This window comes from Electrona antarctica, assembly GCF_951216825.1.
Source record: "Electrona antarctica genome assembly, chromosome: 16".
NCBI classification, from domain to species: Eukaryota; Metazoa; Chordata; class Actinopteri; order Myctophiformes; family Myctophidae; genus Electrona; species Electrona antarctica.
In genome coordinates, this window is record NC_136797.1 from 11,048,148 (window position 1) to 11,105,647 (window position 57,500).

At 42.7% G+C, this 57,500-nt stretch overlaps 2 protein-coding genes across 2 annotated transcripts in view; both read right to left on the reverse strand.

Annotated features, from left to right (window-relative positions):
- Positions 1-15,048: 15,048 nt before the first annotated feature.
- On the reverse strand, positions 15,049-50,632 carry slc27a4 (solute carrier family 27 member 4). The gene is made up of 13 exons (XM_079525205.1): positions 49,998-50,632; positions 46,771-46,932; positions 43,623-43,839; positions 39,162-39,345; positions 35,147-35,305; positions 30,959-31,120; positions 27,763-27,872; positions 26,607-26,816; positions 25,731-25,857; positions 24,622-24,759; positions 23,369-23,533; positions 19,989-20,135; positions 15,049-17,874 (listed from the first exon to the last, which is right to left on the reverse strand). Exons 2-13 carry the CDS (start codon positions 46,929-46,931, stop codon positions 17,717-17,719), a joined length of 1,938 nt encoding a protein of 645 aa, XP_079381331.1. The 5' UTR covers position 46,932; positions 49,998-50,632; the 3' UTR covers positions 15,049-17,716.
- Positions 50,633-54,674: 4,042 nt separating this feature from the next.
- The window catches only part of swi5 (SWI5 homologous recombination repair protein), a 28,631-nt gene continuing 25,805 nt past the window's right edge, over positions 54,675-57,500 (reverse strand). Inside the window, exon 5 of the mRNA XM_079523895.1 lies at positions 54,675-55,259. Coding sequence (XP_079380021.1) covers positions 55,195-55,259 — 65 coding nt within the window. The 3' untranslated portion in view covers positions 54,675-55,194. The remainder of the gene's footprint in view (positions 55,260-57,500) is intronic.

Consider the following 57,500-nt stretch of genomic DNA (forward strand, 5'->3'; position numbering starts at 1 on the left):
GAAATGTTTTGTTGCTAATAAAAAATAATAATAAAACTTTATTTGTATAGCACCTTTCATGACATGAAATGCAGCTCAAAGTGCTTTACACAAAAAAGAAAGAAAGGCAGGGCATAAACAATACAGTGAGGACATGAATAACCTTTTTTTCTTAAAAGACAAATAAATCAATTAAAAGCAAGGGTGTAGAAGTGGGTCTTGAGCTGAGCTTTAAAAATGTCTACAGAGGCTGCCTTCCATTTGCTGTGCTTTGATTTATAACAGCCACTAGATGGCAATGATGATGAGTACTACTGCTATCTACCAATGGTTCCCAAACTTTTTCATGTCAAGGACCCCCAAATTGACACTAATTAGCCCGCAGACCCCCATTTGAAAACATATGCCAGGGACCCCCCATAAGAGATATTCTTTCCTTTTTTTCCCGGCTATAGCAGTGATTCTCAACCCGTTTAATTTCAAGGACCCCCCCCCAGTTTGACATGCATTAGTCTACGGACCCCCATTTCTGGTATTTCTATCTCTGGGTCCCCCAATTTTTGTTTTTAAATCAATGTTAATTTAACTATGAGAGTGTACAAATGGAACCATTTGGTTCCATTTGTACACTCTGAGTTACAGAACCATAACGGTCCATTTGGTTACTAACTATCATTTAGCTGCATGGGGACCCCCTGGAACTCCCTCAAGGACCCCTGAGGGTCCCCGAAACCAACTTGGTCATCTAGATGGAAAGAATTATCCAAATTCATCAATTCAATCATAACTACTGACAATGTAAATTTACAGCAGTATAGAAAATCAAGGGCAGAGAAATAAGTCACAGACACAGTGGTACAATTACAACTCAACATATTTTATTATTATTTTACATCCAGGTATGCAATTACCAGGCAGTTAACAGGTCAATAACTAACTTTAACTATGGATCTATCTTCCATGAGGGGGAATCGAACTCCAGTCTCCAAATCCCCTACATAGAAAAGTGAAAAATTCTGATTGGGTGAAAAAGATGGCAAAACTGCCTGGCAACAAAGGCAAGCCTTCGTTTCATTGGCTGTCCGGCTGTGCCGACTATACACGTCGGCCGGCGCGTGTGAGCCAGAGGTTGTGAGTTCAAATCCAGCTGAGTTCCTCCTACTTTCACTCTGAAGCATGTTTTGGAGAATAACAAAACAAAACGAAAATCACTCCGAGACCATGGGCTTTAGTCCATTGTCTTTTCGTCTTTTTTCAAATCCTCAAAAATGATGAAAAAACGGCATGCTATAGTATGCCGTCTCTCTCTCTCTTTCTCTGCGTCACTGTCTCTGCGTCACTCTCTCTGCGTCACTGTCTCTGCGTCACTGTCTCTGCGTCACTCTCTCTGCGTCACTGTCTCTGCGCCACTGTCTCTGCGTCACTGTCTCTGACTGTCTCTGACTTTGAACTTTCAAAGTCGACTTTGAAATTTAAAAGTCGACTATTTCAAAGTCAACTTTGAAATAGTGCCCCTAAGGGGACATGTGGGTAGATTTGTACTATAGCATGCAATTTTTCATCATTTTTGAGGATTTGGAAAAAAAGAAGAAAATCACTCAAGACAATGGGCTATAGTCCATTGTCTCGAGTGAAAATCCTAAAAAATTATGAAAAACGGCATGCTATAGTATGCCGTCTGAGATGGGCTACAGACCATGGTCAAAAATGATGTAAATGAGGATTTGAGAAAAAGACGAAAATCACTCCGAGACCATGGGCTATAGTCCATTGTCTCAAGTGATTTCCGTCTTTTTTTCAATTCCTCAAAAATGATGAAAAACGGCATGCTATAGTATGCCGTCTGAGATGGGCTACAGCCCATGGTCAAAAATGATGTAAATGAGGATTTGAGAAAAAGACGAAAATCACTCCGAGACCATGGGCTATAGTCCATTGTCTCGAGTGATTCCCGTCTTTTTTTCAAATCCTCAAAAATGATGAAAAACGGCATGCTATAGTATGCCGTCTGAGATGGGCTACAGCCCATGGTCAAAAATGATGAAAAACGAGGATTTGAAAATGAGACGAAAATCACTCCGAGACCATGGGCTATAGTCCATTGTCTTGAGTGATTTTCGTATTTTTTTCAAATCCTCAAAAATGATGAAAAACAGCATGCTATAGTATGCCGTCTGAGATGGGCTACAGCCCATGGTCAAAAATGATGTAAATGAGGATTTGAGAAAAAGACGGAAATCACTCCGAGACCATGGGCTATAGTCCATTGTCTCGAGTGATTCCCGTCTTTTTTTCAAATCCTCAAAAATGATGAAAAACGGCATGCTATAGTATGCCGTCTGAGATGGGCTACAGCCCATGGTCAAAAATGATGAAAAACGAGGATTTGAAAATAAGACGAAAATCACTCCGAGACCATGGGCTATAGTCCATTGTCTTGAGTGATTTTCGTCTTTTTTTCAAATCCTCAAAAGTGATGAAAAACAGAATGCTATAGTATGCCGTCTGAGATGGGCTACAGCCCATGGTCAAAAATGATGAAAAACGAGGATTTGAAAATAAGACGAAAATCACTCCGAGACCATGGGCTATAGTCCATTGTCTTGAGTGATTTTCGTATTTTTTTCAAATCCTCAAAAATGATGAAAAACAGCATGCTATAGTATGACTTCCGCTCTCACCATGGCAAGACGTGTTTTTTCTCTCGCTCCTGCGCGTCTGACTCAAAGTCACGGTTTTTTCCCACATTTTCTCTTTCTCCTCCTATGGTGTACGGATTCCTATCTTAATATACCAAGGGGATTACATCGAGGTGAAATGGAGAAAAACAAAACCGCAAAAGAGGATTTTCAACCGGATTCTCACAGCGACTTTTACCTGGTCAGTGACGAAATTAACGCGAACAATGGAAAGCGGCCTGGATACGGTTTAGGAGCTATTCAATCCCTACTAGCCCGAAGAAGCAAGCTCCAGATTAGCAAAGGGAAGAGATCTTTCTTTCTCATTATTTTGTTACTGTCTGGCGACATAGAAAGTAACCCTGGTCCCGTGAACACACGACAAATGGCAAGACTGCTCCGGAGTGGACAAGCAACGGGGGAGAACAAAGGAATCACCATCGACACAACAACACCAATGTCGACCAGCCAGGCGACGACCAACAACAACAACACCGCTGGCATCCTTCCTCACCACCAGCCAACCTGCACACCCATGCTGGATATACACGCTGATGTCCCGGTTGTGGATACTACATTCGCAAGAGCCGAGCGCGTCCCAGGCAACAGCAGGCGGAGTGATCTTACATCGGCGGCAGTCGAGGCAAAAGACACGGACAACACCACCATCTACAGGCGTGAAGAGTCTCCACATCCAACCAAGGGGGACAACGCGGCTGGAGACGGACACCGTGATACTTTACCTGCTATTTCTGCTGTTTCTCCGGTCGACACCATGGCTCAATCGGCCCCACCAGAGCCCTCAACAAACCTGGACGAGGGACCCCATCCCCCACTCCCGCCACCCCACGACGACCCCCACGCACCCCCCACCCTCCCCCCACGGCAACCCGCGGCTTCTACAGACATCAACAATGGCCCTCCGCTCCCCTACTTCGCCACGGAGGAAATAAGCACCATAGTCAGAGCCAACGGACTTCATATCTTTCACCTGAACGTCAACAGCCTTGGACCCAAAATGGCTGAAATCAGGCATATGTTTCAATGCGGTAAGGCGAACATCATTAGCTTCTCTGAAACTAAACTCGATGAGTCAACCAAAGACCCAGAAGTTGAAATAGAGAACTATTCTTTGATCAGAAACGACAGAAACAGGCATGGTGGTGGCGTGTGTATGTATATTCACAAAGACACTGAATATGTTACTCGTACTGACTTACAGCATGATGAAATTGAAACTGTGTGGGTTGAATTAATTTTCAAAAAGGCTAAATCAGTATTAGTGGGCACCGTCTACAGACCGCCTGACCAACATGGGTTCTATGATATACTTGAGGGGTGCTTAGCTGAGGAGGAATGTGTAGAGAAAATCCTGATTGGCGACTACAATACAGACATGCAACGTAAGGAAGCACCTGTGTTTAAGTCATTCAGTAAGTTCTGTGATCTACATAGTGTCAGTCAGCTAATTACCCAACCCACAAGAGTGTGTGATTCTACTCAAACTGTCATTGATCTCATTCTGTCCTCGGACAAATCCAGAATCTCCAAGAAAGGGGTTATTGTATGTGGGCTTAGTGATCATTTTATGATATTCTGTACCCGCAAAATACAAAAACTTAAGACCGGCTGCCACAAAACAGTCATATCAAGGGACCTCAAAACCTACTCTAGTGAGGTTTTTAACCAAGTATTGGAGAGTCTGGATTGGTCCGATGAGCTTAAAAGCACACTTGTCGAAGAAGCTTGGCTTGGCTTCAAAACCAAATTTACATCAGTACTGAACAACATGGCTCCTTGGAGAACCACCAGGGGCAAAACCCGCTCGGAACCATGGATGAATTCGGACATACTGGCTGCAATGAAAGCCAGAGACAAAAAATGCTCTGATTTTCTAAAATGCAAGTCAAAGCTAGCCAAGCGCTTCGACAGTGTTCGCCAAGCTCGTTTGAACAACCTAAATACACAACGAATCAAGCTACGAAACAGTGTAACTGCCATGACCAAATCAGCTAAAAGTAACTTCATTAATGATAAAGCTCAGGAAAACAAAAACAATCCTCATGAGCTCTGGAAGCTACTAAACAATCAACTAAGCTATGGTCAGAAACTAAAAACCATCAAATCGGACAACACTCTCATCACTGACAACCTTGATGTGGCCAACTACTTGAATATCTTCTTTACAAACATAGCAACAACTCTGGTTAACAAACTGCCCTCCCACTCTGGGCTCTTTGGTGTAGAGCACATTACAACCTTCTACAGAAACCTAGGTGTTTGTAAAGACGATTTTAAACTAGTTATGGTAACAACTGATGAGGTAATTAAGAAACTGAGTGCCCTCCAACCCCACAAGGCCACAGGCCATGACAACATTCCCTCCAAATTTCTCAGAGACTCAGCCATCTCTATAGCTCCAATCATCACCCACATAGTAAACCTCTCCATCAAACAGGGACAGGTCCCCCAAGATTTCAAACTGGCCAAAGTAACCCCCTTGCACAAGAAAGGGAGTAAATTAGACCCCGGCAACTACCGCCCTATTTCTATTCTTAGTTCCATCTCGAAAGTGATGGAAAAAATAGTCTATGAACAGGTTGAAAAGTATCTTGCCACTAATAAATTATTGTACGAGTTCCAATCTGGCTTCAGAACATCCCACTCCACTGACACATGCCTTCTCTATTTGAGCGACCACATCAAACAAGAGGTGGACGCTGGCAAATACTGCGGCATGGTCATGCTGGACCTCCAAAAGGCTTTTGACACCGTGAACCACTCCATACTGGTTAACAAGCTAAAAGCAATTGGTTTCGATAGCACATCAGTGAGCTGGATGCAATCCTACCTGGAGGGGAGAGAACAGATGGTGGAAGTGAACGGAACACTGTCCCCCCCCCTCCCAGTGAGCTGTGGCGTTCCACAAGGAAGCATACTAGGGCCTCTACTGTTCCTAATATATGTAAACGACATGACTTCAGCTTGTGACTGCAACTTGTTCCTGTTCGCAGATGACTCAGCACTGCTGGTCTCGGACAGGGACAAACTGCAGGTTGAAAATGCCCTCAGCTCTGAACTCGGTAGAATCTGCACCTGGCTCGCTGATAACAAACTATCTTTACACCTGGGAAAAACTGAATCCATTCTCTTTGGCTCTATTAGTAATCTCAGCAAGGCAAATGGCTTCTTGGTTAGAGTGGGTGACAATGTTATCACACGTAAAGATGAAATTACCTACCTAGGTTCCATCCTGGAGGCTAATCTTTCCGGTGATAAAATGGCCACCAACGTAATCAAAAAAGTCAACCATAGAACAAGATTCCTCTACAGGATCTCCTCACTGGTCAACAAAAACACCTTGAAGACCTTAACAGGAGCCCTTGTACAGGGATTCTTTGACTATGCATGCACCTCCTGGTACCACAGCACCTCAAAGGCCCTTAAAACCAGGCTCCAGACTTCCCAAAACAAACTGGTCAGGCTCCTACTTGATCTAGCCCCCCGAACCCACCTCACCCCTGCCCACTTCGACAGGCTGGAATGGCTTAGGGTCGACGACAGAGTACAGCATCTTGCAATGGGTCTGGTCCACAAGATTCGATACACCACCAAGATACCCATGTACCTGTCTAGATACTTCCTTAATGTTAACGAAGTCCACACCCACAACACCAGAGGGAGTGCAACGAACCATGTACAACCCAGATTCGGCACAAACAAGGGACTAAATTATTTTCGCTCCTATGCCACCAAAATGTGGAACGCCCTACCAACTGTCATTAAGACATGCGAATCCCTTGACTCCTTCAAAACCGCTCTCAAAGGGCACCTACGGATGGCTGCAATTCGAAACTGGCCCCCGTAAAATCTGAATCCCCCCCCCCCGCCCCCCCCTTTTTTTCCCCCTCACTGTATATATCTCTTTTCCCTTTTTACCTCCTTTATGATGAATTCCTGTTCTGTCTATAGAAGTGTCTATTTGTACGTCTCTAAATGTTTTGATGATTTGAACATGGTGGACCCTATTGGAAACAAGTGTAATGCTTAATTGGGTCGTCCACTCACAGTTAACAGCCTTTGTATTGAGTTTGTGCTTGAAATGTACTGTAATTCTGCAAACTGTTAATAAATTCTTCAATCAATCAATCAATATGCCGTCTGAGATGGGCTGCAGCCCATGGTCAAAAATGATGAAAAACACGCTTTTTCGTCACGCTTTTCCGTCACGCTTTTCCGCACACACCCCTATACAGTTTTTTTCAGGCTGCTGCCCTCGGGGAAGAGGTACCAGAGTATCAAAGCTAACACAAGCAGACTGAAGAACAGTTTTTTTCAGGCTGCTGCCCTCGGGGAAGAGGTACCAGAGTATCAAAGCCAACACAAGCAGACACTTAAAAGCACTAAAGACACCTTTGATGCACAGCACCATTCAAATGCTCTGTAATGATCCCAAGGCCCCATTTGAAAAGTGACACCAAGAAGAGCAACTTACAACCTAAAAATCACTGAGAGCTCAGTGGCACCCTTGTTAAGATGACGTCCATGTGAGCCAGAGGTTGTGAGTTAAAATCCAGCTGAGTTCCTCCTACTTTCACTCTAAAGCATGTTTTGGAGAATAACAAAACAAAACGAAAATCACTCCGAGACCATGGGCTATAGTCCATTGTCTTTGTCTTTTTTCAAATCCTCAAAAATGATGAAAAAACGGCATGCTATAGTATGCCGTCTCTCTCTCTCTTTCTCTGCGTCACTGTCTCTGCGTCACTCTCTCTGCGTCACTGTCTCTGCGTCACTGTCTCTGCGTCACTGTCTCTGACTGTCTCTGACTTTGAACTTTCAAAGTCGACTTTGAAATTTAAAAGTCGACTATTTCAAAGTCAACTTTGAAATAGTGCCCCTAAGGGGACATGTGGGTAGATTTGTACTATAGCATGCAATTTTGCATCATTTTTGAGGATTTGGAAAAAAAGAAGAAAATCACTCAAGACAATGGGCTATAGTCCATTGTCTCGAGTAAAAATCCTCAAAAATTATGAAAAACGGCATGCTATAGTATGCCGTCTGAGATGGGCTACAGCCCATGGTCAAAAATGAAAAACACGCTTTTTCGTCACGCTTTTCCGCACACACACCCCTATAGAGTTTTTTTCAAGCTGCTGCCCTCGGGGAAGAGGTACCAGAGTATCAAAGCTAACACAAGCAGACTGAAGAACAGTTTTTTTCAGGCTGCTGCCCTCGGGGAAGAGGTACCAGAGTATCAAAGCCAACACAAGCAGACTAAAGAACAGTTTTTTTCAGGCTGCTGCCCTCGGGGAAGAGGTACCAGAGTATCAAAGCTAACACAAGCAGACTGAAGAACAGTTTTTTTCAGGCTGCTGCCCTCGGGGAAGAGGTACCAGAGTATCAAAGCCAACACAAGCAGACACTTAAAAGCACTAAAGACACCTTTGATGTGTCACAGTGGCAAAAAGTATTGAACCCAAGTGCAGAGTCACGACCAGCAAGGCAGAGTGTAATTTAAGCATTTATTGAATAATGCAGAAAAAAGGCAAAACATATACAACTAGTAAATGGCAAAAACTAAGCAGTCTTTTTTTCAAAAATGATGAAAAACAGCATGCTATAGTATGCCGTCTGAGATGGGCTACAGCCCATGGTCAAAAATGATGAAAAACGAGGATTTGAAAATAAGACGAAAATCGCTCCGAGACCATGGGCTATATATAGTCCATTGTCTTGAGTGATTTTCGTCTTTTTTTCAAATCCTTAAAAATGATGAAAAACTGCATGCTATAGTATGCCGTCTGAGATGCGCTACAGCCCATGGTAAAAAATGATGAAAAACACGCTTTTTCGTCACGCTTTTCCGTCACGCTTTTCCGTCACGCTTTTCCGCACACACCCCTATACAGGTTTTTTCAGGCTGCTGCCCTCGGAGAAGAGGTACCAGAGTATCAAAGCTAACACAAGCAGACTGAAGAACAGTTTTGTTCAGGCTGCTGCCCTCGGGGAAGAGATACCAGAGTATCAAAGCCACCACAAGACACTTAAAAGCACTAAAGACACCTTTGATGCACAGCACCATTCAAATGCTCTGTACATGATCCCAAGGCCCCATTTGAAAAGTGACACCAAGAAGAACAACTTACAACCTAAAAATCACTGAGAGCTCAGTGGCACCCTTGTTAAGATGACGTCCATGTGAGCCAGAGGTTGTGAGTTAAAATCCAGCTGATGTCAGAGCCAGGACTTGAACCTGCAGCCTCCTGATTCCCAGGCAGGCTCTGTACCCAGTGAGGCACTGTGCATGCTGTTCTTAAAAGGCTGAATAGATAATGACAGAAGAGCCAGAGACTTGTTTCCATTGTGGTTCATAAACATTCAAACGTCTAGAGATAAACAACAGCAAAAGAAACAGTAGACAAATCTCCTGTTATTTTATTTTTGTATCAATGTTGTACTCAAAGGGAACAGCAGACTGCATTGTGGCAGGTAGCAAGTAGATCAGTGACTTAGCACACTGGCTGCATGATCTGTAGATTGTGGGTTCAAACCCCACTCAAATCTTTACTTGCCAAAATCTGCCATTGACCACCATTCTGAATTTAAAAAAAATTAAAAGCACTATATTTCTAAAACTATGAAACATTTCTAAGATTCCTTTTCAGGCAAACATGTCCACCGTAAGATGAACTTAAATAGGTTTGAATGGGGTTTCTAGGTGTAAGTATGTAGGACTAGTAGCATGCCAAAGTTTGAGCTATTGCCATTGAGAATGCATTGGGCGTTTAAGTTAAATAACTCAGAAACTACAAAACAATTCAAAGTAAAAAGTTCCAGCATGTGTCTCCACAGTAAGCTGAATTATAAAACGTGTGAATGGAGTTTCTAGGTGAAAGTGATTTTTTGACGTGCCACTATCTGCCATTATAAATTTCTCAAATTTAAAGCACTATATCTCTAAAACTATGAAACATTTCAAAGATTCCTTTTCAGGCAAACATGTCCACCGTAAGATGAACCTAAATAGGTTTGAATGGGGATTCTAGGTGTAAGTATGTAGGACTAGTAGCATGCCAAATTTATAATTATTTTCGGACGGCATACTATAGCATGCCATTTTTGAGGATTTGAAAAAAAGACAAAAATCACTCCGAGACCATGGGCTATAGTCCATGGTCTCGAGTGATTTTCACCTTTTTTTCAAATCCTCAAAAATGATGAAAAACGGCGTGCTATAGTATGCCGTGCGAGATCATGGGCTATAGCCATAAAAAATTATGAAAAACAGGATTTGAAAAAATCCTGTTGTTTCCGTCACGCTTTTTCGTCACGCTTTTCCCCACATATTTTTTACCCCCTATACAGTTTTTTTCAGGCTGCTGCCCTCGGGGAAGAGGTACCAGAGTATCAAAGCTAACACAAGCAGACTGAAGAACAGTTTTTTTCAGGCTGCTGCCCTCGGGGAAGAGGTACCAGAGTATCAAAGCCAACACAAGCAGACTGAAGAAGAGTTTTCTCCCCCAGGCTGTAAGACTGCTTAACAAAAAATGTGTTTGTTGTCATGATTTGTCACGACAAGAGTTGGCTTTGTTCGAGGCTTAAAAGGTCTTTAAATAAATCCTTTTTGAAATGTCTATGAGGAAAATGAACGGGGAATCATTTCCTGGGCCCTGGTAGGGGGCGGGACTGCAACACTGACAATGCCTTTGACTGTCCCTCCTGTTCTCCTGACCTAAATCCAAATGGCCACCTATGGTACTACTTTTGCCTATTCATAAAAAGTATCGGTACAGTATGTAGGGCCTTAGTGGTCCGTTCACCCTCATTAATTTAGGGTTAGGCTCTGGCTCTACCTCACCCAGGTACTCTGTTGAAGGACCGTTGACAATGTATATGTATGCCTTCTTATTTTCACTATTGTTTGCACAAGTGATCCAATACATTCTTTCTAGAATATATTGGATACAGCATATTCATTCATATGTTCATAGGTGATAGATTGAAAATCCATAGCCATACTGACTGTATGATAGCCCAGTCATTGCATCAGACCCAGTGCAGTTATCTGGTACTGGAATGAAAGTACAGTACAGTACAGTACAGTACATTACAGTACGGGGTAGTACAGTACAGTACAGAGTAGTACAGCAGGGTCTGATTTTTGTTTATGCAAGTGCGTGTGTGTGTGTGTGCGTGCGTGCATGTAGTGTATGTATGTCATAAAAGTGTCAATACAAATATTAAAAACAATTTAACAATCAACAATTTAAATAGTTTTTATTAATATTGATTTGCCATTTGCAACATTGTTTTTTTTTGTTTTTTGTTTCAGTTTTCTTCAAAAGCATGGTCTATACAGCAATTAAATTCATCTCTGGACACAAGAGGACATCAGTGTGTGTCACACACACACCTCACAGACCTCCCCTATACATACACACACACACACACACACACACACACACACTGCACATGCTAAGAGCTGCCGCCTGCAAACAATTAACGAACAAAACAAAAAAGAATATAGGCCTACTCGTCCGCACAGCACGCACACAACGCAGACAAGTATACACACACATTCCCTTGATGTTCCTGAGTATCACAGCAGGAAAAACAAAACCAGAAAACATAATATAGTATAATATAATTGTGTGTGAACAGGTGGATGAGATGGGGGGGGGGGGGGGGGGGGGGGGGGGGGGCATACTGAAAAGTCAGAAAGATCAGAGAAAGATTCATACACACATCTTCTGTTGGGCCAAGTATTCAGTCTGTGTGTATGAAGTATGAACCTGTCGACGGCTTTGACACAAACAATCTCTGCTGTAGGATTTGGTAAAAAATCACCAATCATGTCACCCACTGAATGAGGTGAGCCAGGCTTTGATCAGTAGTGATTTCTAAAAGGTGCCTAATGTCATGTATTTAATCACATGCCGAAAATATAAATATACAATTAATAGTGGCGCTTGTCATCTGCTTCCTATACAATCTCAGTATGATCTGAGACTGCAGGGAGATCAGCACTGTTTGTCGTTAGTGGTTTTGTGAATCAAAAGATAAAGAAATCAGAAACATAAAGAAATGGCTTCTTGTTTTTTTTGCACAAAGCTGCAGGTCCCTATATGGGACTATGGTCTCCCGTGAATGGTTGCAAATATATACCACAATCTATAATAAACCAATCATAAAACAACACTGGAATCTCTCTGATCACACCTTAAAACACAGCTGTATGTAATAGAGTAATCTCAATAACCAATACGGTGACACATTCACTACTTCAATGTGAACATGGAACAACAATCCTGATTCAGTTGGATTACAGTGCAACAGTACGGTCTAGCTAGCAGACCCAGTGAGGTATTAAGACCAATGAAACAAGCATATACAGTTGGGTGCCACTGATATTGTCCCTTATCATTTGACCGATTTAGGCCTGCCTCAAAATTTTAAAAAAATCCTTCTAAATCCTCCAGTTTTCTGAAATAAATATTTTCACGATTTTTCAAAAATAGCAGACCTACAAGCTCGTAGCGCGCCACTCGGTGGCGCGCTATGAGCTTGTAGATCTGCTATTTTTCAATAGCTAAATTATATCATAATGTTTAAAACACCAAAAGGGGTTCCCGCCCAAAATGGGTTAACTGTCCTTTTGCGCAGATCACGCAAACCTCAGCAAAAAGAAAAGGACAATATCGATGGCCTCCAACTGTATATATATATATATATATATATATATATATATATATATATATAACCTTTCCTTTTTTACTTTGACATGGCATTTTCCAATTTATTTTGGAGGAAAATATTCCTCACTTCACATATGTATAGAACATCCACATGGAATGGGCAAATCTTTCATTTTCATTCAATATCAGCTGCTTTGCAATGCTTATTAATTGCAGAAGCTGCATTGTTTCTTTGTATTCAGAATGTACCTCTTTTTATTCCCCAGAGCACACCATTAAGGCAGGATTAAACAAAACTTGTGGGGTTTTTTGTGTTCGTTTTCGTTTTAGTATTGTTCGAGAGACGTTCGTTTTGCAATATTTCTGGATAAATAGGCAGAACATAAATAACTTAATTGTCCTCTAATCATTCGCAGAGGTCTGTATGCTTCTGAGGTTTCTAGACCTGTATTCAGTTTCTCCACCTCCTATCCAAGAACGTAATCATCGGTAGAGGAACTAAAAGCTGATCCCTATTTATTTCGAGCCTTCTCCTTCTTCAAGAGATAAAGCTCTTTCCTTTCCTTGTGCAGAGGAGGAAAAAAATGCTTTAAGTCCCCATTAAACTCCAGGCCATGAAAGCTGTGCTGCATTGACACATGCAGGCGCAAAACCTCCCTTTTTCTTATAGGCCTACCACAATTACAAAGATATGATTTCACAGAGAAAAACATACACATACACATATTGCAGTGAAACAATCAAACTATAATTAAGATTTCTTGGAGAAAAAAAAATACAATAATTTAAACTCATTTAAAAAATAAAGTGATAATGGAAACATAATTCAAATTTGCTGTGCTGTTTGCGTGGCTGTTTAATCATGCACCCCCTGGTGGTCAGGGTTGCTAAGTGCAACCCCATCAGGGTCAGAAGCATTATAACAGCCAAGCCGTATTCCCTAGATAGGTCATATAATCAGTCTTTAGTTTACACCACCTTCCTCATTGATCACACATTTGTTTTTCAAACATTTGTGAGAACATTTCACACTCATTGTTAAGAATAAATAAGGTGAGACAGACACTCTTGGAGCTATAAAGAACACCTGCTTGCCAGGTGCGTGCACGCTGCACAGAGGGAACAACAAGCATGAATCTCAATGTCTATGAACTAGCTTTGTTGTCGTTTTTCATTCAAACAAAATATTATCCTTTTCCCCAAAACGGGAAAAAACGAGAAAGGACCCGGTGACTACAATGTGAATAATCATTGACAAGAATCAAGAAAGCACCTGTTGGGGGGGGGGGGGTCACCACCAGTGTCAGTCAGTGCAAATTATAAAAAAAAAAGGGGGGGAATTCATTGAGATTCAGCCTGCAAAATACAACTAGCACAAACCTCAGCAGTATCACAGTTAAGTACAACTCACTTGGACAGACTAGTCATCCTCGCTGCAGCCATCAGAACAGAATCAGTTTTTTTCACCCATGTGTCAATTATCTAATGTAATCCTGGGCGCTACACTACCTCTGCCAACCTTGGGAACAGCGGACGGACTGACTTCATGCTTCCTTCTATGCACGAGGAGTCCAAGCTGCTTCTTTTCACCCGGACAGGGGAGAGTTTCCCCGGTTGGGCGTATAGCACGTGGAAGGAACACGTTATTCCGACCAGTTCCTTTCCCCTCCATCAGGCACCCCGGCTCGCCCAGGGGGAGGTAGTTTAGAGACCAGGATTCAAATCCACAGTTTTTTTGTATTTAAAATTGAACTCTCCGGATCATTTCACTGTGTACATTTGGCTTGAAAAGAAGGTTGATATCTTCTGAATCTGGTCACATAACCACTGGGGGCACTGTGATCTGCCTGGCTGAAATGAGGGTGACAGGGGGGCGATGCGGCCTAGGTAGGAGTTCTAGTTTTCAAGAGGTTGAAGGTCAACGTCTAGAACACAGACACACACACACACACACACACACGATTTAACACCGTCCGTCCCGGAGTCTCACCACGTCACTTACAAAGCCAGTGTGTCATTTTGAAATTTGAATATTTCAGCACCACTGTTTGTTTTGCCCCAAGTCCTGCACCATCTACGTGAACGCAGACATTGCAGGTAGGTATGACTCCTGACAAAGACGAGGAGGACTAAAGGCTCATTCATAGTCTGGATTTTCGGTGGTGAGGTGACCACCGAACTACAACATGACGTCACGAGCCGCGGTTCTCTCTGTTTTTACTCACCACCGCTCAACGTTATTTCAGCTCCGGTGGTCAGCTCACCACCGGCGCGGTGGTCAGCTCACCACCGAAAATCCAGACTATGAATAGGCCTTGAAGCAGGTGCACCTGATGAAAAGGTCAGAAGGTCAAAGATAGCACAGCGCCAGGATTAAAAGAGGGAGTAAAGAGGAAGGAGGAATGAAAACCGAAAGAGAAGAGATTGAAGGAAGGATTCAAGGATTATAAGAGCAAGATGGAGATACCCCCATAGTATCTTACAACTAGGAGATAGTACTGCTGCTAACCTTATGACTTTTACACCAGTAATATCTTATCGTAAGGAAGGTATACTCCAAATAACTTAAGATAGTGACAGATCTTGGGGCAGTGGTTCTCAGGGAATTCAGAGCGAAAATTAGGAACAGTTTAAACATCCTAATTATACTTTGATGACTATTCAAAAAATAGCTGATCTACAACCCATGACGATGTTTGAAAATGTCTTTAACAAGACAGATCTTCTCTTATGGCCGGTCCCTGGACTGACAAAATGTTTTCAAATGGGGGGGTCCTTGAAATGTACGTGATTGAGAATCACTCATCTGGGAGGGAGGGGGGGGGGGGGGGGGATTTAAGAGAGTCCACTAAATAGAGTATAAGTGAAGGGAGGAAGGGACACAGGCATAGCAAGGGAGGGGGCACAAATTAACTAAGAAGTCGAAGCAAACCGAGTACAGATACTCCAGGACTGTGACATTTACAGTAATGGTCAAATAAAGAGGGGGAATCATTAATCTACAGGGCACTAAGAGACAAACGTGGAATAGGATATAGGGTTAGCGACTAAAACAGGGTCTAGCCATAAGGAGCCATGCTATGTGCAGGCCAGGGCCTGTGAATATCACAGTATAAGGCACAGTGCTCTGGGTGTGACACTAAATGATCATTCATGCTTCTGCCAACCTTCACTGGAAACTACCACAAACCACAGATTAACACATAGATGTAAGAAGCATATTTTTTCCCTTCTAGTGAGACTCTTTCCCCCCCCCCCCCCCCCCGTCAAGTCCCTCCTTCTATCCATCCCTTAATTCACATCTTTGGATCATTTGGCTCTCTTGAATTCAAACAAACTATCCCCCTCTGCGGTTTGTCGCAGTATTGCACTCGTTGAAAAAAACAACTGTTGTTTGTGGGACAGGAGATAGCTTGTCTCTTTAGTCGGGGTCCACTTTGGAAATAATGTACACACACACACTACAATAAATAAAATAAAATCCCTAGAGAAAACCTGCACAATGCACCCACCAGGGAACGAGACGTTATGTAGAATCTTGTATCTGTTTTCATGCATTTAGTATTTCAGCCAAGATGTGTCTAAAACAAATGTAGCGTACTGTATACAGTGGGGTCCCATATGTTTGTTCCTCAATCTCAAAATGGTCTCTATGGGTTCTGAAGAGGCCCCATAGGTACCTTTGTTAGACACACCCACAGACACACCCCCAGATTCTCAGCCACACCCACAGGTTTATTTTAATATGTGGAGTGGCTATTCAACCACCACTTCTTCAGGACACGTACTGTATGTGTTGCTGGATTATGGGTACTATTATGAGTTATAACTATAAGCTACGCAGACATGTTATGAAAGTGAAGAATAACTTCAATGTAGAGCACTAGAGCTTTGATGCATGTGACGTTTACAACAACGTAGGCATTTCGTTTTCACGCGTTTAAAATATGTAAACTTAAATATATTTGGTATGATATATTAAATACAAAAGACATTTAAATACAAAGCTTTTGTTTCACGTCCAGCTCATCGTTGTGGCTGATTATTGCACTGGCAATGCTGAAGCCCTATTGCACTTTAATAGTAATATTTATTTATGATAATAATAATAATAATAATAACCCTTCAGCTACAGCTACTCCGCCCGGTATCACTTCTCTTGACTCCCGAGTTGAAACTTTTCCTGTTTTCCCTGTTTCCTCGTGTCTTTTCGACAAACCCTACAGGACTAGGACGCGAGCAGGCGAGGAGAGGACGAGGAGAAGTAGGCAAGAGCACGTACTGTAGAGAGAGGATGTAAGCAGTCCATACTATAGCCACTTGAACGGGTTCCTCCTATTCGCCAGAAATAGCCCCGATCTACAAGCTCTCGACGCGTCAACTTTCTGAGCTGGTAGATGTGGGGCAAATGTCTGGCAAAGCGATTTGACGTCGAAGGGAAACAAGAGCAGATCCAAGTACGGAGCTAACTCGGATCCGCTTTTTTACTAAGTGTGGAGGGTTTAAGTGGCTAGCTACATAAGCCGTCACTGCTGGGTAATTGTGCAGGTTAAATCCCCCAGGCTGCTCTCAAAGAACAAACACACACAACGGAGACAGACAGACAGACAGACAGACAGTGTAGGTCCTTCCATTTTGTCACATATACTGTGTCCACAGTCCTCCTCGACATCCATTAGGTTTTGTAGTTTATCTGCTAGTTTCTTAGTTTTTGCGATCTGGATGCGAGATGCCCCCCATGGTTTCTCCCCTCTCCTAGCAGGGGAAAAAAAGCATCTGATTTGGGTGGGGGGGGATCCGGGTGGAAATGAAAAAAAGGACGGGGGTTATTGTCCTTGTCGAGGGATGGGCCGGTCTCCGCGGGGAGGGGTCGTTTCAGGGTTTGCATGGCGGCATTCGCATGACCTGGTGTACTGCTTGCCTGCCCCTTTCTGTATTTTGCTGAGGTAAGAGGAGAGAACTGGTCCTGGCATTTTGTTAAAGAGTGGTGGAAGAGGTGTGGGTTTTTTGGGGCCGCGTGGAATGGGAACGATGCTTTTAGTTTTTCAGTATTTTTCTTAAAGGGTGGTGGGGGGGGGGGGGGGGGAGGTGGCGCTAGGAAAGAGTACGGTATTATGTGTGTGTGCATCTGCGTGTGTGTGAGGAAGCCAGCCGATGGGGGGCATCATCTCAACTGTTCATTTTTGCAATGTGTGTGCAGCAGTGAATGTATGGCTGAATATAATGTGTGTATGAGGAACAGGGGATCTGAAATTCGGTATCTCTTTTGTCTCAGTTTGTACGCCCTGTTGTTGATTCTATTTATGGATTCATTCAAACGTGTGCATGTGTGTGTTTGGTAGCCATGATTCTTGGTCATCAGAGTTTCTGTTTCCCTGAGGCGATCCTGCAGTGTAGTTCCGCGTCCAGCTCCACGTAGCGCCCCCTGCTGGGGTCCAGGAAGTACAGTCTGTCTGCCACCGTGCTGGGGTCGAAGCCCTCGTTGCGCATCTCCGTCTTCTGGAACTTGAACGTGCCTGAGGGAGGAAATGGAAGACATGGGGGGCGTCAGGGGGACGTGCAGAGAGTGTCAGAGAGAGGCAGCGGCTGAAATCCCCGTAAGAGGGCTATTTTTGGACAAAAATAGCAGATCTACAAGCTCACAACGCGTCGCGCTGCGACACGTTGAGGGCTTGTAGATCAGCTATTTTCGGTGGTGCAACACAGCACTCTTTAGCTAGTGGAGATGCGGTGTGTACGCCATGGATTTCTAAACAAATTTGTTCAATGCAAAATACTGTGTTCAAGTTCAGGAGACTTCGGGAAAAAAAGCCGTTCTCCTGAATGCTGCCTTATGGCATGCCTTCCGGCAACAGGTTGAAATGCCTTCTTTAGTGTCACTGAAGAAGGCTGTTGGCCGAAACGTTTGTCCTAATGTAGAGAAATAAACCTGTTGAAATTGGATTCTTGGTGGATTCTTGGTGGATTCTACCTATTCTATGATGTTTTAAGCTGGTAACGCACCATAAGTCAGAGCGCGGTGGTCACAAGAAAGTTGACTAAAACTGAGATTAAATATACTGACAATGTTGCCAAAAAATACAAAAAACAAACTAGACTAAAATGTTAGTGAGGGACTAGTGGGGAAGAGATCCAGTAGATCTGAAAGACAAGTCATTTTATGTTTGGTTGTGCTCGTATGCCTGTAAATCAGGCATTATGGCACCATCAAGGCCCACCAAAACACATTTTCGTCGTCAACTGTAAATTTAGCCGACTAAAATCTTAAAACAAAAAACTAGACTAACACTAATATAAAACATTTCAGACGACTAAAATAATGACAAAAACTAAATGAACTAAAACTAATGACCCAATGGACTCCTTAAGTCTCCTTATCTTTTTATCTTCTCATCTTTTTTTTTAATCTGGCTGGCTAGATTTGTTTCTTATCTGCTGTGTTCTTATGATCCATTCTTGTGGTTTTATGACTGCTGTAATATGCCACGTCGATTGAATTTCCCACGAGCAGAATAGTTCCAAAAACACCATTTGTATAAGCTCGACGAGAGGGGAGTTAAGAGTAAAGTTTGATTAATTGACTGATTTTAATTAAGCAAAAATGTAAAAGTACATACAAACATGTATAAACAATAATGTATAATAAAATACTTTTTTCCCGATGTGGTCATTAAACTCCAAATGAGAAGTATACATCAAGCTGCAGAACAATGGTGACTACGTGATCTAGTTTAGCTTATATCATTTTATATATTATGATAAACAGACTGTGGAGACGAATATCCTTCAGGGCAATAAAAGATGATCATTATGATAATATGTAATCATGATATCATGTTTTCAGAGAATGGCTCTTATGGAACTTTTTAGCCGGTTTAGAAAGAAACAGGACTGTGTGTTCCTGCTGACAGATGACTCTAGCGCAGGGGTGGGCAACTTTGACGATGGAGAGGGCCACTATATTTCCACACTCACTCCCTAGGGCCATATATTACTGTCGTAGCAAAAATAGCCGATTTTGCTATATTCAAATTGAAATCTTTAATTATTTTTTAATTGGAATCCTGAAAATTAACATTTTTATGTAATTTCAAATGCCTTTAATTATACTTGTGTTGAGCAATGAGCCACTAATTTAGAATGAAGTAATTAAAGCGGGTCATGTTTGCATGTTATGGAATTGTAACAGCTGAAACCAATATTATATCAGTATTCTGACATTAACCTGAGGGCCTCATTAAGTGAAGGTGGGGGCCGCATGTGGCCCCCGGGCCGCCAGTTGCCCGCGCCTGCTCTAGCGCTAAATATTCACTGCAATTACCACAGAAATGTACGAGAGAGGCAAATTATATATATATACTGCAGGTCTAAAATTGGCAAACGTAATTAGCTCGGATATTTTACTGAGGTGTATTTTACACTGTATGAATGCATCCTTCCGATAACACTATACGGGAAGACACATTTCACGTCTTTAAAGCAAATAGTATATAAATAGTATAGTTTGTATGTATTTGTTTTTAGATCCTGTATGTATGTATTTGTTTTAGATCTCGAAACATGTTTCACACACACACACAGTCACACACACACAGTCACACACACACAGTCACACACACATTTCACCCACCAGTCTGTTTGACCTCTGGGAGGAAACGGAGGAAGACAGGCCTGGCGTACGGAGGAAGAGCCTTCTCCATGTCCTTGACAAACTTCTCCAGGTCAGAGGAATGGGTGGGGTCAGCGATGGCTGCCATGCCGGCCTTACCCTCCGCTCCTGTAAGGACAGAGATCACCAAATGTCAGAGGAAAAAGCGATTGTCCAAATGCACAATCCAAATAGTTTAGCAAACCGCTGCTAAGGATGTCAAACTTTCATTACGTCATGGCTGTCAGTGTTATTTAGGGTGACCAGATGTCCCGATTTGTGCGTGATTGTCCCACATTTCAATGACTTTCCATGCGTCCCACAAATTGAGACGTTGTCCCGCATTATGATAGACAGGCTCCAGTTTTCAAATGTGCGCTTTATCTGTGGGTCTGTGGGAGCGCAGGGGCCTGCCTGCCTGCCTGCCTGCCTGCCGGCTCCAGTTTTCAAATGTGCGCTTTATCTGTGGGAGCGTAGGGGCCGGCCTGCCTGCCTGCCTGCCTTTTTCGTATATAAATTATTCACGCGCACGACAACCCTGCATGTGTCCCACATTGTCCCACACAAACACACTCTTTGTCACACATCTGGTTAGTTGGGATCTGTTCACCCTAGTGTTATTTTGCATAGCTGTGTTGTTGAATACCAGTGTTGTTTTCGTCGACTAAAACTAAGATGAAAAATGTTCGTCGACTAACTTTTTTCACTGGCGAAAACTAAATGGAAACTACATGAAAACTAAGGTATGATGACTAAAACTAGACTAAAATGCTAGGAAGAGTCTATGGACAAGAGATCCAGTATAAATAAAAGACAAGTTATTTTACCCTTGGTTTCATGCTGAAAACGCTCACAACGTTGTGTGCTTGTAGATCGGCTATTTTTAGCACGTGTAAAATCAGTCATTAAGACGGAATCAAGGCCCGCCAAAACACATTTTAGTCGACAAAATCAACTGTAGATTTAGTCGACTAAAATCTTATGATATTCGACTAAAACTAGACCAACACTAAAACATTCCAGATGACTAAAATGTGACTAAAACTAAATGAAAACCATTCAAGAGACGAGAATCAAAATGTGCTGCCAAAAAACAACACTGTTGAACACAGACACAACACACCTTAACCCATTTTGGGCGGGAACCCTTTTTGGTGTTAGCATTATGTTATGCTTTAGCTATTGAAAAATAGCAGATCTACAAGCTCATAGCGCGGCACCGAGAGCCGCGCTACGAGCTTGTAGGTCTGCTATTTTTGATAAATCGAAGAACGACTGACATAGAAACATATTTTTTTCAGAAAACTGTCAGGATGTAGAAGACATTTTTAGAATCTGATCTCAAAATGGGTTAACATCGGGAAAGTTACACGACTGACCCACCCAGGTGATGATAGGCAATGATACCGAGTAATAATGAGTGTCTTGCGCCAGATCCTCTGGCAACGTTCGATGTGGGCGTGAACACTGGGGACGGCAATCTGCTTCTCCTCCTCGCCCCGAAAGGAGGGGAGGTCGATATCCCAGAGAACACGTAAAGGGTGAGAGTCCAGTTGACGGATTAATCAAACAAATGTTGGGCGTACTACCCTTGGGAAGGAACGAGGAGCAAGCTGAGGGGGTTGGTTCGAGGTAAAGCAACGTAAGGTGACTTTGATCTCCTGGTAATAATACTAATCACCATAGTCTTACCTCCCTCTAACATTTAATAATACTAATCACCATAGTCTTACCTCCCTCTAACATTTAATAATACTAATCACCATAGTCTTACCTCCCTCTAACATTTAATAATACTAATCACCATAGTCTTACCTCCCTCTAACATTTAATAATTCTAATCACCATAGTCTTACCTCCCTCTAACATGCGTTGCGTTGTGAGGAATTAATTTGGATAATGGTAATGGAGATATTGTAAAAGTTGTCACTTTATTCATCCCCAAAGGGTTTTTTATTCAATAAAGTCTGCGGTTCTATATGGCTATGGGCTGTGGCAATACTTTTGAAAAAAAGAAGAAGAAATGAACGAAAAATAACTAAAATAGTTCATTTTTTGGAACCATGAACTTTAGTTCAAAATGTTGAATTATGAACTGAACTAGTTCCTTTTTAAATTTCTGAACTGTGAACTGAACTAGCTCATAAAATAAATGAACTTTCCCAACACTGGTCTGCGGTTGGCTCTGCGTCCAGCAGGAGGCAGTATATGCAGGTTAAATGGTGTTTTAACAAAATAAACACTGTTAGGGTTAGGGTTAGGCAAAGACTGTGCAAAGACTGTGAGCAAAGACTGTGTGCAGACTTCTCCTTCTCTTTTTGATGCAGAGACAGTCATGGCGGCAATACTAACTGTTCAGGAGAGGAGAAAAACAGTTGTTTTTGTTTTATCCAAAATGAGTTAATAGCACAGGCAAACTCTTCACATACTAGAGCATGTCTGAAATAAATGCCAGAGCTGAAATCGACATGTAAATATGAAATACATGCTTAAACATGTGTACAGGTGTAATGTTAGAGACCACAGAAGTGAACCTTTCAAGACTGTTTTCTCAACTCGCTGTTTCTCTGCAAGACATTACTCTATAAGCCATATCTCCAAAACCGGTGGGTCAAACTGAACAACCAATATGTCATTTTGAAGCTATGATTCCCTGCTTTCGCACGACAAAAAAAACAATGACTTAGCCTCGGTCAGAAACAGTCACATTTGTCCAGTGCATAGCCTACTGCTGCAGGCCTGGTTGACTAGATTCATAAGACATTCTGAAGCTCTTAGTACTGAAATTATCGATTATTTATACAGAGAAATCCCCCCATTTAACATGCATTTTTAGTGGGTGAGGACAACAGCTTGCCATCGCAGATTGCTTAGCGAAGGGATAATTCACCCATTACATACTGGGAATGGACCAAATGCATTACAAAAAAACTGACAAATAACTATATTTATTTCCAATACCTAATTTGCTTCAAAAGGGTTAACCCATTTTGATGTTTTATTATCATCATTTATTTTGAGGGTTTTATTTTTGAGAAATCGTGAAAATGTGGCGCAAATCTTATATATTCTTTCAGAGTGAACGTTTTCAACTCAAATCTTTGCTCCTGGGAGGGTCCCTGGAACAACATATTTTCAGATGGGGGTTGGAGGCCAAATACATATAAGTCTGGGGGTCATTGACATGAAATATTGAGCACCACTGATATAGAAACATAGGTATTTCAGAAAACTGTGATAATTTAGAAGACATTTTTTTTTATTTCGATGTCAGGTCTAAATGGGTTAAAACATCCAAAAGGGGTTCCCGTCCTGAATGGGTTATATATATATATATATACTGCATATATGTGCCGTTTTACCTGGTACTTCCACCCCGTACACGACCACATCCTTCATGTCTAGCAGCCTGCTCAGAGTGCCCTCCACCTCGGTCGTGGAGACATTCTCTCCCTTCCAGCGGAAGGTGTCTCCCGTACGGTCCTTGAAGTACATGTATCCACACTCATCCATGATGAGCACGTCGCCTAGAGACACAGAGGGGGCAGAGAGAGACCAGCATTAACTCATCCATGATGAGCACGTCGCCTAGAGACACAGAGGGGGCAGAGAGAGACCAGCATTAACTCATCCATGATGAGCACGTCGCCTAGAGACACAGAGGGGGCAGAGAGAGACCAGCATTAACTCATCCATGATGAGCACGTCGCCTAGAGACACAGAGGGGGCAGAGAGAGACCAGCATTTTTTCTATAAGCGATCGTTCATCTTTTGCAGCGGAGGTGGGCGGCGGTGGCTCAGGGGTAGAGTGGCTGGATGGTAACCGCAAGGTTGCCATTGAACCCTGTGGGCTCGCCCAGAGTTAGTGTCGAAGTGTCCTTGAGCAAGACACTGACTGAACCCACTAATTGCTCCTGATGATGTGCTGGTTGGTGCCTTGCATGGTTTCCGCTGCCATCGGTGAATGAATGTGTGTGTGTGTGTGTGTGTGTGTGTGTGTGTGTGTGTGTGTGTGAGAAAGGGTGAATGTGATGCACAATCTATGTAAAGTGCCTTGAATAAAGGTGCTATATACTGTACCAGTGTTGATTTCGTCGACTAAAACTAAGACGAAAAATGTTCGTCGACTACCTTTTTCCACTTACGAAAACGAAACTAAATTAAAACTAAGCTGTGATGACTAAAACTAAGACTAAATACATTGACAATTTTGTCAACAAATAAAAACTAGACTAAAATGTTAGGGAGATCCAGTAAAAGTAATTTTACATTTGGTTGCATACTGAAAATAGCAGATCTACAAGCTCACAACGCATCGCGCTGCGACGCGTTGTGGGCTTGTAGACCTGCTATTTTCAGCAAGTGAAAAAGAAACAGTCATTACGACGGCATCAAGGACCGCCAAAATACATTTTGTTCGACTAAATCAACTGTAGATTTAGTCGACTAAAATCGTATGGTATTTAGTCGACTAAAACTAGACTAACACTAAGACATTCCAGGTGACTAAAATGTGACTAAAACTAAATAAAAACTATTCAAGAGACTGACTAAAACAAAAATCTAAATTTGCTGCCAAAAACAACACTACTGTTGTGTGGGGACCATGCTTTACCTGAGAGATAGGCAGTGTCTCCCTTCTTGAAGACACTCTCGGAAATCTTCTTGCTGGTCGCCGATTGGTTGACGTACCCATCGAACCTCCGCAGGGGGTCATTCTGAACAATCCGGCCCACTAACTGGCCAGGCTCACCTAGAGAAAGACAAGAAAAGACAGAAAGTGGACATTTCAGTTGTCGTACTGTGTAGCTGCAGCAGCACTGCAGCGTGACACGCAGGACAGATAAAGATAGGGGTGTATAGAGATACATCTAAGCGTCTAATATGTTTTCAGTTTGTAAATACATCGAAGATGCGAATGTAATCCATTCCTAATGGATGATAACCTGACTCCGCCAGATGGGGCAGCAGAGAGTAGCAGCTATCCCGCCTCTAGCTGCTGCTGATTGGCCAGGCCGTTTTGTGGCCGGGCATCAAGTCTGCCTGAGAGTTCCCAGATGGGAGTAGGAGGGGGGAACCTAGTGTACTCTCTGCTGCCCCATCTGGTGGAGTCAGGTTAAATGGATGAAGCCTTGGCCTGGAAGAGAGGTCATCAGGTTGGTCTCCAACTTTCTTAAGAGTGTTTCAACCCTCAACCACTACACTCTCCAGTTGGCGGGTCGGCAGTGATTGGCCAAGTCACTGCACCCTTTACGTCTGTGTGTCGTTTCGAAAATATCGAACCAATGAAAAGCTGGCATCAATTTGGGGACCCCCCAAAATAATTTGGCGACCCCCCACGGGTTGAGAACCCCTGCCTTAAGTAAATAAGTGCATTTACTTAAGTACTGTACTTACCGGTAACTGGGCGGGAACCTCTTTTGGGGTTCTGTACAGTACTTACAGTATTCAAAATTGATGCTGCTATATAAATATTTGAAGTTTTTCAGAAAACTTAGGTCAGGATTTAGAAGGCGATTATAGAATCTTTGTGCTTTACTTGAGTATTTCCCCATTTCCAATTCTTTTACTTCTACTCCACTATATCCGATTTACAAGCTGACGATGCGACGCATTGTCAGCTTGTAGATCTGCTATTTTCAAAAGACCATGGGGTTTCGTGACTTCATGTTCATGTTTCTTCCCGATAGCAGAGACATACAGAGTACACATGGCTGGGCCTACCAGGGTTACAAGGGATACAGACTCCATCGGGATCCCTGATCAGCTCCATGGTCTCCTCGTCCACTCTCACCAGTCTGATGGGGTAGAGGTTAGGAAGGATCCGGCTGTTGAAACCACAAGCTCCAGTCTAGCCCGGAAAAAAAGAAAAACAAACAAACGCAGAACAAACGTTAACCCTAGAACACTAAACATGGGTGATTTTCACCCGGAACATTATATTTTTGCAATTTTCATAATGTTGCTGATGTCTGAGGTGGGCGGGTCTTTCAGTACCTTCATGATGCTCAGTGACATCATAGAAGTGCGTTCAAACACGTTTGTAGTCATGTTATGTATTCAACCACGTTTGTAGTCATGTTATGTATTCAACCACGTTTGTAGTCATGTTATGTATTCAACCACGTTTGTAGTCATGTTATGTATTCAACCACGTTTGTAGTCATGTTATGTATTCAACCACGTTTGTAGTCATGTTATGTATTCAACCACGTTTGTAGTCATGTTATGTATTCAACCACGTTTGTAGTCATGTTATGTATTCAACCACGTTTGTAGTCCGGTCCACACTTATAACTAAGCACTAAGCATGTAGAAAACATACATTAACCACTTCAACCCTATACATTTCGGCCATTTGAAAATAGCAGATCTACAAGAGTTTGTAGATCTGCTATATTCAATAGATTTTGTACACATTTTGAACCTGTGAAATGGGACATTTTGCAAAACGAGTAGTTTTAGTACTTTTACTCAAGTACATTTTAAATTCCGTACTTTTACTTGTAACGAATTAGTTCTAAATTGCAGTATTGGTACTTTTACTTAAGTAAAACAATTGAGTACTTTTTCCACCACTGCTAAGTCACTCAGTCCCACCTTGTTGTCAAAGTTGCCCAGGCTGCAGTTGCACTCGGTGGCTCCGTAGAACTCTGCGATCTTCCGGACGTTGAAGCGGTTTCTGAACTCCTCCCAGATGGACAGCCGCAGGCCGTTGCCCAGCGCCATGCGCACGCGGTGCTGCCGTTCCGTGTCGCGGACGGGCTGGTTCAACAGGTAGCGGCACAGCTCGCCGATGTACTGGATGATCTAGTAGAGAGAGGGCCATGTGGAAATGACTAGCAATTATTTTTCTGCCATCTACGAACATATATATGAACAACATACATAGCAGATATGGCCGCTTTTACTCTGTAAGCCCCCTTCCGTTCCTGACAAAAGCATGTGTGAACAGCAAGGAGTATGGTGCAGAAGGGTGAAACCACTCCCCCTGCTGGACAACATTTGCAATCTGCCAGAAGGGTGAGTCTGGTATCTCTCGGGCAGAGACGATGTACTCCGGACCAATTCTGGCCGGAGCGATATGCGTCTGTATGGGGCCGCTAGAGGCGGGATCAACGCGAGACTTATGACATATTGAAGCTGTGCCACAGCGCAAATGTAAACTCAAACTAACAAGACTACAACTCGAAATGATTAGGGAGATATCAGATTTTTGTCCCGCTGCTTCCGGCTTGAGAGAGACCAGCTGAAGACATCATTACATTTCTGAGACCATTCATGCTTCTAGAAGAGTGGAAGATGCTTCTAAACTTGTATTCTATTGCTAGTTTTGATCACTTCAAATACACTTTCATCTTAAAGTAACTAATGACCGACAATAGCCAACATCTACAAGCTCACAAGAGCTTGTAGATCAGCTATTTTCAGCATGCAACCAAGTGTAAAAGGACTTACACTGGATCTATTGTCCACTAGTCCCTTCCTAACATTTTAGTCTAGTTTTTATTTGTTGACGAAATTGCCAATATATATAGTCTTAGTTTTAGTCACCATAGCTTAAGTTTTCATTTAGTTTCCATTTAGTTTTCGTCAGTGAAAAAAGGTGTCTCGTCATAGTTTTAGTCGACGAAAACAACACTGCAGTGTTCACTCTACTACTACTGTCTGGCAATGCAGTGTTCACTCTACTACTACTGTCTGGCAAAATGGTACCACTGTTTTAGTTTTAGTCGACGAAATCAACACTGCTCACCGTGCAGTTATGCTTGACACAGTCGTCCCAGAAGCGGGAGGCGGAGAATTTCTTTCTGATGACGACGCTCATGCCGTGGAGTAGACACTGGCCCATTCCTACGATGTTACCTGGAAAACATGGAGAAACAATGGATTAGACACTGGCCCATTCCTACGATGTTACCTGGAAAACATGGAGAAACAATGGATTAGACACTGGCCCATTCCTACGATGTTACCTGGAAAACATGGAGAAACAATGGATTAGACACTGGCCCATTCCTACGATGTTACCTGGAAAACATGGAGAAACAATGGATTAGACACTGGCCCATTCCTACGATGTTACCTGGAAAACATGGAGAAACAATGGATTAGACACTGGCCCATTCCTACGATGTTACCTGGAAAACATGGAGAAACAATGGATTAGACACTGGCCCATTCCTACGATGTTACCTGGAAAACATGGAGAAACAATGGATTAGACACTGGCCCATTCCTACGATGTTACCTGGAAAACATGGAGAAACAATGGATTAGACACTGGCCCATTCCTACGATGTTACCTAGAAAACATGGAGAAACAATGGATTAGACACTGGCCCATTCCTACGATGTTACCTAGAAAACATGGAGAAACAATGGATTAGACACTGGCCCATTCCTACGATGTTACCTGGAAAACATGGAGAAACAATGGATTAGACACTGGCCCATTCCTACGATGTTACCTGGAAAACATGGAGAAACAATGGATTAGACACTGGCCCATTCCTACGATGTTACCTGGAAAACATGGAGAAACAATGGGCTTCAGATCACAGTATTCACCACGTTGTATAAGACCAGTGTTGTTTTTGGCAGCACATTTAGATTTGTAGTTTTAGTCATAGTAGGACAAAGCCAACTCGAGCTGTGACACATCATGACAATAAACACAATGTTTTTCGCTGATCAAATAATTTGTAAGAAGAACAAAACAAAACAAATTATTTGATTGGCCCAAAACATTGCGTTTACTGTCATTTGTCGTCACAACTCGAGTTGGCTTTGTCTGCGGTGTAAACGTCTTTATATAAATACTTTTTAAAAAGTCTATGAGGAAAATGAACAGGGAATTCACTTCTGGTTCCTCGGGAGCGTGCGGGACTTTCACACTCTATTGACCTTTTGCAGACCGGCCATGGCCATGTTTCCATCAGAGTTTGGAAGCACTCGTTTTCAGTAAAGCAATGTCCTGCTGCCTCCTGCATTATGTGCTAATTCAAAACAGGTGGTACGCAGGGCAGTTGACGTTGAGTGATATCTAACGAGCACTTCCAAACTCCAGCACTTAGAAAAAGAATCACCTGCAAGGACACAAAGTAGCTCGTGTCTACAGTGGATTTTTATGAAACAAACACTAGAACCAACAGGCTAGAAAGAGAATAATTCAAGCTTTCCTTACAGCTGCAATGTTTGTTGGTGAGTTTGACGTTGTGTACAATCAGATAGGACTTTTCTGTTTGGATGAATGGGCTGCCATTGGAAGTTGCACATAGGTAGCACCTTGCCATTAACTTATATGGTAAGATGGTCTGCATCTGCATCGCGGTCTGCATATGGAGAATAGGGCAACAAAGCCATACAGGGGCGTAACTAGACGTCACTGGGCCCTGATCAGCGAGTGCCCCCGACAGCCCCCCCCCCCCCCCCCCCCCCGATCGAAAAATCCCATACAGACTGACAGTTTTTTTGCTTATAAACAGCGCAGCGGGGCACTGGACAACAGTTGTGACGGACGGTACCTGTCGCAATTGTGAACAGAGCAGCAGCAGCCTGTAGAAACGAGCCCAAACTGCGTGTTGGTTTATAAACAGCGGGGCACTGTACAGTTGTAGTTGTGATTTGTGCACGTACCTGGCTGTCGGGACTCGAGACTGGGAAAGCCCACTGCATGCACACTCGCGGCGCGCCACAGACACTACTGACAGGCTACACTCTAGAGGAGAGCTGTTGGGAGGGAGGCGGGGCACATGTTGCCTAATGCCTATGCATATGGTATGGTGTGGCTGTGTGTGCTATAGCAGCAGCCACCACCAGGCTCCGCCAAACTTTGTTCAACTCAACTGTCATTGCATCTCTGTATTATAATTTCATTTTACAGACGGCACGGGTGGGCGGCCGTGTGCCCCCCTTGCCTCTGGGCCCCCACGCAGTCGCGCTGTCTGCGTCACGGTAGTTACGCCACTGAAGCCATACGAGAGGATAGGACACAGAAGGACACAGATGTTCGAAAAATGCAAACAAAGTTGCTGTGCTGTGCCAGCACAGTAGAAATGTGATCCGGTTCACGACCGGCTTGCTTTTGACCTGCTTATTCTCTCTCTACCTCTCTCTCTCTCTCGTTTATACTGTAGGTATCAGTGTTGTTTTTGGCAGCACATTTTAGTTTTAGTCATAGTCTTTTGAATAGTTTACATTTAGTTTTAGTCACATTTTAGTCACCTGGAATGTTTTTGTGTTAGTCTAGTTTTAGACGACTAAATATCATAGGATTTTAGTCAACTAAATCTACAGTTGATTTAGTCGACTAAAATGTATTTTGGCGGGCCTTGATGCCGTCGTAATAACTGATTTTACACTTGCTGAAGATAGCTGATCTACAAGCTCACAACGCGTTGCGCTGCAACACGTTGTGAGCTTGTAGATCGGCTATTTTCAGCAAGCAACCAAGTGTAAAATTACTTGTACTCGATCTCTTGTCCACTAGTCCCTCCCTAACATTTTGTTGACGAAATTGTCAATATATTTAGACGAGATGGGAGAACGCGGTTGAGAGGAAAGTGACCTGGGCAGAGCTTTGGAAAGCTGAGCCTCACTGCATTAAATTCCTCATCCAGGCAGTGTATGACGTGCTTCCAAGCTCGTAAGACTTGATTTGAAACTTGTAACTCTGTTATTTAGTCCAATCATATTCATGTTTGCTGAGGCTGTGGTCCTCTGAGGCTAGGCTGAGATGAGCAACGAGTCATCAAAACTCAACCAGAATTTAGTAGTATCAGAGAGAGAGAGAGAGAGAGAGAGAGAGAGAGAGCACTCTCAGCACTGCAGAGCAAGATTGAAAATGTGCCAAACTGTGACACATCTGTTTTTCGAAATGAACCAAACATAGAATTTATACTTAAGAGACAGACAGACAGACAGACAGACAGACAGACAGACAGACAGACCTGCAGAGTGGTAGAGCGGAAGGCAGTCGTACATCACGTCTTCGGGCTTCATACCGAAGCCGTAGTAGACCAAGGCTGCCATGCGGTAGTACCTGCTGTGCACTACGATAGCAGCCTTAGGCATCCCCGTGGTCCCTGACGTGTAGATGTAGAACAGGCGATCTGCAACACACACACAAAACAGTCAAACACGCATCAGTAGTAGATATTACCGGTGTTGTTTTTGGTAGAGAATTTCTATTTTAGTTTCAGTCATTAGTCTCTTGAATAGTTTATTTAGTTTTAGTCACATTTTAGTCAACCGGAATGTTTTAGTGTTAGTCTAGTTTAAGTCAACTAAATCGACTAAAATGTGTTTTGGCGGGCCTTGATGCCGTCGTAATGACTGTTTTTACACTTGCTGAAAATAGCCGATCTACATCTTCTTGGAGGTCCCTGGAACAACGTATTTTTAGATGGGGGTCGGTGGCCAATTACATATAATTCTGGGGGTCCTTGACATGAAATAGTTTGAGAACCGCAGACATAGAAACATAGCTTTTTCATAAAACTGTCAGGATTTAGAAGACATTTGTAGAATTGTCTTCAGGTCTAAATGGGCTAATAATGGATTAACCGTGGCACCCAACCATCCCCCAACACAAACACTCATCCACCCACAAAGTGCAAGGAGTGCCAATAAAGGCTCGGCCCAAATGCAATGACATCGTAATAGTGTTTACGACACATTTATCTTTTTGTAATAAAAAGATTAGGTTGTGTAAATGGTTCATGGGTCAGGATATCTGCACAGTGAATTTATCTTGTGTAAGGACACTAATGTAATGTCTCTCAACTTCAGCCCTGAATTGTGCAACCTATCACACTATAATCTGTGTCAAAGATGAACCCGATAGTGGTCTGTCTGTCTGTCTGTCACATACACACATCACCATGGAAACAAGCCCCTACTATGCATGTCATTCGAATTGTTATGAGCTAGCATGCTGGATGAATCATAAGAACAGCATCATTATTATTATACCAGGAAGCATGGATTGAAGAGTAATTTGTTCCATTTCAGCCTTCGGCTGATCTCTCTCTCTCTCTCTCTCTCTCTCTCTGTATGCAATGTGTCAGGGCCGTTTTGGATAGAACATTTTCTGTTGTTCTGTTTTCTCGCCTTAAGACCCCCACCTGTACACCTTGGCTTTTAATTCTGTTTGAGAGTTCTGTGTTTTTCTGTGGCTTTGTTGTTATGTGTCCTTTTTCTACTGTGTGGTTTTGTTGGTGTCTTTTGTTTTAGCTTCATAGTGTATTTAGCTTTTTAACTTTCTGTACAGCACTTTGTAAACCTTGAGTTGTGAAATGTGCTATATATATATATATAAAGTGGATTGGATTGTGTGTGAATGTATGTATCAATCTGTATATTATCTGTGTACTGTATGTTTCTATGTATTCTGTTCTTGTTTTATGGGTCGTCGTCCCCCCCCCCCCCCCCCCTTGAAAATGAGATGCTGCATCATTCTCAAAGGGCTATCCCTTCAATAAACATCTGAAATCTAACCAACTTCGGTTCATTTCTTATGGCTGGATTTTTTGACAAAGGGTTCTGCATTTAGAATGCAACATCTGGTGGATGAATTGCAATAGGCCTATCTCACAGAATTTCCCCGCCCCCTTAATACGCCCCCTTTCCGAGTTAGTGGTGATAGCGTGACGTCACTCCATAGACACTACATGTTAACAGAGGTAATTTAAGAAGTCTACAACTTTTGTTTTCTCAAGGTAAGGTTTGTTCTATCTGTTCGAGCTGATTTACCATCTTGTTTGCTTCATAATAATATTGGTCTGTCACATTTTTACATTAGGAAATGTACTTAGATTCTCCAGAGAAAAAAAACGTGTAAATGCTAATGTTAAATGACACCACTATCTCCCGGAAGGGGGGCGTGGAAAGAGGGCTGTGAGATAGGCCTATTGCAAGTTGTGCAAACTAAGGTCTAAAAATAGTACTATTGGAAACTACTGTATTCTGCAAAGCACACATCTGTGGTAATTTGTATTACAAAATAATAGTTGGCATTTCTGGCACTGTCTTTCTGTCCAAAGTCAGTCGTATTTCATCAGCAAATGCAACATGGCCAATGTAGCTTCTGAAACAGTGTTTCAGAAGATTGCAGTGAAATAATTAAAGATTAGAGTGCCGTGATTTTTTCCCAACCAATTTTCCATTTTCCACCCCTTATATAATTCCAGGCATTTAATGTTTGTGTTATATTTCAAGCACATATGACGTAATTTCTCCTTTCATTGTCAATGGCAACAATTGTGAGACGTGACGGGACGAAAAGCTGTGTATAGGACGGGCTAGCGCCCCTCAAAAAATCTCATATTTTCACCTAATTCATGTAAGATGACAACTGAATTTATGTGACTGGTTCGCCGATTTGCTCGTCGACATATGACGAACATTTTCCCTTCATTGTCAATGGCCTTTAACCCATTCTGGGCGGGAACCCCTTTTGGTGTTAGCATTATGTTATGCTTTAGCTATTGAAAAATAGCAGATCTACAAGCTCATAGCGCGCCACCGAGTGGCGCGCTACGAGCTTGTAGGTCTGCTATTTTTGAAAAATCGAAGAACCACTGACATAGAAACATAGCTTTTTCAGAAAACTGTCAGGATGTAGAAGACATTTTTAGAATCTGATCTCGGGTCAAAATGGGTTAATGTTTGTGTTGCCACAAATGTATTCATCAATCATATTTGAGGGACATATTATGACCCAGAGTGTAGAGTAGGAGAGTATAGCGAAACGCTTTGATCTCGCCACAAAGCGGGGGCTTATGGGCTATAGTTCCAAACATTGCTCCTATGGCTGGAACTATATCCCATTGAGATAGAATGAGCACTTCCGCATTCATTGTTACAATGGGAGTCAACGCTAGTGTCGCCACTCTCTTACTATATTACTCGGATATGACCTAATTTCTCCTTTCATTGTCAATGGCAAATATGGGACGTGTGGGGACAAAAGCTGTATATAGGAGTTCATCTTTTTTTAACAAATTTAGGCCTGACCTCGAAATTTAAAAAAAATCTTCTAAATCCTCCAGTTTTCTGAAATAAATATTTTCACGATTTTTCAAAAAATAGCAGACCTACAAGCTCGTAGCGCGCCACTCGGTGGCGCGCTATGAGCTTGTAGATCTGCTATTTTTCAATAGCTAAATTATAACATTGTTTACAACAATGTTTAAAACACCAAAAGGGGTTCCTGCCCAAAATGGGTTAAAGGGGCGCTAGCCCCTCCAATGCATTGCTTTTGAAGATTAGGTCAGCCAAGTCTATGGGATTTTTAATGTTTGTTTTTAGAGCACTTATATGACGAGAATCGTTTGCCAGCCAAGTCTATGGACTTTTTTGAGGGCCTCGTATGTCCAGCTTTTGGTGTGTGACAGTGTAACCCAAATGTTGTCCCAACACAAACATTAAATCCCATTGACAATGAATGGACACTTTTTGTGTGTTTGTGTAAACACCAACATTGCGTGACCGAGGACGCAAATTGTGATTGGCCGGAATGAGATGATGTATGATGATGCACGATGATATAAGAGTGCCCCTCACTTTACACACGGGGTGTGATTTTTCACAAATCATTGAGAGGCTGGAGACACCTAACCGGTCTAGCTGCATATTCAGCGAGTGTGCGCGTCAAATGTGAAAACGTGACTCATTTTGGACTCGGAGCACCTCTTACCACACACACTGAATTGAATCAGACAGGTGCTCTCTCTCTATTTTGTGATGCTCGCCTTAGCGAGCCGAGTGCCCCCCTACCCTGGTGTTACAGCCCCCCCCCCCCCCCCTGGTTGTCTCTCTTAACCCATTTAGGCCAGACGTCGACATTTTATGTCTTCTAAATCCTGACAGTTTTCTGAAATACCTGTGTTTCTGTATCAGTGGTGCTCAATATTTCATGTCAAGGCCCCCAAAAATTATATGTAATTGGCCACCGACCCCCATCTGAAAATATGTTGTTCCAGGAACCCCTCAGAAGCAAAGATTTGAGTTAAAAACGTTCGCTCTGAAAGAATAAGCATAAGCACAGGAGCCTTTAAGACTGCTTATGTTGGAAAGACCAGCTCCCTGGTTGGTTGGTTGGTTGTTGAGCGTTTTGACAGACAGTGAGCCCTCACCTGTGAAGCAGCGGTCCGGCCGGCTCGGCAGATGGGTAGGGCTGGCGTCCACCAGGGGTTCTAGGCACTCGGTTCCCTGTGGAACCTGTTTGGCATCCCAATCCCCAGAGCAGAACAGCTGAACGTCATTCGCAATGGAACCATGGATCTCACAAAGCGCTGCAAGAGGGGAAGACACATAGAACATATTAAATATATATCTGTTGCATTATTCCACTTTGAAACCACATGAACCCTAGTAGTACCCCATATTCTGGGTGTGTCGTAATATAGAACGAACATTCTGCAACAATAGTAGTGAGGCACGATATAGTCGGTAGCATAAATCGGAATAAAATGCCATATCGGTATCGGAAAGGTCTCGAAATAATCCAGATTATTTCATCCGTTTTCACCAGAAAATTCATCAATGAGTTCAATATAAATCAAGTGTGTCTAGTACCTCTAGTCTAGACGAAAAGCCAAATCAAATATGATTAATCTTAAGTAAAAAATAAACTTTTTATTTGTGTACTCATCTCATTCAGTTGTGAAAACAGACACTTGGAAAAGAGTATAGGCTATTTATTGATTGATTGAATACTTTATTAACAGGCTTTGGGCCAAGCCCCTAGGCTAGGGGCCCTAGGCTTGTTTCCATTGTGGTCTTCTGTATAATATCGGAATCGGTCAGGATCGATATCGGCAGATATGACTTTGCAAATAATCGGAGATCGGATATCCAGAGGGCACATTCCATAACCACTAAAGGGAATGATGACAGACAGACAGACGGACAGGCGGACAGAGAAGGTGAGACCAATATCTCATGAGGAGGTGCCCGGGGAGAGAGAGAGAGAGAGAGAGAGAGGTGAAGCACGACAGAGGGTAGGAATGAAAGAAACAAGGACAGATTACTAGGCTCAGTGTGCACGAAGAGAGGAGGATGAAAATGAGACCAAAACGATCAACATGAAACGAAAACATGAAGGGCCACACATTGGACAAAATTGACAAATTGATTGAAACGTGAAACACAGAGTGCTGAATTATATGAAAACTGCACAAATTCATATTGCTTTAAATTGGGTTATTTGGCAGGCTAGATGGCCTAGGTAGGTCCTTGCTTCACAAGACAAGAGAAGGGTAGGGCGGGTGGGGAGAAATACACCGTTTTGCTTACAGTTCTAGTGCCGCTAATTGTTTGATCCAGTGTTCCGCCGCTGCATAATACGCTATTCCCGCTATTTGTTTAATGCGTTTAATTCTCTGTTTTCAAATAATTAAAAATAAACAGAGCATTTATCCGGGACCTGATGACGAGGCCGTCATCATCTGGGCTGCTAGGGCTTCTGGGAAATTGAGCCCAATGCAAGTGGACGGGGGGTTTGTTTGGACTACAACTTGCTCTGCACTTTGGTTTCGTTTCGCATTGTCATGGCCGCTGGTGCATCTGATCATAACAAGACAAACGACCATTTTTTACCGGATTTTCGTGGTTGAAAGCTGCAAATACTTCAGCGTATGCTCCAAAGGTAATAAAACAATGTCGGCAGCGTTGGATATTTGATTAAAAGGCGGGTTCCGCGGGGTATGGCGTCAAAGTGTTAATGTAAAAGCCTTTCACTATGCTGGCTCAGTGCTAAGGCTGCTGACTGGCATTGGCTTCCTCAGTAGCAAGGAAGCTATAGGTTTCCAATTACTTAAAGACATAAACCACATGACAAAGGATGCTGTACAAAGCCTGTGACATCAATCCTAAGATAAAGGAGAAAAAAATATATATTTCTTTACAGTTGTTGAGTCATGGTTGAGATTGAGTCAGGGCCCAAATCTAAAACACACATTTCCACACATTTTGTGTACTATTTCCGCTCGCATGCACACGCACGCACGCACGCACGCATGTGCATGCACGCACGCACGCACGCACGCTCTTTTTTTGAAAATATTTTTACGGTTTTATTATTACTTTGCTGCTGCATTGTCTGAAGGTCTTATGTACAATAAGACCAATACATCTGGAACCAAACTACCACCAAATGAATGAGGATTCCATACAGAAGTATATCCAAGTGGTGTCGTTTTGTCTGGAGAAGGAGATACGCTATAATTTCACCCAAACATTCAAGGTGGTCCAAACTAAGGCCCATGCTATAAACATTCAAGGTGGTCCAAACTAAGGCCCATGCTATAAACATTCAAGGTGTTCCAAACTAAGGCCCATGCTATAAACATTCAAGGTGGTCCAAACTAAGGCCCATGCTATAAACATTCAAGGTGTTCCAAACTAAGGCCCATGCTATAAACATTCAAGGTGGTCCAAACTAAGGCCCATGCTATAAACATTCAAGGTGGTCCAAACTAAGGCCCATGCTATAAACATTCAAGGTGGTCCAAACTAAGGCCCATGCTATAAACATTCAGGGTGGTCCAAACTAAGGCCCATGCTATAAACATTCAGGGTGTTCCAAACTAAGGCCCATGCTATAAACATTCAAGGTGGTCCAAACTAAGGCCCATGCTATAAACATAAACAGTGGCATCAATTCAGCAAAAAGCTAAGGTGTGTGACAAGGTCACATGCAGTGGCGTGCACAGATAGACACTAGGGGGTGCTAGAGCACCCCCTGCCCTTTTGGCAATGTGCCCTTTTGAAAAAAAATAGTAGACCTACAAGCTCGTAGCGCGCCACTCGGTGGCGCGCTATGAGCTTGTAGATCTGCTATTTTTCAATAGCTAAAGCATAACATAATGCTAACACCAAAAGGGGTTCCCGCCCAAAATGGATTAAGGCAACCGGCCGGTTCCACGCGCTGCACAAGGTGCCCTTTTTTAACTTGAGCACCTGCCCCTCTAAATGTCTGTGCACGCCACTGGTCACATGACTGTCCCGACAGCATCAATATATCTAAGGCTAGCAAACACTAATTTCCAATAACTCCGACATTCCTATAATAGGCTAGGTTGCGGAGGCTACAATATGCACAACTTACAATGCAACTCAACTGCTTTAAAATTGGCTCTACATTAATCGTGCGACTGTTGAGAGCCCATCCTTTAGGTGAATACCGGTATATCTGCATGCTTTGAATGATTGATTACTTCATGAACAGTTTGCACAGGAACGTACAGTTCAATACAAGCTCTGCTAAGAGGATTTATAACCCAAGAAAGCCTATGGCTTGTTTCCATTGGGGTAACTGGAGGTCATTCATATTAAATTAATTGATCTGAACTTTAAAAACACAAATGTACAGTACAAATTGCAATAATTATATTGTTGTTGTGGTGGCGAAGTCTAAATAATAGTGCCTACCACTACTAAGTGCAATTAGCCTACATAAAGCGGATTTGTATGATTTACGACAAACCTCTGCCCCAAATTCTCCAGAACGGCCAGTTATAGCGCCACCATGAGGCAGATTCTCATTTTTACCTATAGAGGCAGATTTTCTCATTCTGCTACCGATCTGCGTGAAACGTTGCATGCACACTCCCTAGAGGCCAAGGAAAAACTGCATATTTCACGTCTGCCTTTTATAGCGCCACCAAGAGGCCGACTTTTGTAACATCTATTTTTATATTACTCCTCCAGATTCTGTCCACAAATCGTTGTAATCATGTGCTCAAGACGCATCTGTCCGATAATTCATATTCCATCCTAATTGGCTAACATTGGTCGCGACGCGTTGTAAGCTTGTAGATCTGCTATTTTCAGCATGCAACCAAGTGTAAAATTACTTATACTGGATCTCTTGTCCACTAGTCCCCTTCCTAGCATTTTAGTCTAGTTTATATTTGTTGACGAATTTGTCAATACATTTAGTCTTAGTTTTAGTAGTCATAGCTTAGTTTTCATTTAGTTTCCATTTAGTTTTCGTCAGTGAAAAAAGGTAGTCGACGAACATTTTTCTTCGTAGTTTTAGTCGACAAAAACAACACTGCTGGAGACGGCCCTGGACACACACTCAAGACAACGCTGACGAAGGCTTGACGCCGAAACCCGCGTAAAAGAACCCTCTCCCTTCCTTACCCTCAGTGAGCTCTGATCCAAACACCACGGCCTTGGCGTTGGAGATGTTGACACAGTGGACTAACGCCTCCATTCTCAGGTTGAAGTTGATGAGGGCCGCCTCCACTCCGATCTTGGCCATGCCCAGCCACAGGCCCACGTACTGGTTCCTGTTCTCCATGAACAGGGCCACCACATCTCCGTCCTATAGAAGAAGAGAAGCAGTTGTTGCAGTCAAGAGTCTTGTTCAGGTAGAGATTAAAATAGGGTGCATTCTGCATCCCAAAACGCAGTTTATAGACCAATTATTTGTTTACAAACATTGGGACTGGGCGCACGGGTGACTGTTTCATGTAATCAATTCCCAACAGATCTCCAAACCTGTTGTTTTGGGGAGCGCTGGTTTCAGTCCATTCAACCTCCTCTTGTGAGTTGGCTAGAGAGGTGCACCCTAGGAGACATTACTTCAAAGCCCAACAGTATTGCGCAGAGAGAACAGCTGATATACAAGCTCACATCGCATCGCAGATGCGACTGTTGTGAGCGTAGAGGTCTGCGTGCGCGACACCATCGTGGGACGAAGCATAAATTAAACTTGATGGACTGCAGGTGCGCGTGCAGCCGTGCACAAATAGGCTCTGCTGCCGTGTTCATGAGCACACCTCCCGTTCTTATGACAGCGACTGGAGGTGTGGTTTTGAATTGCTATAATTGTTCAAACACAACAGAAACCAAGGACTATATATTTCAAGGGCGAGAGATCACAATAAAAATCCTAATCATTCTTCCTCCACACTGGGAGAAAAACAGCATCTGAAAGTTTGATGGGGCATTTTTTACACGTGAATGCAGTTAGAACTTTTCCATTGCATCTTATGAGAGGAAGGGTTCTTCTGCTGCCTTTATGCGCGCACATGCTGTTGCTTATCAGTGTGACGTCGTCTGATAAGGCGTCTATAGTTAAGTGACGCAATAAAACAACAACCTCTGCATCCACGGGATGCACTACTGTACTGTTTTTTTTATTCTAGTTTATTTTGCTAGCTTTAGTTATAATAATAATCATTTATTATTCTGTTTTCTACATGAATATAACCACCCATGCTGCAATTTGTAAAAATGGCAAAATATGACTCCTAACGTCGCTGAAGTGGGACTCATAAAATGTCCCTGGGACTCATCTAAAAGACCATCCCTGCATCCCGGGACTCATTACATTGAAAACCTGTTTACATCACTGTTCAGGTATAAGGGATATTGAGCCACGATTTATGTCCTTTGATTGGTCAGGGGCGATTACAAGGTTTAGACCTTGATCTACAAGCTCATAGCGCGGCACCGAGTGCCGCGCTATGAGCTTGTAGGTCTGCTATTTTTTTAAATGTGGCGCAAATCTTTGAATATATATTCTTTCAGAGCGAACGTTTTTAACTCAAATCTTTGCTTCTGGGGGGGTCCCTGGGACAACATATTTTGAGATGGGGGTCGGCGGCCAAATACATATGATTCTAGGGGTCCTTGACATGAAATAGTATGAGAACCACTGACATAGAAACATGTCATGTCATGTCAAACTGTCAGGATTTAGAAGACATTTGTAGAATCGTTCTCAGGTCTAAATGGGTTAAGTTAAGATTAGTCACTGTCAGTCTTTCTTGACTAACTGTCTCTGGCAAATCTCCAATGGGAGCCGATAATATCTTCAAGCTATTTTTCATAAAACTGCAGATCGTGATTGATTCCTCATCCTTTAAGGCTCTATATTAAAAGTGATGATAGCAGCTTATGTTGATGATCTTTTGAGGAAAAGACTTCACACTTCAAAATATATCACAGGCACTGCCTGGCAGACCTTGTGGATGAATCATAGTTTATTTACGGAGCGGTGCAAGAGGCGAGACTCAAGGACAGTTGGCAATGTCAGCTGATTTGATTCAAGTGTGACAGACGCTTGTAGGTGAAAGTTCCCCCCACCTTTCCTCCCAGTAACAATGCCCTGTACGTCTTCCAATCAGATATCATTGCCTAGAATAATCTATGTGTCAATTTGGTCATGCTTTCTTCACATGGACATCTCCGAGAGCCCAGTGTCACCTGCCGTCTATTAATTCATCCCGACCTTGTTATTGCACCATGGAACAATATCTCGTACAGATATAGCCATGGCTAGTACATTTCAAAGTGACCCCGTTATTGACAACTTGAATAAACAAAGGAAGTATTTATCCTACTATAAATGTGCCACGTCACTGCGTGCGTGTGTGTGTGTGTGTGTGTGCATGCACGTAACTAGAGAACCGTTTGCCCCACCGACTTCACATTCGACACACGCGTTCCACACCCCCGCAGGAGTGCAGTGCCCGGTATCGAGTCGGTCGGACCCACGGTTCTCCAGAACCACCACAAAAGGCACTGGTCAGGCTCTACCAGTGGGCCTAATCAGCCCAAATCCCCCTCACCTGTACAATTTCCAGCCTCTGCCCCAGCCAATTGATTGCCATGGCAACCCCAAACCTGCAAATTGATTACTTAACCACTTGCACTCTTCACACACAGGCAGACAGATAGTGAAAACGGGTGCTATGACAAGTTGTATTATTAAGTTCCCAAGTTGCATCGCTCTCAAGTAGGCCGGTGGCCGACGGGCACATACAGGTCAAGTATCACATAATTCCATAACACTAAACGTATCATGAAGTGCCCTTGAGCAAGGCATTGAACCACTACCATGAAATGTTCTATGAGCAGGGCCTGGCTGTAAACAAGTATCTGATGCTTAGTCCAGTTACCCTGGGTAAATATAGTAACTTTGCTTTTGCTTTGCTTCATGCGTAGGGTAGGGCTGCCAAATGGTCAGCAACTGCCACAACCTTGTCAACACTCCAGGCAACCTAAATTCTTTTCCCTCCTGCTCCCAAGCTGTGAAGTGAACTCGCCCATCAGTCAGGACTGCAGAGCCAGTGCCCAAAAGCTCACCTCTTCTTCTGACTTCAGTTCATCACCGGCCTACGCCCTAATCCTGCATACTACCATGCCTCTACCAGTGTACCGTGTTGATTTCGTCGACTAAAACTAAGACGAAAAACGTCCGTCGACTACCCTTTTCCACTGACGAAAACTACATGGAAACTAAATAAAAACTAAGCTATGATGTCTAAAGTCTAAGACTAAATATACTGACAATTTCGTCAACAAATAACAACTAGACTAAAATGTTAGGAAGGGAATAGTGGACAAGAGATCCAGTATAAGACATTTAACAATTAGTTGCATGCTGAAAATAGCCGATCTACAAGGTCACGTGACACGTTGTGAGCTTGTAGATCAGCTATTTTCAGCAAGTGAAAAAAAAATCAGTCATTACGACAGAATCAAGGCCCGCCAAAATACATTTTGTTCGACTAAATCAACTATAGATTTAGTCGACTAAAATGTGACTAAAACTAAATGAAAACCATTCAAGAGACTATATGACTAAAACTAAAATCGAAATTTGCTGCCAAAAACAACACTGCCTCTCCACCCGGTCCACTTCTGTCTTTACTTACTGTGTTCGTCTGCACTTGTATTTGTCATAAATGTAGCTTAGTTGCTACGAATGTTTAGTGGATCTGCTAATGTACCATCTTAGCGAGTCTTCTTTCTTTGTTCCTTCCTGCCGTTCTACACACAGTAGGGCAGCGGTGGCCGAACGGTTTGCGGAGCGGTCTTGATACCGGAAGGTCGCCAGTTCGAATCCCCGGACCGGCACGTTAAAATTACCACCACTGAAGTGCCCTTGAGCAAGGCATTGAACCCCAACCATGAAATGTTCTATGAGCAGGGCGTGGCTGTAAACAAGCATCTCGAGCTTAGTCCACTTACCCTGGGTAAACAAAGAACTTTGCTTACTTTGCTTTTACAGTACAGCCAACGAGGCGAAGAAATAACAGACTGAGGCTTTAACCGTTGCGTCCAAGACTATTAAGATTTCACCGAAGATGTTTCTGAACATATTGGCTAGTTTGACCACTTTAAATGCACTAATCTTCAAATAATATCCGGAAATATTGTATTTTCAATAATGATAGCATCAGGGCACTGCAATTGTTATGGACATTTACTGGTAAATTCCTAAGTGTAAATAAGATAAGAGAGGCTCTACCAGTGTGCTGTTTGTGCGAGGAACGACCAAGTTTTTCTTTCTTGCCTTGACCTCCTAACAACCCCCCCCCCCTGTGATGTGACAATAAGGATGATTCTGATTCAAAGTGACTGTAAATTAGCCCTTCACTAAGTCCCTCCCCAACCCGTCCTTGTCCAATAGGCACGTTAGCAGCGAAGAAAGCTTGACCTGCATAGCAACCATTGCTAAACTATTTGGATTGGCATTGGACAATCCCTTTTTGGGGTGGGATGTAGTGAAGGGCTAGGTGTACAACAGTGTGATTACAACAATTCTTGCCAAAACACAAATTTGCTTTTATAAATCAAATGTTGTACCTGAAACCCTCTTTGCAGCAGCATGTTAGCCACTCTGTTTGAGTATTGGTCCAACTGGTTGAAGGTCCACTTCTCCGTCTCTCCAGTGCCCTCGAAGATCAGGGCGGTTTTGTCCCCGTAGCGACGCACGGTCTCGGCGAAGATCTTGGGGATGGTGTTTTTCTCCTTGAGGTGGCGCCGGACATTCATCTTCACCTGCAACAGTACTCCTGCCGCACTAGTGGAAGGAAAGGAAAGAAAGCTAATGAGAAACGCACAAGTAAGGAGTGATTTTGGCAATGTCCAGGGGTCGTCAACATGTCCGTAGCCTGGGGTCGTCAACAGGTCCGTAGCCTGGGGTCCACCTATGCTTTCTATGGCATAGGCAGCTCCCGGCAGGATCCGCCGGGAGAATCTAGACGCAGCTGCGCGACATGAGACTAATTAATTAGAGCGACAGAGAGGAGTGTGTGTGTATGTATGCGAGTACGTGTGTGCGTCAATTTAACAAAGGTGCAGACGATCAGAAATCTTCAGAGAGTGATGGACGTTTGCGCTACTCTATGCCGAATTGTGTTCTCGGTGGTCTCGGTCCCAGAGTTATTTGTTTCTCCCTGGAAATAAAAACGTCTGGGTTTCCGAGGCGAACATGTCCGTATACACGGGAAAATGTGTATGTGACAAATTTTTTGATTTTCTGTTTAAACACTAATGTTCTTATTTTGATCATAAACACCCTCTTACTGAATGTCAATCTACCAGGTTTCCTTCAGAATATGTATGGAAATTATTTATTATGACACTATGGGCACATTAGGAGTCCAACTTAGTGGTTTAGGGGGGGTCCCTGGAACAACATATTTTCAGATGGGTGTCGGCGGCCAATTACATATAATTCTGGGGGTCCTTGACATGAAATAGTTTGAGAAAGTTTTTTTTCCAGAAAACTGTTATGATTTAGAAGGCATTTGTAGAATCGTTCTCAGGTCTAAAAGGGGTTAAATGAATGAACATACAATCTGCATAACTTCCTCGGAACTACTGGTCCGTCTACTCATTTAAGTGACATGAATGGAAATTGAACTAAATTAAATGACAAATAACTACAACTTCTATAACAAGTACTCATGGGTAAGTACTCAAGTAAGGTTATCCAAGGATATCATGAGATGATGTCATGTATACACACACATGACTTACCCCTCATGACTAAACTTTTTTATACTATTTTGAAAAACATTTTAAAATTGTTCAACTAGCCGATCTGCTTCGACACGTTGTGAGCTTGTGGATTGGCTGTTTTAACTATTTAAAAATGGGTTTTTTTAATAGAAAAAAACAAAATAAAAGCATCTTTCAAGGCCATTGATAGTCATTAGGTCACAAAATTATTATTATCTATTTAAATCGCATTATTAACATATTCTAGCAGTGGTGAGAACGAATGATGAGCTACTGATACTAGCTTATTAGTGGTTTGCTAACTGGAATTGAACTCTGGGATTTGCATTATTAAAACACCCTTGATGTTAACGGTCAGTCATCGCACGGTGTTGGCAAACTACCAAACAGAGAATCTTAAGAGAGTACGACTTAAATATTGTAGCACACCGGGCCAAGCATGGTGGTTCATCTGTCACTACCTGTGGTGTACCTCGGCAACACGCTGTGGTAGAACAAAGCAGTGTCCACTATTAGAATAATAGAGGGTGCACATCGAGTGGCAAATCGAGTGGCAAAGCAACATGCAAAGTGAGTTTAACATTGTTTAACGTTGTTTAATGCAATCAGATAGGACTTTTCTGTTTGGATGCATGGGTTGTCAAAAGTCGTTTTTTGCCAGTCAGTAGGCATTCCTGCATAACTTCTGGGTTTGATGATGATGTCACACGCATACCCTCTATAAAAGCACTTATGGCGCGAATGTGTAAAGAATGTCGTCTAGCTTACGGAACAAGCGTGTAATGCTGCCTGCTAATGAGTTACAAATATTTAAAAATGTTAGTTCATTGGTCCTAAATGGACAGCGATTGATTTCTGTGTGCACAGTTAACCATTGTAACCAGCCTCGTCCCGATGTTTATTGTGCAAGTGGTGGAGTTTGAAGTTGTAAAACGTTACGACAGAGATGGTTGGGTGTGTCCACCGGGCAAAGTATAGGACATTTTACAACCTCAGCTCACTAAAAACGACTTTTACAATGCAGGTGTAAAGATATGGCTGATTTCTGGGGTTTTCTATTATGATTGGCAGGTCCTTTGATGATAATGATAATGATTTTCTTGCTCGTTTTGAATCTTATAGTTTTGTTCCACCATTGCTTGGTTTAGTTTTTTTATGAGTCAGTCAGTGTTGTTTTCGTCGACTAAAACTAAGACGAAAAATGCTCGTCGACTACCTTTTTCCACTGATGAAAACTAAATGGAAACTAAATAAAAACTAAGTAGTAGTAAATAGCCGATCTACAAGCTGATCTACAAGCCCACAACGCATCGCAACGCGCCGCGTTGTGGGCGCAACGCGACGCGTTGTGAGCTTGTAGATCGGCTATTTTCAGCAAGTGTAAAATCAGTCATTACGACGGCATCAAGGCCCGCCAAAATACATTTGTCGACTAAATCAACTGCAGATTTAGTCGACTAAAACTAGACTAACACTAAAACATTCCAGGTGACTAAAATGTGCCTGAAACTAAATGAAAACTATTGTAGAGACTATGACTAAAACTCAAATCAAAATTTGCCAAAAACACTGGGGGTCAGTGTTCTTTCTGTAGTTCAGCTCACTTTAGCTTTCTCAAAGACAAGTTTAAGTGACGTTGGCTTTTAGTATTTCCTGTTTCAGCATGAGCAAAACTACTGGTTAAAATAAGGAAGCTGGTGGCTATGTTTAGCCTGCATGGCAACCCACAATATAGTAAATATGACCGCTATAGCTAGGGGTTATTCTTTTTCACTTTGTCAACAAAGCTTCGCTTCTCAAACACACCTGGGGGAGTGGCTTAAGCGTGTTATTACAGGAATGCCTCGTTAGTCGTTTATATTCAGTTTCTAATACTACAACTGAACGTTGACTTTTGCAATTCATGATAAATAACCACCGTTGTTGGACAGCTTTCAGTTCGCACACGCGCACACACACGCACACACACACACACACACACACTCACTGTAAGTCTCTGCCGATTGTCTTGGCAAAGATCTGTAGAAAGCTCCATCCTCCAGATCCCAGGTAGAAGATGAGGGTGGCGGGGAGCACCTGGTACCAAGGCAGGCCCAGCAGCAGCCTCAGCACAAACAGCAGGGCCGTGCAGCATGCTAGACGCAGCATCCTGAGAGATCACGTGGCACGCACACACACAAAAACACAGATTTAGAAATTGAATACAAGGGGACGGTATCTGGGCACCTGCCCTGGGTACAGGTGTATCACCAAAAGTGCTGTTCACCACATTACCCAGTAAATTACTCACCATGGAAAGCAATGGCAATGGGATTTGTAGTTTAAACTATATGTAACTGTCGTTTGGTTACATTTCCCGCCCCGACAATTCAATGTATGGACAAAGAAAAGGTGGGATTAACCAGACTGCAGGTCTTTTTTTTGTTTAAATTGTGTCAAAAAATGTAAAAAGAACCACCGATCATCTGCTGAAAAACTTAAGTGAGGTGCTGCTGGAGTCACAAAGGGATAATGAAAAAAATAAAAGGGAAGCTCTGCACACTCAGATCTGAGCACAATCAAAGTATTTATTTTGCAATAAGCTTTCGGTCTACTGACCTCCTTCAGGCATAATTATTATGCCTGAAGGAGGTCAGTAGACCGAAAGTTTGCAAAATAAATACTTTGATTGTGCGCAGATCTGAGTGTGCGGAGCTTCCCTTATATATATATGTTTGTTCTGGTCTGGTGAGGTCTGGTGACGCAAACCTCCTCGACGTCCCCAAAACCAAACTCCGTACGTGGGGGGGACAGAGCTTTTGCCTTTGCTGCCCCAACCCTGTGGAATGCCCTCCCTAAGGCACTCAGAGATGCCCCCACCCTCCAAACTTTCAAAACCGCCCTCAAGACCCACCTCTTCAATATTGCCTTCCCTAGCTAACCCTTCTCACTGTCTTTCTTTTTAATGTTTTTAGCTTTTAGTGTTTTTCCTTTTTCTAATAAAGTTGTTTTTATTTTGTTGTTACTCTGTAAAGCCCCCCCCCATGTAAAGCGTCTTTGGGTACTCAGAAAAGCGCTATATAAGTTTGAGATATTATTATTATTATTATTATTATTTGTTTAAATTGTGTAAAAATGGCCTACAGTACAAATAAAACGTATTTGTCTGTTGCTTTGCTCCATATTGTTCTTTCAATATCAATTGAACTGTTGGATGAACACAGCGACAGAAAACTAAAATTAGCTCCCTATTCCAGTACTCGTACTGTTGTAGATAAAAGTTTATAATTGCACGGTGCAAAGGACTCTGCGACCTTCTCCCCACTTCACCCTACAGTGAGATAAAATTACATAAATATAGGCCTATTACAGTACATAGACCTTGGTAGAACAAAAACAAGCGTAGAGAGCAGCATGTCAACTTGGAATAATATAATTATGCTGTACTTTTATTAATTATTATTACATTAACATTTAGGCCTAGTTGATAAGGAAGAAGATTGTTGAATAATTATCTCCCTCAACTGAAATAAGACCAACGTGGCAATCAAATGATAGCATGTGTCAAAGTCCCATTATGAGGAATCTGATTAACCTTCAAGAAACGACGATAATAGAGGAGGAGTTGCTGTCAAATGTTAATTTGAAGTTTGTCAACTTTCAAAGAGACGATAAAAATACGACATCAGACCTGAGTTGGACCGAATCAGGTTTGTCAACCCAGTCAGCCTGGCCATACCTTGTGGTGTGTGTATGTATACCACTTAATAACAGTGTATTGTTAAAGTTTATTGGCTTCTTTCACATCAACCACTTTAGTAATATCAGTGTGTATTATTATAGTTTATTTTTGACACATGCAGGGAGCATAATGGAGTTGTTCCAAGCTGCAGGTCACACGTCTGACTCTAAATATCAGTTCGACATGAAAATGATGTTTGTGATTTTATCTACACATAACCTGCCCAATGTATAGTCCACTGACAATCTATTACTTGAGTGCAACATTGAGTTGATGATTTATTACATGTTCCTAGATGCATTCCTGAACTGTTCATGTGGCATCATTTCGAGGGAATCTCAAATGGAATGTATTGAGAGTCTAGACAGGGCAACATAAGGACTGGACTGTGTTTACATTACATGGCATATTAGTCGAGTGACCATGCTACCTGATAGCCATGAGGAGAAGATGAGCCCAGAAACTAGTAAGCGATAGGCTCGCTTAAGGCGGCTGCCACTCCATTATCTATTTATTGCAAGTGTAAGGAGAGAAAAAAAACACAAAACTATAAGATATATTCACCACCCTATGTGTCAGTTCATTTAACAGTGGCGGTTTCTTAATGCTGCTAGGGGAGTAGCCTATAGATTCTGATGGCACATGAAGCTGCTCACAGCTTCTGCATGCTCTGCTTCTGTGCATGTGGAATGTGGATGAATGGCTGTATCAAGTCAACTCGTGTAAAAAATGACTTTACAGCGGTGGTTAATGGGTTTGGTTTAGTGAATTAAGCCACCTAAAACGCATATAGAAGATCATGTCAAACGATTAAATATGCAACAACAACAAAAAGAGAGATTCATCTGATCACCATGCAGTCACTGTTGCTACACACACACACCCGGACATTTAAACGGCGCGTACCAACAGCATATTGCGGTAGTGGTGGAGTAGAGTTAGCTGGGGAAGGGGAAATAAGCGATGGCTCACATGTGCGCTTTGACGTGGCTCTTTAAAAACATAACCCATTATTAATCATATGTTGGGATACCTGATTGACGGTTGACCGTTATAATATATTATTTGTATTGTACAATAACAAGAGCGATGGCAATTTGGATGCGCAGCCCTTTTGCGCGCATCGGCTTATAGCGGTCTGACAGGGGCTGCAAATGAGCTGACATGCACAGTATGCTGCCCCACAGTTGGGGTTTTTTGCCCGATTGGCCAACATTAGACTTATTCGCCTATAATCGCCAATAGCCGCGCGTCCATAGGCTATTATATCCGCTCATCATTTCGACTTGCTTGTGTTGTTGTGTGGGCAAGGTTGGCAGAGGACAAGGGGGAGCCTCTTTTCTCTACCCTCCCCGGCCACGCTTATAGTAAATAATAACGGACCCATCCGGGAAGCAAGCAACCATTGTGCCTGGGTGATTCGGGGAATAAGCCTCCATTGAACTGAGCGCTGCTGGGAACTGCTTAACATATAAGGACCTAGTAACTGTTACCTTGAACCGGGTCCACCACCACCGCGTCGCAGCAGCAGTCACTCCTAATCGGACACTGCACTACTAGTCCAGACGCGGAACCCGTCCTCCTGTGTGTGGCGATTCCACCTTGTTGATGATCGGCTTAGGATAGAGAGGCCAGTCTGGTTCCACCAACATGCACCGTACGTGTCTCTCTCTGCTCTTTAGTGACAGCTCACAGAAACGTATACACAGTACACACAAACACACGTACGCCACACACACAAACACACACACCGGGGAGCTCCTGATAAATAAGAGCGAACGGTCCCCTCCTCCTCCTCCGGTGATGATGATGATGATGATGGGGATTGCTGGGATCAAATTCTCCTGCTAGCTGCTGCTCCCGCCGCGGTTCGACTTTGCCCTGGCTGTTATTGTTATTATTAACATGGTCTGTTCATCAACGCCATCGCCGTTATCTCCCTTTTCTCTTTCATTGTACCCGATGATGATAAGCAGCTCGCTGACTCTTCTAGCCACACGCACACACACACAGAGTAATTCAAATGACCTTATAATTTTCTTAGCACAGCGCCCGCCCACCAACTGCAACGTCCACCAGTAGTGTGTCGCGGAAGAGGCGGTGACGGACACACGCGCGGCCAAGTCAAATCTCCTCGTCATAAATACACACACACACTCACACACACACACTGCAGATCGCAGAGCAGGGGGGCGGGACTTGGCGGCGGTGTGGTGTGGTGTCACAGAAATGCGGCCCTGCTACGCTACGCCGTTCCGTTCGACCGGGAGTGAACCCACCGCCGCTCCTCGGCTCGATCGGCAGTTTCTCCACCCGGCCGGCAGTGACACCGTGACACGGCCCTGCTGCCGCGCGGCGGCGTCAAAGACAAGTATAGTTACAGGCTGCACTGCAGTGTTGCCAGGTATAAGCCCAAAATAAGCGACTATAGGCTAGGGGCAATTTTCTTTTCTTTAATTATTTTTTTATCCCACGATTTTGTAAACCCATTTTTTTCACCCAGACAGTGTCAATTATCTAATGTAATCCTGGGGGCTACACTTCCTCTGCCAACCTGGGGGGACAGCGGACTGAGCTCATGCTTCCTTCTATGCATGAGGAGTCCAAGCTGCTTCTTTTCACCTGACAGGGGGGATAGGAGTTTCCCCAGGCCAGACGTAGCGCGTGGAAGGAACACGTTATTCTGACCAGTTCCATTCCCCTCCATCAGGCGCCCTGGCTGGCCAGGGGGAGGTAGTAAATGTGACCCTAAAATGTGACCCTAAAATGTGACGCTAAAATGTGACCCTAAAATGTGAACCTAAAATGTGAACCTAAAATGTGACCCTAAAATGTGAACCTAAAATGTGAACCAAAAATGTGAACTTAAAATGTGACCCTAAAATGAGACCCTAAAATGTGACGCTAAAATGTGACGCTAAAAGGTGACCCTAAAATGTGACGCTAAAATGTGACCCTAAAATGTGACCCTAATATGTGACCCTAAAATGTGACGCTAAAATGTGAACCTAAAATCAATAGAGACCAGGATTACTGCATGTTTTTGTGAGGGTACCTACCCTAGGGGACACAGGGAGAACATGTGAGAGTACCTACCCTAGGGGACACGGGGAGAACATGTGAGGGTACCTACCCTAGGGGACACGGGGAGAACATGTGAGAGTACCTACCCTAGGGGACACGGGGAGAACATGTGAGGGTACCTACCCTAGGGGACATGGGGAGAACATGTGAGGGTACCTACCCTAGGGGACACAGGGAGAACATGTGAGGGTACCTACCCTAGGGGACACGGGGAGAACATGTGAGGGTAACATGGGGAGAACGTGTGAGGGTACCTACCCTAGGGGACATGGGGAGAACATGCAAACTCCACACAGACGGCTAGGGGCTATTTGAAAATAGGAGATCTACAAGCTCACAATGCGTAGATCTATTAAAAAACATGTTGGGGGTGGGGGAAGTGACAAATGTGGAATATTGTGGAATATAACAAATCTTTTATGGAGGGTCCCTCCCTGGCACAAAATGTGTTTAGATGTTGTAGAGTCCTTTTTTTGGACAAAACAATACATTAATGTGGGGGTCCTTGACATAGCCTACATGGAAATGTGTGAGAATCACTGGTTTAAAATATATTTGGAAAGAAGCCCAAATAAGCAAGTACACTTTAGAAACAAGCCCAAAAAAACGCAACCCGCAACTACAAATATTTACAAGCAGCTTTACAGAAAAATAAGCCCAAGGTCGCTTATAATAAGCGGACATGGCAACACTGATAGGCTACTTGCTGCTGCTGGTGGTAGTCTTCATCCCATATCCCAAAGGGACGGCCAAGGCGGTGATTGGCTAGTTGGTTGTCACGGGTAACTACTGCGTAAAGTTAACATACCATACATAGTCAGGATGGATTTGGAATGTGTGAAAGTAAACAGTGTGGCTCCCACTCAATCATTTTACATGTCAAGGACCCCCAATTTTGCCAAGAACCCCCATCTGAAAATAATTAGTATTTTGTGCCCAGTCTGTTTCAACAATGGCAGATCTACAGGCACACAATGCTCCACAATCGTTATATATTGTGAGCTTGTAGATTGGCTATGTTCAAATAGCCAAACTTATAGGGTTAAAGTGATGTTGCCAATTTTTCGGGGGACTCCCTGGAACCCCCTCAAAGAGCGAACCCTGGAGGTCCCCGGGGCACATTTTGAGAAGCGCTAAGACATTATAATGAAATACTTCACAGAGAAAATAATCCCTTTGTCTGGCCACTTCTCTGTCTGTGTATGGCTACACACTAGTATAGATTACAGAATGGACGCGGACAAAATTTGTCTTCTCGAAATGTTTGATCAGTATTTGACCAAATTGTATTTGAGGGAGACCTAAATGGAGCAGGCATCAGCAGTTGCCTAGCAACTAAACTGGCTAATCATAGCACGACCACCCCTCCTGGGCTATGGAATCTTAACCATGAGGAATCCCAAGCATTGAGCTTGATCATCCTCTCATCTCATTCTGGGGAGTAATTTACACCACTCTTTAAAGGGAACAGGGTGACCAGATCCAAAAACTGTTCATTTGAGGGACAGAAGTGAGATGGGTCGGGATTAGAAAAGTATCACTTAAGTTTCTATTGAATGCCTTGATGTCATATTCAACCATAGGTCTAATATTGCCTATAATTGTGTTATTAAACCCCTTTGGTAGTCTCACATCTTGTTTTATGATAATTTTGGTCATATGGGTGGTATGGCCGACTTGGTACTGTAGCCTAGGCAGGGCAGGGGTTCTAGGGGATATTTCTCATGTTATTTTAACAGGCTTAAAAACACATCTTGCATGAAAAGAGACAATGCGAGAGCTTTACAACAGAAAACCAACTATTAGGGGACTAACTGTTAAGGCACTGACTGATGCCTGCCAGTCACAATGTGGGACAGGGGGCTCAATTTGTGGGACACCTGAAAAGTCTTAGAAATGAGGGACTGTCCCAGCCAAGGGGGGACATCTGGTCACCCTACCGGGGAGAGCAGTGTCTCTCCACTTCAAAAAGAGACATTCTGGCATTATTTTCTATTTTGACCATGCACCTTATTTGACATTGTGTTATCTGACTTTCTTTCCCGTTTATTTTTTTCATTCTCTATTCTTGTGTTTTTGAAACTGCAAAATTGAAGAAAAAATCATTTGAATCATTACACCTGTAAAAATTGTGAGGTGGTATCATCAACTGCTGCAAATATATGTGCAAACTTGTGTTAAAACTTCAAACAAAAAAATCAGATTTGAATAAGAGCACTTGAACATTAACTAATGTACAGATGAGGAAAGAGATGATCCTGTGCCACGCTACATAATACACGTCCCGCTATCTTTTATGCTTACTCAGTAAAATACAGTACACACATGCACATACTGTATAGACAGGCTGCTCTTCTGCCCCCGTCAGCTCAAACATTATCAGTGTTTGTCAGACAGATAACGACACACCTCATTCAGTGTTGATTTCGTCGACTAAAACTAAGACATACTGACATACTTGCAAGGAGGAGGAAGATAGCATCTTTCTGGTTTTCCTCAAAATGTTATTTTTTGTGTTGGATTTTGACGGTTTTGAAACCCATTTTGGGCGGGAACGCCTTTTGGTGTTTTTAACCATTATGTTATACTTTAAGTAGCTATTGAAAAATAGCAGATCTACAAGCTCATAGCCGAACTTGTAGATCTGCTATTTTTTTTAAATCGTGAAAATGTGGCGCAAATCTTTGAATATATATATTCTTTCAGAGCGAACGTTTTTAACTCAAATCTTTGCTTCTGGGGTGTCCCTGGAACAACATATTTTCAGATGGGGGTCGGCGGCCAATTACATATATTTTTGGGGGTCCTTGACATGAAAATGTGTGAGAACGACTGACATAGAAACCTGGGTTTTTCAGATTTAGAAGGCATTTGTAGAATCGTCCTCAGGTCTAAATGGGTTAAAAATGGACTAAAAATGTATACAAAAACAGTCGCGCCAAAACAAGCTCGCCCTGGCCCCTGGGGGTCAATCAAATCCAGCCAGCTCAGAACGTCAGACCCACAAAATCCAGCGAGCTCGGAACAGTCAGACCCACCCGGTGTTTCTGTGCACCAGAACCTACAGTACACTAACTTTGGCACTCTATAGTCAAAAAGAGACATTTATTTTAAAGTAACAAAATGTACATTTTCTTGTACTACTGTATACAAAATAAATAAAACCTAGAAATGTACATGTAGAAATATCCTGTATTTAACTGGCATCATGTTTAATCATATCCCAATATCTCTTCACTACAGAACTGCTCTTGGAACAAACGACTTATGCAAGAGGCCCCATTCGTTGCCCCATTCTTGGGCAACGAATGATTGTGGACTTGGATTGCTCCAAAGATTCCTTCCATTTATTTTTCATTAAAGTCTTAAGTTAAAGCCAGTCTTCTGAATTGTCATTTCCCACTCACCACATTCATTACAGTTACATTCAGTTCTATCTTGGCAGGCTTGTTCTTATTATTCCAGGTCTTTCTCCTCTCCTTGGTCTGCTTGTTCTTATTATTCCAGGTCTTTCTCCTCTCCTTGGTCTGCTTGTTCTTATTATTCCAGGTCTTTCTCCTCTCTTTGGTCTGTGACTATGGAGAATTATTCCTTCTTCTTTCCCAGTCAGTCATCCAGTTCCAAGTCAAAGTGGCTGTAGAGGTCTCGTGTTGTGGTTCCCCTAAGAGCAGCTGGAAGAAATAGTGGAGTAGGGGTCAGATTATGAAACAATGTTGATAATCAAGTTTAATGAAAAAAATCACACCCGTGTAAACTGAGTGGTGTAAGGTCTTATACAGAATGATCAGCTGTGGTCTGACGTGTGAACTGGGTGACCATAGCAACCATGCTCATGTTTTGGTACGAACAGACAGACAGACAAACTAACAAAGCCAGTTGTAGGAGTGGTTTACACCACTCAAAAAATAATTGATATTGAGGTCAAAGGTTAAAATAAAAAAAACTAGGTTTTCAGGCCGATATGCGGCCTTCAAATCTAGTCTGATTAGAGCAATGGTCACCGAGTTATGGCCATTTGAAGTGTTAAACACCGCTGTAACACTACTGTTGTGCACTCATACAGTACGTGTGCAATTTAAGGGGTTTTTTTGTGCATCATGCCAGACTTCCGAACAGCGTTTGTGCCAAGTTTGGTGCAGATTGGAGCAACGGTCGGGTGCACCTGTGGGCCCCTGGGAGGGGGTTACCCTTGGCCTCTGGTGTGTATTGTCATGACTGACCCCTGATAGCCGGGGAGCCACAGGCCCAACATTTGAGAGGACCTGTGATGTCATGCCGTACTTTTTATTTTGTGTTTAGGGTCCACAGAATGAGAGGCCTGCTCGAGGATGTGTGTGTGGGGGGGCGTGAGCGTGTATGCTGGCCCCTGGAACTGGGGTTTATGCTAACAGCTAGCGGTAGAGATACAGTAGTTAATTAGTTTTTTATTGGTTTTACGTAATATAATAACATCATAATTATAGCCTACTGGAGTTTCAGTCACATACTGTAGCACATAGCTGCCTTGAAGGGCTGTTTTACCTGTTTAAAATACCAACAGCTTATCGCATCTCTGAAGGTATGCTGCCTGTGCCTGTGTACAATTAACCCATTCTGGGTTAATGCAAAACTTTTGGTGTTATACTTTAGCTATTGAAAAATAGCAGATCTACAAGCTCATAGCGCGGCACCAAGTGCCACGCTATGAGCTTGTAGATCTGCTATCTTTTGAAAAATCGTGAAAATGTGGCGCAAATCTTTAAATATATATTCTTTCAGAGTACACTCAAATCTTTGCTTCTGGGAGCTCCACCGGAACAACATATGTTCAGGGTCGGCGGCCAAATGGAGATAGTTTTGGGGGTCCTTGACATGAAAATGTTTGAGAACCACTGACAGTGAAAATTCTTCCCATTTTTGATATAAACAAACTTCAAATATGCATTTTCTTATTCCAATCAATTCATAAACTACCTGTTTTCAAAATGTATTCCATTTTAATAACGAAATCCATAATCATTACACCAGAGCATCCATTGATCTTCATTCTGCTTTCTTCAGGACAACATCGGCCCAATTTTCCATCAAGTTCAGAGGACAACACTTTTGGAATAACTTACCGTCTCATATTAGAGTCTGTACTAGTCTCAGCTCTTTTAAGAGACACTTACTGCAATTTGTATTAACAAACTTGGGCAATAGGCCGTGCTGCGACCCAAGAAAAAGTGCCTAGAAAATGATTTTCGTTCCCGCGTCTTTGGCACTACGATTTCAATGCATATTTCCATAGACAATACCCTTCTGGACTTTGGGTTAAAAGTTCTCCGCATAATATCCTGCAGTATTTTGTCACAAGCCAGAAATGTATATACAAGTGTATAACCAAAAAACGAAAATCTTGTGCTGCTGTTTTTGCTTGTAAAATGTGTTATATTGATTGTGGCAACACAAACTATTTCTCAAATGTCATAATTACATATACCTAACATCTGAAACAAGTATTGGTGCCTTAGTTTAATCATATGTGAATTAAGATCATGAAATGTAGCACATTTGTTAAAGAAAACTCTTCAACTTAAGTGATGGCACCTAGCTCAATGAAACATAGTTAACAATAGTTAATTTAGCCAAAAGCTTATGTTTCATACATAAAGAATTTCACAATATACTGTGTAATGAAAGGTAGAAAAGAAAAGCAGCCCACCTTGGCCCAAAATGGCTGAAAATCTATCAAAATGTTACCACGCCCCCTAAATTGGAATAATGCAAAAAGACTAAAAATAAATGCACTAAAGGTCAGAATTATTACAACATATGGTATGAAACATTTATTCAAGTATCACAAAGTGTCACAGAATCTGGTTTTAGCTAGGGCGCCCAAGCTGGCAACCTTTGGGGTCGCCATAACCCTAAAATGGTTTTGGCTGTAATAT

Excerpts from the sequence above, each read along its gene's own strand:
- slc27a4 (XM_079525205.1), bottom strand. The coding sequence starts at position 46,931 with ATGCTGCGTCTAGCATGCTGCACGGCCCTGCTGTTTGTGCTGAGGCTG. Across the intron at positions 27,873-30,958 it reads TCCGCTCTACCACTCTGCAG|GTAACATCGTAGGAATGGGC; the intron begins GTCTGTCTGTCT and ends CATGTTTTCCAG. Across the intron at positions 26,817-27,762 it reads GTGTCAAGCATAACTGCACG|ATCATCCAGTACATCGGCGA; the intron begins GTGAGCAGTGTT and ends TCTCTCTACTAG.